The sequence below is a fragment of the Gymnoscopelus braueri genome (assembly GCF_963280865.1).
Source record: "Gymnoscopelus braueri genome assembly, chromosome: 7".
Classification (NCBI taxonomy): domain Eukaryota; kingdom Metazoa; phylum Chordata; class Actinopteri; order Myctophiformes; family Myctophidae; genus Gymnoscopelus; species Gymnoscopelus braueri.
The window spans coordinates 18715446-18776622 of NC_137608.1; the positions used below are offsets into that span (position 1 = coordinate 18715446).

The window sequence follows — 61177 nt, forward strand, 5'->3', positions numbered from 1 at the left end:
TTCACAAACAAACGTGGGCTACTAAAACCGACCTTCTTTATGAATCTGTCATTCATAAATTGATGTAGTTCACATGCTCTTAAAAGGATTTTTCACTTTCAAATATGTTTGGGGAAATGTGAACGTCTACTCAGGCTTTTGTTTCACCTCAGACAGTTTTTAAGTTGCTTGATTCAGTTTTTAGATATTTGATATTCATCTTATCAGACACGCCCCCTTCCTATTAACTAGTAACTTCAAACTCCATTTTAACCATGTTACATTCATTGAAAACACTGTCCTTGGATCTGGTGACTGATATTGTCCTTCTAGAGTCGGAGGAGACTGTGTTTTTTCAATTACTTTTTTCATGTATTATTTCTCTATTTTTTTCATTATTGTTTTTTTTGTCATTACCCCAAAACATTATAAAAAAGTGATCTCCTCATCCACTAGAAGAACAATATCAGTCACCAGAACCAAGGACGATATTTTCAATGAATCTAACATGGTTAAAATGTAGTTTGAAGTTACAATGGGTTTATATAGGAAGGGGGCGTGACTGATAAAATGAATATTCGGCCACCGAATATATCCGTCCGAATAAGGCAAAAAGAAAAAAGCATATTCGGTTTTCAGCCGAAATGATTTTAAAACTAGAAGTGACTTCTCCAAAAGGAATTGCAGGAATGGCAGGCGGCAGGCCTAATATATATATATATGTTTTAATGTAATGTGTCTGTCTATTAGTTACCTCATGGAGATTCATGGATATTGTTTTGTTTTTGTCTCATTCCTAAGACAATAATTTGTTGGCCAGTGGACCGGTAGGCAGGTCTGCCGGTCATCAAACTATTGTCTTAGGAATGAGACAAAAACAAAACAATATCCATGAATTCAAGTCTCTATGGGGTGACAAAAAAAGTCATTGTGGGGGTGAACTATCCCTTTAATGCATTTTGGATATGTGCAATAATTCAACTGCAGACTTGATGATTATATTTCCTTTTGTTAGGCTATTCAATATTTGTTTTAATTTCTTGAATTAATATTGATTTAATATGCAATAATTCAACTGTATGGCATGCTAATGTTTTGAGACATATTGTCTTTTATTACTACACTATAGTAAATAAATCATTCTACACAACAAATAAATCTATAGGTTTTAAATAACTGATCTCAATATAGACCCATAGTGATTATAAGTTTTGCCATAATCATGTAGCTCAACCCCTGCCCCTCCCTTTTGTTTTGTTTACCTTTCTTTTATAGTTATAACCTTTTTAACAAGTTCTTTCTAATAAAGTCGTTTTTATATTTGCTCTGTAAAGCGACTTGAGTATCTAGGAAAGGGCTATACAAAATGTATGTATTATTATTATTATTATTATTATTATTATTATTATTATTATCATTATTATTATTATTATTATTATTATAGCTCTACAACAGAGAATCCCTGATGAATATCAAATATGTAAATAGTGAATCAAGCTGTCTGGAGTGTCACAAAAGCCAGAGTAGACGTGAGAATTACCCCAAACATGTTTGAAAGTGAGATATCCCTTTAAACCCTCTATTCTCATTTAAATAGTCTCTTGGACTGCTCCAAGAAAGAACCCAAATCTCTTTGCTAAAAAGATCTACAAGCTCACAACGATGCGTTGTGAGCTTGTAGATCGGCTATTTTTAGTCTCTCTGTCTCTCTCTCTCTGTCTCTCTCTCTCAGGATATTGAGGAGATTCAGAGGGCCATGCAGTATTCTCCACTAAGTAAGAATATATATATATCTTAAACATTCCATTACTGTGATCATTTACAGTAGGGTGAGTGATATTGTGTGTTAAATAAGTGGTAAATAGCTCTACATGCTGTCATTAATCATTGTTATACACAGTGGTGTTTTGGTCGCTTCACGGGACACCACAGCGTTCCACTGGTAACCTTTCACCCCCCTAGGTTCACGAGACAAATACCCAAATGTCTAATTTGCATAACAGGTTTTCCGGTGGTGGTGAGCGTGTGCACGCGTGTGCATGTGACGTCATTAAAATGCCGTTCCCCTGGAAAGACAAATCACCATTAGTACACCACTGGTTATATCAGGGCTGATGCAACTTTGATAATGTAGAGGACCTCTATATATCACACTCACTCCAGAGGAACACATTACTTATACTGTCAGGCAGAAACCTCTTATCTCCGTATTTTAACTTTTTATTTTTTCTTAATTTAATGCCATATTTCGCCTTTCTAGGTCACATAAATAATAGTAGCAGAAATAGCCGATCTACAAGCTCAAAACGAGCTTGTAGATCTGCTATTTTTGCTATTTTTTAAATGGAATCCTAAAAAGTATCATTTTTATTTAATTTCAAATGCATTTAGTTTATACATGTTAACTTTATGAACTTAAATACAAATACGTTGGACATAAAAAAAGATACGCTACTAATATAGACTGATGTCATTAAAGTGGGTCATGTTTAGAATCATAACAGCTGAAATCAATAATATATCAGTATTCTGATATTAACCTGCGGGCTGCATTAAGTGAAGGTGGGGGCTGCATTAAGTGAAGGTGGGGGCCGCATTAAGTGAAGGTGGGGGCCGCATTAAGTGAAGGTGGGGGCCGCATTAAGTGAAGGTGGGGGCTGCATTAAGTGAAGGTGGGGGCTGCATTAAGTGAAGGTGGGGGCCGCATTAAGTGAAGGTGGGGGCTGCATTAAGTGAAGGTGGGGGCCGCATTAAGTGAAGGTGGGGGCCGCATTAAGTGAAGGTGGGGGCCGCATTAAGTGAAGGTGGGGGCCGCATTAAGTGAAGGTGGAGGCTGCATTAAGTGAAGGTGGGGGCTGCATTAAGTGAAGGTGGGGGCTGCATTAAGTGAAGGTGGGGGCCGCATTAAGTGAAGGTGGGGGCCGCATTAAGTGAAGGTGGAGGCTGCATTAAGTGAAGGTGGGGGCCGCATTAGGTGAAGGTGGGGGCCGCATTAAGTGAAGGTGGGGGCCGCATTAAGTGAAGGTGGAGGCTGCATTAAGTGAAGGTGGAGGCTGCATTAAGTGAAGGTGGGGGCTGCATTAAGTGAAGGTGGAGGCTGCATTAAGTGAAGGTGGAGGCTGCATTAAGTGAAGGTGGGGGCTGCATTAAGTGAAGGTGGGGGCTGCATTAAGTGAAGGTGGGGGCTGCATTAAGTGAAGGTGGGGGCTGCATTAAGTGAAGGTGGAGGCTGCATTAAGTGAAGGTGGGGGCTGCATTAAGTGAAGGTGGGGGCTGCATTAAGTGAAGGTGGAGGCTGCATTAAGTGAAGGTGGAGGCTGCATTAAGTGAAGGTGGGGGCTGCATTAAGTGAAGGTGGAGGCTGCATTAAGTGAAGGTGGAGGCTGCATTAAGTGAAGGTGGGGGCTGCATTAAGTGAAGGTGGGGGCTGCATTAAGTGAAGGTGGAGGCTGCATTAAGTGAAGGTGGAGGCTGCATTAAGTGAAGGTGGAGGCTGCATTAAGTGAAGGTGGGGGCTGCATTAAGTGAAGGTGGAGGCTGCATTAAGTGAAGGTGGAGGCTGCATTAAGTGAAGGTGGAGGCTGCATTAAGTGAAGGTGGAGGCTGCATTAAGTGAAGGTGGTGGGGGCTGCATTAAGTGAAGGTGGGGGCTGCATTAAGTGAAGGTGGGGGCTGCATTAAGTGAAGGTGGGGGCTGCATTAAGTGAAGGTGGAGGCTGCATTAAGTGAAGGTGGAGGCTGCATTAAGTGAAGGTGGAGGCTGCATTAAGTGAAGGTGGAGGCTGCATTAAGTGAAGGTGGAGGCTGCATTAAGTGAAGGTGGGGGCTGCATTAAGTGAAGGTGGGGGCTGCATTAAGTGAAGGTGGGGGCTGCATTAAGTGAAGGTGGGGGCTGCATTAAGTGAAGGTGGGGGCCGCATTAAGTGAAGGTGGGGGCTGCATTAAGTGAAGGTGGGGGCCGCATTAAGTGAAGGTGGGGGCTGCATGTGAAATAACATTTTAACAGACGTACTGTAGTGTAGTAGATACATTCGGAGACTGCAGAGCAACTTACTAAAATAAATACATCCAGATCCAGTGGTCCGAGCTGTCTAGACTGATCTGTAGGCGGCAGGCGGGTTGTGACGGTTGATGATGCCGAAGTTAAGCACGTCCATCAGTTTGAAACAAGTTATTTAGCACTCAGTGTGAAGGGACGTTTGTGATAGGCAGAGCTGGATCCATGAATGGGCACGCCAGGCCCAGGCCCACTGGGCCCAGACCCAGGGGCCCAAAGCTCATGGGGCCCATGAGCTTTCCTTTGAATTTTATTTTCCTTGTGCACAATGTGGACTTTTACCTGTGAAGTTTCTGCCTACTTTTTCTTTCCCCTTTTTTTTCTCCAATCTCATGGATATACCGTAGTTAGACTGTATAGACTGATGTCCTGCATGTACTGTAACATACACAACAAACAATAGATTTGATGTCTTAGGATCGTACTAGCAGATTATACGTTCATTAAATGAATTGTGAGGTCATGTCTAACATTTATATGTCTTTGTTTTCAGTGTCCTGATAGAAACAGAAGAAAACAACTGATTGTTACTAAACCTTCCATTGGTGAGTCATGCTTGATGTGTCACTTCTGTCTGACATCTTGGATTGAGTCATGAGATGAAAAAGTTTGAGAACCACTGATATAGCAACATATGCTGTTAGGATTTAGAAGACATGTGTAGAATCAGCCTCAGGTCTTAATGGGTTAAAGTGAAGAAAACATTTATATCAAAACCCTATTTGTAGCGTTCTTATTATTTTAATGTGGTTACTGTGCACCATCTAGTGGACTCATTGTAGAACTACACCACCTGAACTCTGATTTGTGAATAACCCATCCCAAATGATACAGGAATCAAACATGGAGACAGGTGATAGTAGCTTGATCAAGGACATTCTGGACAAGCTTGGACGCAAACACTGGGACAATTTCCGGTTTGAACTGCAGCAGCCTGCTAACCTTGGAAATCTCCCGCTGATCCCATACTGTAAACTAGAGGAAGCTAACAGGATTGAAACCACAAAGCTGATCACACAGACCTATCACAATAATGCGATTCAAGTCGTGGCTAATGTTCTGGAGAAGATAAAAAGGAATGATCTACTGATTCCTCTCAGAGGTAGGTGGAAATCAATCAATCAATCAATCAATCAATCAATGTGATCAAACGATATTGCCATCATGATATCGCGCTAACGACAATGTCTTGATTGATTGAACACTTTATTAACAGTTTGCAAAAAGTACAGAGGTACTACAGTTACAGTTCTACAATAATGCTAAAAGGATAACACAAAAAGCCCTAGGAGTTTGTTTCCATTGAGGTCCTGTGTATTCAATTCATCAAGACATATAAAGACATACAATAATATGCAAGAAATCATCAATACTAGGAGCAATAAAAGTATATTCACATAACGTGTGTGTGTGTGTGTGTGTGTGTGTGTGTGTGTGTGTGTGTGTGTGTGTGTGTGTGTGTGTGTGTGTGTGTGTGTGTGTGTGTGTGTGTGTGTGTGTGTGTGTGTGTGTGTGTGTGTGTGTGTGTGTGTGTGTGTGTGTGTGTGTGTGTGTGTGTGGGGGTCCATCCATCCAGTGAGGCTGGTGCAGGCTGCAGTGAAGCAGGTACAGGAGGCGGTGGCTGCCCAGGATGAGGCCTCTCTGCTGGACAGCCTCAGGCTGAAGGCCCTGGGTCTGCGGGGGGTCCAGGACGACAACGCACACAGGTACCTGGACCAGCTCAGAACCTGCTGCCAGCTCACTGACAAGGTACACACACACACACACACCTCACCACCTGTTGAGTCTTTCATTAGACAGCGCTCTGTTATTAAGTTCAGAGGTCAATATTGAAAAATAACACACCAATGAATTCACTGATTGACCAATCAGAATCAAGCATTCAACCAAGCCTTGTGTGTGTGTGTGTGTGTGTGTGTGTGTGTGTGTGTGTGTGTGTGTGTGTGTGTGTGTGTGTGTGTGTGTGTGTGTGTGTGTGTGTGTGTGTGTGTGTCCTATTAGACGGTGGTGTTGGACAGAGAGGAGATCCAGAGAGTGGTCAGCTCCTGTAATGATGCAGCTAGGGCCGAGACACAAAGTAAGAACCAGGGTCAATTTCTGGTGGCAAGCTAGAAGTCTAGTTGTCTAGGTCCTGTTAAAAATTGCAGACAGGTGTTCTTTTATGGCGTAAAATTAATTCACTCCCATGTCTGTGCCAAATCCGAGGGGGGGGGGGGGGGGGTGTTTCTCACTCTAGTGAAGTAGTTTGACAGGTACATGGTCACTGGTCCCTTGAGTAAATTGTAGACCAGGTCCATTGCAAGTTGCTGGACTCTGTCCTCTACCCTGAGCCATCCGACCCTAGCATCATGAGCAGGGGTTAGGTGAATCCTAGGTGTGAGGTCTAGTAGTAGTTTGATTAGTATGTTTTGAGAGGTCTGTAGTTTTGGTTTTAATGTCTTTGAGGTGCTATAGTACCATGAGGTGCATGCATAGTCAAAATGATATTGTATTTGTGCTCCAGCTAGTGTCCTCAGTGTGTTCCTACTGACCAACGAGGAGATCCTGCCCAAAACTATTATTCTTTGGTTGACTTTCTGGATTATCACCGGAAATATTTGTTTAATCTAAAATACAACCCATATAGGTAATCTCTTCTTTCCATGTGATAACATTGTCACCCACTCTGATCGTAAAGTCTGTGGCCTTACTGAGGTTAATTTTGGACTGAAACATTTGACCCAGGTGTAATGATAGATTGACAGATTTTACCGAGCCGAGTCATCTGCGAACAAGAACAAATTGCAGTCACATGCTGATGTCATGTTGTTAACGTAAATTTGGAACAGTTAAGGCCCTAGTATGCTTCCTTGAGGAACACCACAGCTCACTGGGAGGAGGAAGGACAGGGTTCCGTTCACCTCCACCACCTGTTCTCTTCCCTCCAGATAGGATTCATCCAGTTCAGAACTTCTGGAGGTCCAACATGACCATGCCACAGTATTTGCCTGAGTCCACCTCACATTTGAAGTAGTCGATCAGATATGCCGGGTTTCAACACAGCAGCCCTGCCCCACACCACACCACACCACACCACACCGCACCGCACCACACCACACCACACCACACCACACCGCACCACACCACACCGCACCGCACCACACCACACCACACCACACCACTCCGGTCCAAATGGTCTCGCATCACCTCGTTACGACCCATACCTACAGTTTTCATAGCACAGTAGTAACACAAACACAGTGGAGTCTTTCACCCATTCCACGCAGTTACACGCGGGAGACATCTCACTGAGAAGATCCAAAATACATATATAAAAAACCATACAGTCAGTTCTACAATAATGCTAAAAGGATAACACAAAAAGCCCTGGGAGTTTGTTTCCATTGTGGTCCTGTGTATTCAATTCATCAAGACATATAAAGACATACAATAACACGCAAGAAATCATCAATACTAGGAGCAATAAAAGTATATTCACATAACGTGTGTGTGTGTGTGTGTGTGTGTGTGTGTGTGTGTGTGTGTGTGTGTGTGTGTGTGTGTGTGTGTGTGTGTGTGTGTGTGTGTGTGTGTGTGTGTGTGTGTGTGTGTGTGTGTGTGTGTGTGTGTGTGTGTGTGTGTGTTGGTCCATCCATCCAGTGCTGGCTGCGGTGAAGCAGGTGCAGGAGGCGGTGACTGCCAAGGACGAGGCCTCTCTGCTGGACAGCCTCAGGCTGGAGGCCCTGGGTCCATTGAGGGTCCAGGACGACAACGCACACAGTTACCTGGACCAGCTCAGTGACAAGGTACACACACACACACACACACACACACACACACACACACACACACACACACACACACACACACACACACACACACACACACACACACACACACACACACACACACCTCACTGCCTGTTGAGTCTTTCATTTGACAGTGCTCTGTTATTGAGTTCAAAGGTAATACTATTGAAAAATAAAACACCAATGAATTCACTGATTGACCAATCAGAATCAAGCATTCAACCAAGCCGTGTAATAATGTGGTTTAATGTGTATGCTGTCATGTTTGTTTGTTGTAGACAGTGGTGTGTGTTTAATGGATACACTGCATTGTGTGTGTGTGTGTGTGTGTGTGTGTGTGTGTGTGTGTGTGTGTGTGTGTGTGTGTGTGTGTGTGTGTGTGTGTGTGTGTGTGTGTGTGTGTGTGTGTGTGTGTGTGTGTGTGTGTGTGTGTGTGTGTGTGTGTGTCCTACTAGACGGTGGTGTTGGACAGAGGGGAGATCCAGAGAGTGGTCATGTCCTGTAATGATGCAGCCAGGAGTCAAAGTAAGAACCAGGGTAAATTTCTGGTGGCAAGCTAGACGTCTAGTTGTCTAGGTCCTGTTCAAAATTGCAGACAGGTGTTCTTTTATGGCGGTTTTGAAAGAGGGTAGGGAAAGGGAGTCACACTTTTAGATGGCTGTTGGTAAGGCATTCCACTTTTAGCATAACAGTCAAATGAATTCATGCCCATGTTTGTGCCAAATCCGGAGGGGGAACGTCATCAGTGGAGCTCCCTCTGATGTTGTGCCCATGAGCGTTTCTCACTTTAGTGAAGTAGTTTGACAGATGCATGGTCACTGGTAGGGGTGGGACGATATGGGTATCTCACGATACGATATCTGTGACGATATTAGGCCCTCGATAACAATAATATCACGATATTTGATATATCGCGATATCACAATATATTGCATGAAATTTCACCAACGATATATCACGATAGTCCTTGTATTCAATTCATAAACACATAAAATAGCACCAAATAGTTCAAATTAATCATTACACAAATACAGAGTCGGAAAAACAACGTATCACAAACGGGAAAAAAAAATATATATATTTTTTTAATATATATTTTTTTCGGCAGTATATCGATTATTTATCGTAGGAGAAAGTATCGCGATATCGATATATCGTCTCACCCCTAGTCACTGGTCCCTTGAGTAAATTGTAGACCAGGTCCATTGCAAGTTGCTGGACTCTGTCCTCTACCCTGAGCCATCCCACCCTAGCATCATGAAGCAGGGGTTAGGTGAGTCCTAGGTGTGAGGTCTAGTAGTAGTTTGATTAGTATGTTTTGAGAGGTCTGTAGTTTTGGTTTTAATGCCTTTTGAGGTGCTATAGTACCATGAGGTGCATGCATAGTCAAAATGATATTGTATTTGTGCTCCAGCTAGTGTCCTCAGTGTGTTCCTACTGACCAACGAGAAGATCTTGCCCAAAACTATTATTCTTTGGTTGACTTTCTGGATTATCACTGGAAATATGTTTTTTAATCTAAAATACAACCCATATAGGTAATCTCTTCTTTCCATGTGATAACATTGTCACCCACTCTGATCGTAAAGTCTGTGGCCTTACTGAGGTTAATTTTGGATTGAAACATTTTACCCAGGTGTAATGATAGTTTGACAGATTTTACTGAGCCGAGCCATCTGCGAACAAGAACAAATTGCAGTCACATGCTGATGTCATGTTGTTAAATTAGGAACAGTTAAGGCCCTAGTATGCTTCCTTGAGGAACACCACAGCTCACTGGGAGGAGGAAGGACAGGGTTCCGTTCGCCTCCACCACCTGTTCTCTCCCCTCCAGATAGGATTCATCCAGTTCACTGATCAAAACCGATTGCCTTATCAATCAGTACAGAGTGATTTAATGCCTTCAAATGCCTTCTGGAGGTCCACCATGACCATGCCACAGTATTTGCCCGAGTCCACCTCACATTTGAAGTTATCGATCAAATATGTCGGCTTTCAACACAGCAGCCCTGCCCCACACCACACCACACCACTCCGGTCCAAATGGCCTCGCACCACCTTGTTACGACCCATACCTACAGTTTTCATAGCACAGTAGTAACACAAACACTGTGGAGTCTTTCAACCATTCTACGCAGTTACACGCAGGAGACATCTCACTGAGAAGATCCAAAATACATATATAAAAAACCATACGGTCAGTTCTACAATAATGCTAAAAGGATAACACAAAAATCCCTGGGAATTTGTTTCCATTGTGGTCCTGTGTATTCAATTCATCAAGACATATAAAGACATACAATAATATACAAGAGATCATCAATACTATGAGCATTAAAAGTATATTCACTTAACGTGTGTGTGTGTGTGTGTGTGTGTGTGTGTGTGTGTGTGTGTGTGTGTGTGTGCGTGTGTGCGTGTGTGCGTGTGTGTGTGTGTGCGTGCTGGTCCATCCATCCAGTGCTGGCTGCGGTAAAGCAGGTGCAGGAGGCGGTGGATGCCCAGGACGAGGCCTCTCTGCTGGGCAGCCTCAGGCTGGAGGCCCTGGGTCTGCTGGAGGTCCAGGACGACAACGCACACAGTTACCTGGACCAGCTCACTAACAAGGTACACACACACACACACACACACACACACACACACACACACACACACACACACACACACACACACACACACACACACACACACACACACACACACACACACACACACACACCTCACTGCCTGTTGAGTCTTTCATTTGACAGCGCTCTGTTATTGAGTTCAAAGGTAATACTATTGAAAAATAACACACCAATGAATTCACTGATTGACCAATCAGAATCAAGCATTCAACCAAGCCGTGTAATAATGTGGTTTAATGTGTATGCTGTCATGTGTGTTTGAATGTAGACAGTGGTGTGTGTTTAATGGATACATTGTGTGTGTGTGTGTGTGTGTGTGTGTGTGTGTGTGTGTGTGTGTGTGTGTGTGTGTGTGTGTGTGTGTGTGTGTGTGTGTGTGTGTGTGTGTGTGTGTGTGTGTGTGTGTGTGTGTGTGTGTGTGTGTGTGTGTGTGTGTGTGTGTGTGTCCTACTAGACGGTGGTGTTGGACAAAGAGGAGATCCAGAGAGTGGTCAACTCCTGTAATGCTGCAGCCGAGACACAGAGTAAGAACCTGGTGCTTTCTGACAACATGTCCTCTGTCCACTTCAACATGTCCTCTGTCCACTTCAACATGTCCTCTGTCCACTTCAACATGTCCTCTGTCCACTTCAACATGTCCTCTGTCCACTTCAACATGTCCTCTGTCCACTTCAACATGTCCTGTCCAGTTCAACATGTCCTCTGTCCACTTCAACATGTCCTGTCCAGTTCAACATGTCCTCTGTCCACTTCAACATGTCCTGTCCACTTCAACATGTCCTGTCCAGTTCAACCTGCAGGACATCGTAATGACCTGGTCCCTGGACACTGACCTAGACACTGTTGTTCAGAACTACAGGCGGTAGCAGACATTTTAACAGTATTAATGTTGTACAGAACTACAGGCGTGTGCGTGTGTGTGCGCGTGTGCGTTTGTGTGTGTGAGAGAGAGGGGGGGGGGTACATTTCTTGTGGCAAGTTAGAAGTCTAGTAGTCTAGGTCCTGTTGAAAATTGCAGACAGGTGTTCTTTTATGGCGGTTTTGAAAGAGGGTAGGGAAAGGGACAAGGGAGTCACTTTTTGATGGCTGTTGGTAGGGCATTCCACATTTTGGTGGCATAACAGTAAATTGAATTCATTCCCATGTTTTTGCCAAAAACTGGGGGGAACGTCATCAGTGGAGCTCCCTCTGGTGTTGTGCCCATGAGCGTTTCTCACTCTAGTGAAGTAGTTTGACAGATGCATGGTCACTGGTCCCTTGAGTATCTTGTAGACAAGGGCCAGGTTTCCCAAACGAATTTGGGCTCATGCGCAGCCTAGAAGCTGCGTAAGAGCCTCCACGCACCTGCGCAGTAGCAACCCCGCCACGCACTGTCTTCGTTAGTAGCAGCTGTGTGTGCCCAACGTGCCATCTAAACTGGCTTCAGGAAGCACCATCGTCGTAGGTTCTCATTACGTGTGTGCTAAAACTACATTCGCGAGACAGCATAGACGTAAAGACCTCCTGGACGAAGTCTACGTAAAGCCTACGTAAACTACGTAGGGCTGTCATACGCTACACTGCAGTTTAAACACCCTTTGCGAAAGTGAAATGGATCATAAAAATACCAGAGCCAACTGTCAGATGTCCTGAAGCAGTCCACTCCAAATACAACTTTTGAATAATATATTTATGAATGAAATTACAGTGGTGAGTTGACATCTGCAAGGTAAATAAAACACTAAAGTGTCCCCATTATGCAAGTAAATTAAATATACTTAAAATACCAAAAGTAAAGGTATGCAGAATGTCCCATTTCCCAAATTTAATATGTATTAAAATCTTTTGAAAATAGCAGATCTACAAGCTTGTGAAGCGTTGTGAGCTTGTAGATCTGCTAGTTTCAAAAGATTTTTTAACCATTCATAAAAATGGCGAGCGCAACAGCTGTCACTTTGTGAGAGGAACTGGGGACTTTCATCATAACGTTTAACTATAAAACTTCGAAATTTAGGAAACATGTTTAGCTCAGCATCATTTATATACCTTTAGTTAACTTGCCATATGCTTAATATTCTTATCAGACGATCGGATCATCCGTGAGAGTACAATTTGTAAACTTCGGGTTCATGCATAAAGGACGAAGCAGCGTAGCCCTGGTTCAGAGCGTTAGTGTGTTCCCTCTAACGCCCTGGAAGACCCCTCGCTCTTGCTTGTACAAGGAATTCCGCTGCCCTGCGAGTGCTCAAGAGTAGTAAAAATAAACAAAACCATTTCGCTACTCACCAAAGCAAAGGCTGTTTTGTGTTGTTGAAAGTCTATTCTTGGAGGTGGGAAGCCTCTCAGCACCCCAACTACTCTGTAAAATACACTTTTTGGGCAGCAAATAAAATATGTCAGCGAGACGGAAATTATTTTTATTTACTCCACAGTGCCCTCTACAGATCTGTAGGATTGAACTTACCATTAACCAAAATCTGTAGAGGGCACTGTGGAGTAAATAAAAATAATTTCCGTCTCGCTGACATATTTTATTTTCTGCCCAAAAAGTGTATTTTACAGAGTAGGTGGGGTGCTGAGAGGCTTCCCACCTCCGAGAATAGACTTTCAACAACACAAAACGAGAAAGGGCGTGCAAAAGACCTGGCTATCGAGCTCAGGCTTATTAGCATGACTGGTAACGTGTCGTGCTGGCGAGTGGGAGTTTCGGGTTCAATCCCAGCTCACTGCTTCCCTATATATGCATGGATCCGGTGTTTATAAATTCTAGCAAATTCCGATCATCTCATAAGAGGTGACAGAGCCAACTGTCAGATGTCCTGAAGCAGTCCACTCTAAATACAACGTTTGAATATATTTATGCATTAAATTACATCTACAAGCTTAAGAGGCGTTGTGAGCTTGCAATCTGCTATTTAAAAAAATATATTTATACATATTAAACTTGGGAAATGGGACATTCTGCGTCCTTTTTTAAAAATATATATTTAGGGGCTTTTTTGCCTTTATTTGGCGTGGCCTCCCAGGCCAAGGAGGCGTCGCCAAATCGACCAAACCCGGTGGGAAACTGTTGTTTCCTACCGGGTTTGCCTTTAATTGTGGAAAACTGTCATTTTCAGTTAAATATTTTTGTTGAGTGGTTTCTTTGGGGTTCCTAGAAAGTCAAATAAACATGGCAAATTGTTGTATAAGTAGCTAATTATTAAGCAAAAGGTGATTTAAGTCCAGAAAGGTATCTATTACCATGTTGCAGTCAAACAACCTGTCCTCATTAGCACAATTTGCATACATTATACAAAAGTGTGATATAAACAAGGAACTAGCTATATTTTTTGCTTTTCATTGTGAAAGGTGCCCATAATTTAATCTCTTCCAATAACTAAGTCATGCAACCTTTCCTTATTAGCATCATTTGCATATTATGTAAAGATGACCAATTATCAACATGTAAACAATACAATACAAACATTATAACGATACTAGTCTTGGGGCAACAAAATAGTCTATTTTGTTTGATTGATTGAATATTTTATTAGACAGACATGTAAAACAGCACACGAGTACAGTCAGTCACCTTGTCTAAAAGGATAACACCAAAAAAGTCCTTGCGGTCTTGTTTCCATTGGGGTCTTATGTATTCAATTCATCAACATATAAATTCATCAAAATAAATAATTCTATATCATCACAAATAAAAATATTACAGAGTAGAAAAGAGGAGGGGGTGGGTAAATCAAGGGGGGGGTCGCTTGTGTAAGGGAGAAATGATAACTACCTCCCCCTTTGGCCTTCTGACTTTCTAGGAAGACCAATAATCAAAATATACCACTCAACAAAATTGTATAAGTGAAAATTACAGCCACCACAATTTCATGGATAGAGCCCTTAAAAATAAGCCGTGGCCGATTTCATGACCAGATAGTGATTTTACTAAAAGCAATAGTTGGAATGGATTCGGCACCCAAAAAAAAACCTAATTAGACATCCAACAACTTCATATTGGCAAATTTTGTGCCCAGGCCCCAACTTTGATTGGCTCTCACAATGTTTCCCCGGAGAGTTGGGTTGGAACTAATTGAGAGGTGTTAGTAGTAGTACCAATTTTAGAACTTTAGAACAGGCTGTTCACATAGGTATTTAAATTTCCTCTGAAGATAAAGGACAGCAGTCACTAGTTCAGGAGGTAGTGACTGCTGTCCTATAGGTGGTTCACCGTCTGCTTTGGTATAGTGTACATGTTTTGTTTGCAGATTTTTTTAATTTTTAAGACAGGAAAAACTAGGTCTTATGCACACCTGATCAGCTCAGAGACGGTGCGTAGGCAGGGATCACATGAAAATCTAATAACCCACACACCGTCTTCACTTGAACAATAAGGAGAACTTTTATTAAGGTCATAGACCTTCTTCAGGCATTTTAATTTTAAAGACACACATGTGTATAATATGACATATTTAGGAAACGCTTCCTACTCTCGTTAATTGACTCAAAAAAGATGGAAAAGACAGAGGGTGAACTCCAAAATATTGTGACTTTATTCAAGTTAAATTTGTTATTTGTAAATAGTGAGGTGACTTTGGACTTGACTTTTACACATCTAGCCAATCACACTTGACTTTATCACACCTTTGCATGAGAGACAAATCCTAAAACATACCTGGGCCATTTTGTAATCTGTTCTTTTCTGTACTTCTGTCAGAGTCATGGATGTGCAGCATTTGCAAATTCACACACATGCACGCACACGCGCACACACACACACACACACACACACACACACACACACACACACACACACACACACACACACACACACACACACACACACAGCTCCACTAGAAGCTGACAGCCTGAGAGCTCAACATCTTACAGAACTACTATCCTCCCACTATAATTGACAAGCAAACTCATGGAGACGAAATGATTGCATGTGGAGGGTATCCAAGCAGACCCATGGCCCAACTAACTCCAAACTTTTCACAAAAATTATTCAATATTCTGCCTCCCAGCATACCTGCTTCCCATACCGTTACTGTACTTGCAGGATGTACAATTATATGAAACGCATTATGCCCCAATACTTCGCCAGCTCGCAATTTACTTCCGGATGGTTCGTTTCACCAAAATGAGCACCTTTGCCACATCAGTCAAACGGAAAGAAACAAGCGCTGCCGTGGTCTATGCAAACGAGCCCAAATGCGCGCCCAAATAAGACCAAAATCGATTATACAAAAGGCAGACCTGGCAACGCAGGCTACGCCAATCATGTGACAGAGATCCACAAGCTATGGGGCAGAGACCCATGTGCCATACACCGTATCTTAGCAACAACGAAAGCGCTCACTCTCATTGGTCGTGTCATCCTGAGGCCAGTTTCCAGAGAGCTTGCTGTCGCCATTACAGGCAGACGCAGCAACAACAGGGCTCCGTGAGAGTAGGGCGAGCTGAGCTGGCAGGGGCGGACTAACCCTTCGCGGTGCCCGGTGCTTGGACCCGGTTCGGTGCCCCCCCGGGACCGTTTTGTCAACGGGGGGGGGGAAGCCCTGCTCTGCTCTGCTTCTAAATTTCGCCGATTTTCGCGGTTTTTTTTCCCCCACGCCATTTGGTGCCCCCCCCCCCCAGGTTGGTGCCCTGTGCTTCAGAGTTGAGTAAAGATAGAACGAGATTCACGGATTCGCAACAGATTCGCTAGGGACCGTCTACAAAGTGCAACACCCAAAGTGAAAAAAATCAATAACTTTATTTATAGGCGAAGTATCATCACCAAATTTACACCACACATCGATGGCACACTTATGGTTGTACTACAACATTTATTTAATAAAATAAATAATTTAATTACTTTTGGTGAATTTTTAAGAGGAATTTTGCTCAATAGCTTACCATTTATGAAGTGTAGGATCATGAAAATCCCTATGAATACTAAGGGGCTCCCCGATGTCATACTACAGCAATTAGTTTGTTACATTTTCAATTTGTTCAATTTTGGTGAATTTTTATGTGCAATTTTGGTCAATAGCTTAACACTTATGAGATGTAGGACCATGGAATTCTATTCCACCACTAGGGGGCTCCACAGAGTCATACTACAGAAATTAGTTTGGTACTTTTTTTTTTTTTTTTTAATTTTGGTGAATACTTATGTAATTTAGTGATTTTTATGAGGAATTTTGCTCAATAGCTTAAAACTTATGGGATGTAGAACCCTGAAACTCCATATCACCACTAGGGGGCTCCCCAGAGTCATACTACAGCAATTAGTTCGGTCAAATTTCATTTCGTTTAATTTTGGTGAATTTTCAAGTGCAATTTTGCTCAATAGCTTAAAACCTATAGGATGTAGGACCATATAACTCCATATCACCTCTAGGGGGCTCCTCAGAGTCATACTACAGCAATTAGTTAGGTCAAATTTAAATTTGTTTAATTTTGGTGAATCTTTATGTAATCTATTGATGTTTATGTGGAACTTTGCTCAATAGCTAAACACTTATGAGATGTAGGACCATGAAACTCCATATCACCACTAGGGGGCTCTCCCAGGTCATACTACAGCAATTAGTTTGGTAAAATTTCAATTTGTTTAATTTTGGTGAATCTTTATGTAATCTATTGATTTTTATGTGGAACTTTGCTCAATAGCTAAACACTTATGAGATGTAGGACCATGAAACTCCTTATCACCACTAGGGGGCTCCCCAGAGTCATACTACAGCAATTAGTTCGGTCAAATTTCATTTCGTTTAATTTTGGTGAATTTTCAAGTGCAATTTTGCTCAATAGCTTAAAACCTATAGGATGTAGGACCATGAAACTCCATATCACCTCTAGGGGGCTCCCCAGAGTCATACTACAGCAATTAGTTCGGTCAAATTTCATTTCGTTTAATTTTGGTGATTTTTTATGTAATCTAGTGATTTTTATGTGGAACTTTGCTCAATAGCTTAACACTTATGAGATGTAGGACCATGAAACTCCTTATCACCACTAGGGGACTCCCCAGAGTCATACTACAGCAATTAGTTTGGTCAAATTTCATTTCGTTTAATGTTGGTGAATTTTCAAGTTCAATTTTGCTCAATAGCTTAAACCCTATAGGATGTAGGACCATGAAACTCCATATCACCTCTAGGGGGCTACCCAGAGTCATACTACAGCAATTAGTTAGGTCAAATTTCATTTCGTTTAATTTTGGTGAATATTTATGTAATCTAGTGATTTTTACGTGGAACTTTGCTCAATAGCTTAACACTTATGAGATGTAGGACCATGAAACTCCTCATCACCACTAGGGGACTCCCCAGAGTCATACTACAGCAATTAGTTCGGTCAAATTTCATTTCGTTTAATTTTGGTGAATTTTCAAGTGCAATTTTGCTCAATAGCTTAAAACCTATAGGATGTAGGACCATGAAACTCCATATCACCTCTAGGGGGCTCCCCAGAGTCATACTACAGCAATTAGTTCGGTCAAATTTCATTTCGTTTAATTTTGGTGAATTTTTATGTAATCTAGTGATTTTTATGTGGAACTTTGCTCAATAGCTTAACACTTATGAGATGTAGGACCATGAAACTCCTCATCACCACTAGGGGACTCCCCAGAGTCATACTACAGCAATTAGTTCGGTCAAATTTCATTTCGTTTAATTTTGGTGAATTTTCAAGTGCAATTTTGCTCAATAGCTTAAAACCTATAGGATGTAGGACCATGAAACTCCATATCACCTCTAGGGGGCTCCCCAGAGTCATACTACAGCAATTAGTTCGGTCAAATTTCATTTCGTTTAATTTTGGTGATTTTTTTATGTAATCTAGTGATTTTTATGTGGAACTTTGCTCAATAGCTTAACACTTATGAGATGTAGGACCATGAAACTCCTCATCACCACTAGGGGACTCCCCAGAGTCATACTACAGCAATTAGTTCGGTCAAATTTCATTTCGTTTAATTTTGGTGAATTTTCAAGTGCAATTTTGCTCAATAGCTTAAAACCTATAGGATGTAGGACCATGAAACTCCATATCACCTCTAGGGGGCTCCCCAGAGTCATACTACAGCAATTAGTTCGGTCAAATTTCATTTCGTTTAATTTTGGTGAATTTTTATGTAATCTAGTGATTTTTATGTGGAACTTTGCTCAATAGCTTAACACTTATGAGATGTAGGACCATGAAACTCCTCATCACCACTAGGGGACTCCCCAGAGTCATACTACAGCAATTAGTTCGGTCAAATTTCATTTCGTTTAATTTTGGTGAATTTTCAAGTGCAATTTTGCTCAATAGCTTAAAACCTATAGGATGTAGGACCATGAAACTCCATATCACCTCTAGGGGGCTCCCCAGAGTCATACTACAGCAATTAGTTCGGTCAAATTTCATTTCGTTTAATTTTGGTGAATTTTTATGTAATCTAGTGATTTTTATGTGGAACTTTGCTCAATAGCTTAACACTTATGAGATGTAGGACCATGAAACTCCTCATCACCACTAGGGGACTCCCCAGAGTCATACTACAGCAATTAGTTCGGTCAAATTTCATTTCGTTTAATTTTGGAGAATTTTCAAGTGCAATTTTGCTCAATAGCTTAAAACCTATAGGATGTAGGACCATGAAACTCCATATCACCTCTAGGGGGCTCCCCAGAGTCATACTACAGCAATTAGTTCGGTCAAATTTCATTTCGTTTAATTTTGGTGAATTTTTATGTAATCTAGTGATTTTTATGTGGAACTTTGCTCAATAGCTTAACACTTATGAGATGTAGGACCATGAAACTCCTCATCACCACTAGGGGACTCCCCAGAGTCATACTACAGCAATTAGTTCGGTCAAATTTCATTTCGTTTAATTTTGGTGATTTTTTATGTAATCTAGTGATTTTTATGTGGAACTTTGCTCAATAGCTTAACACTTATGAGATGTAGGACCATGAAACTCCTCATCACCACTAGGGGACTCCCCAGAGTCATACTACAGCAATTAGTTCGGTCAAATTTCATTTCGTTTAATTTTGGTGAATTTTCAAGTGCAATTTTGCTCAATAGCTTAAAACCTATAGGATGTAGGACCATGAAACTCCATATCACCTCTAGGGGGCTCCCCAGAGTCATACTACAGCAATTAGTTCGGTCAAATTTCATTTCGTTTAATTTTGGTGAATTTTTATGTAATCTAGTGATTTTTATGTGGAACTTTGCTCAATAGCTTAACACTTATGAGATGTAGGACCATGAAACTCCTCATCACCACTAGGGGACTCCCCAGAGTCATACTACAGCAATTAGTTCGGTCAAATTTCATTTCGTTTAATTTTGGTGAATTTTCAAGTGCAATTTTGCTCAATAGCTTAAAACCTATAGGATGTAGGACCATGAAACTCCATATCACCTCTAGGGGGCTCCCCAGAGTCATACTACAGCAATTAGTTCGGTCAAATTTCATTTCGTTTAATTTTGGTGAATTTTTATGTAATCTAGTGATTTTTATGTGGAACTTTGCTCAATAGCTTAACACTTATGAGATGTAGGACCATGAAACTCCTCATCACCACTAGGGGACTCCCCAGAGTCATACTACAGCAATTAGTTCGGTCAAATTTCATTTCGTTTAATTTTGGTGAATTTTCAAGTGCAATTTTGCTCAATAGCTTAAAACCTATAGGATGTAGGACCATGAAACTCCATATCACCTCTAGGGGGCTCCCCAGAGTCATACTACAGCAATTAGTTCGGTCAAATTTCATTTCGTTTAATTTTGGTGATTTTTTTATGTAATCTAGTGATTTTTATGTGGAACTTTGCTCAATAGCTTAACACTTATGAGATGTAGGACCATGAAACTCCTCATCACCACTAGGGGACTCCCCAGAGTCATACTACAGCAATTAGTTCGGTCAAATTTCATTTCGTTTAATTTTGGTGAATTTTCAAGTGCAATTTTGCTCAATAGCTTAAAACCTATAGGATGTAGGACCATGAAACTCCATATCACCTCTAGGGGGCTCCCCAGAGTCATACTACAGCAATTAGTTCGGTCAAATTTCATTTCGTTTAATTTTGGTGAATTTTTATGTAATCTAGTGATTTTTATGTGGAACTTTGCTCAATAGCTTAACACTTATGAGATGTAGGACCATGAAACTCCTCATCACCACTAGGGGACTCCCCAGAGTCATACTACAGCAATTAGTTCGGTCAAATTTCATTTCGTTTAATTTTGGTGAATTTTCAAGTGCAATTTTGCTCAATAGCTTAAAACCTATAGGATGTAGGACCATGAAACTCCATATCACCTCTAGGGGGCTCCCCAGAGTCATACTACAGCAATTAGTTCGGTCAAATTTCATTTCGTTTAATTTTGGTGAATTTTTATGTAATCTAGTGATTTTTATGTGGAACTTTGCTCAATAGCTTAACACTTATGAGATGTAGGACCATGAAACTCCTCATCACCACTAGGGGACTCCCCAGAGTCATACTACAGCAATTAGTTCGGTCAAATTTCATTTCGTTTAATTTTGGAGAATTTTCAAGTGCAATTTTGCTCAATAGCTTAAAACCTATAGGATGTAGGACCATGAAACTCCATATCACCTCTAGGGGGCTCCCCAGAGTCATACTACAGCAATTAGTTCGGTCAAATTTCATTTCGTTTAATTTTGGTGAATTTTTATGTAATCTAGTGATTTTTATGTGGAACTTTGCTCAATAGCTTAACACTTATGAGATGTAGGACCATGAAACTCCTCATCACCACTAGGGGACTCCCCAGAGTCATACTACAGCAATTAGTTCGGTCAAATTTCATTTCGTTTAATTTTGGTGATTTTTTATGTAATCTAGTGATTTTTATGTGGAACTTTGCTCAATAGCTTAACACTTATGAGATGTAGGACCATGAAACTCCTCATCACCACTAGGGGACTCCCCAGAGTCATACTACAGCAATTAGTTCGGTCAAATTTCATTTCGTTTAATTTTGGTGAATTTTCAAGTGCAATTTTGCTCAATAGCTTAAAACCTATAGGATGTAGGACCATGAAACTCCATATCACCTCTAGGGGGCTCCCCAGAGTCATACTACAGCAATTAGTTCGGTCAAATTTCATTTCGTTTAATTTTGGTGAATTTTTATGTAATCTAGTGATTTTTATGTGGAACTTTGCTCAATAGCTTAACACTTATGAGATGTAGGACCATGAAACTCCTCATCACCACTAGGGGACTCCCCAGAGTCATACTACAGCAATTAGTTCGGTCAAATTTCATTTCGTTTAATTTTGGTGAATTTTCAAGTGCAATTTTGCTCAATAGCTTAAAACCTATAGGATGTAGGACCATGAAACTCCATATCACCTCTAGGGGGCTCCCCAGAGTCATACTACAGCAATTAGTTCGGTCAAATTTCATTTCGTTTAATTTTGGTGAATTTTTATGTAATCTAGTGATTTTTATGTGGAACTTTGCTCAATAGCTTAACACTTATGAGATGTAGGACCATGAAACTCCTCATCACCACTAGGGGACTCCCCAGAGTCATACTACAGCAATTAGTTCGGTCAAATTTCATTTCGTTTAATTTTGGTGATTTTTTATGTAATCTAGTGATTTTTATGTGGAACTTTGCTCAATAGCTTAACACTTATGAGATGTAGGACCATGAAACTCCTCATCACCACTAGGGGACTCCCCAGAGTCATACTACAGCAATTAGTTCGGTCAAATTTCATTTCGTTTAATTTTGGTGAATTTTCAAGTGCAATTTTGCTCAATAGCTTAAAACCTATAGGATGTAGGACCATGAAACTCCATATCACCTCTAGGGGGCTCCCCAGAGTCATACTACAGCAATTAGTTCGGTCAAATTTCATTTCGTTTAATTTTGGTGAATTTTTATGTAATCTAGTGATTTTTATGTGGAACTTTGCTCAATAGCTTAACACTTATGAGATGTAGGACCATGAAACTCCTTATCACCACTAGGGGACTCCCCAGAGTCATACTACAGCAATTAGTTTGGTAAAATTTCATTTCGTTTAATTTTGGTGAATTTTCAAGTGCAATTTTGCTCAATAGCTTAAAACCTATAGGATGTAGGACCATGAAACTCCATATCACCTCTAGGGGGCTCCCCAGAGTCATACTACAGCAATTAGTTCGGTCAAATTTCCTTTCGTTTAATTTTGGTGAATTTTTATGTAATCTAGTGATTTTTATGTGGAACTTTGCTCAATAGCTTAACACTTATGAGATGTAGGACCATGAAACTCCTTATCACCACTAGGGGACTCCCCAGATTCATACTACAGCAATTAGTTTGGTCAAATTTCATTTCGTTTAATTTTGGTGAATTTTCAAGTTCAATTTTGCTCAATAGCTTAAAACCTATAGGATGTAGGACCATGAAACTCCATATCACCTCTAGGGGGCTCCCCAGAGTCATACTACAGCAATTAGTTCGGTCAAATTTCATTTCGTTTAATTTTGGTGAATATTTATGTAATCTAGTGATTTTTATGTGGAACTTTGCTCAATAGCTTAACACTTATGAGATGTAGGACCATGAAACTCCTTATCACCACTAGGGGACTCCCCAGAGTCATACTACAGCAATTAGTTCGGTCAAATTTCCTTTCGTTTAATTTTGGTGAATTTTTATGTAATCTAGTGATTTTTATGTGGAACTTTGCTCAATAGCTTAACACTTATGAGATGTAGGACCATGAAACTCCTCATCACCACTAGGGGACTCCCCAAAGTCATACTACAGCAATTAGTTCGGTCAAATTTCATTTCGTTTAATTTTGGTGAATTTTCAAGTGCAATTTAGCTCAATAGCTTAAAACCTATAGGATGTAGGACCATGAAACTCCATATCACCTCTAGGGGGCTCCCCAGAATCATACTACAGCAATTAGTTCGGTCGAATTTCATTTCGTTTAATTTTGGTGAATTTTTATGTGGAATTTTGCTCAATGGCTCAACTCTTATGAGGTGTAGGACCATGAAACTCCTTATCACCACTAGGGGACTCCCCAGAGTCATACTACAGCAATTAGTTTGGTAAAATGTACTTTCGTTTAATTTTGGTGAATTTCTATGTGGAACTTTGCTCAATAGCTCAACACTTATGAGATGTAGGACCATGAAGCTCCTTATCACCACTAGGGGACTCCCCAGAGTCATACTACAGCAATTAGTTTGGTAAAATTTCATGTGCGCATTTGCGGTCTGCACTAACCATTAATGTCATATAAGAGCTTATAAATATTACCATGGCAACATAAATGACTATGTTATGTTATGATTTGTTTCTAAGCATTTTTGTTATTCACTAACAGGGTCATTCTGTTCTATATCCCAAGTCCTCTATATCCCTAGTCCTCTTCTTGTCGAACATCTTTTGTGGTATCAAGACCTTGCTCTCTCTGAGTAGCTAATGTCCACAAGGCCTCAGTGATGTATGGTTATCCCCAAGTGCATTATCTACCCAATGGCATCGAATGGCATCTAAGTCTTATTTAAACTTAAATTAAAAAATTTAAAAATAAAATTTAAAAATTTAAAATTTAAATTTTACTTATTTAAACTTAAACTTAAAACTACAGCAATTATGTAATAGTACGTTTGGAGAGAACCGTAAGTTTGGAGAGAAGCGCTTGATATGTGGCACGAGGCTACTGGACAACCCAGTAGTTATTATCCATGACGGAGCGACACGATGACCTGGTATTTATTATCCATGACGGAGCGGCGCCGTCTCTGGTGATGATGGGCCACGGAAAACGCCGCTGAGCGAGGCGCTAGCCGATCGACTCGACGCGTTTTCTGTTGCGACCGTGTGAACAAATTGAAATTCAACCTAAATAATGTAGTATGACTCTAGGGAGCCCCCTAGAGGTGATATGGAGTTTCATGGTCCTACATCCCATAAGTGGTAAACTATTGAGCAAAATTCCATGTACAAATTCACCCAAATTAAACTAAATTAAATTTTATCAAACTAATTGCTGTAGTATGACTCTGGGGAGTGCCCTAGTGGTGATAAGGAGTTTCATGGTCCTACATCCTATAGGTTTTAAGCTATTGAGCAAAATTGCACTTGAATATTCACCAAAATTAAACGAAATGAAATTTGACCGAACTAATTGCTGTAGTATGACTCTGGGGAGCCCCCTAGTGGTGATAAGGAGTTTCATGGTCCTACATCTCATAAGTGTTAAGCTATTGAGCAAAGTTCCACATAAAAATCACTAGATTACATAAAAATTCACCAAAATTAAACGAAATGAAATTTGACCGAACTAACTGCTGTAGTATGACTCTGGGGAGCCCCCTAGAGGTGATATGGAGTTTCATGGTCCTACATCCTATAGGTTTTAAGCTATTGAGCAAAATTGCACTTGAAAATTCACCAAAATTAAACGAAATGAAATTTGACCGAACTAATTGCTGTAGTATGACTCTGGGGAGTCCCCTAGTGGTGATAAGGAGTTTCATGGTCCTACATCCTATAGGTTTTAAGCTATTGAGCAAAATTGCACTTGAAAATTCACCAAAATTAAACGAAATGAAATTTTACCAAACTAATTGCTGTAGTATGACTCTGGGGAGTCCCCTAGTGGTGATAAGGAGTTTCATGGTCCTACATCTCATAAGTGTTAAGCTATTGAGCAAAGTTCCACATAAAAATCACTAGATTACATAAAAATTCACCAAAATTAAACGAAATGAAATTTGACCGAACTAATTGCTGTAGTATGACTCTGGGGAGTCCCCTAGTGGTGACAAGGAGTTTCATGGTCCTACATCTCATAAGTGTTAAGCTATTGAGCAAAGTTCCACATAAAAATCACTAGATTACATAAAAATTCACCAAAATTAAACGAAATGAAATTTGACCGAACTAATTGCTGTAGTATGACTCTGGGGAGCCCCCTAGAGGTGATATGGAGTTTCATGGTCCTACATCCTATAGGTTTTAAGCTATTGAGCAAAATTGCACTTGAAAATTCACCAAAATTAAACGAAATGAAATTTGACCGAACTAATTGCTGTAGTATGACTCTGGGGAGTCCCCTAGTGGTGATGAGGAGTTTCATGGTCCTACATCTCATAAGTGTTAAGCTATTGAGCAAAGTTCCACATAAAAATCACTAGATTACATAAAAAATCACCAAAATTAAACGAAATGAAATTTGACCAAACTAACTGCTGTAGTATGACTCTGGGGAGCCCCCTAGAGGTGATATGGAGTTTCATGGTCCTACATCCTATAGGTTTTAAGCTATTGAGCAAAATTGCACATGAAAATTCACCAAAATTAAACGAAATGAAATTTGACCGAACTAATTGCTGTAGTATGACTCTGGGGAGTCCCCTAGTGGTGATAAGGAGTTTCATGGTCCTACATCCTATAGGTTTTAAGCTATTGAGCAAAATTGCACTTGAAAATTCACCAAAATTAAACGAAATGAAATTTTACCAAACTAATTGCTGTAGTATGACTCTGGGGAGTCCCCTAGTGGTGATAAGGAGTTTCATGGTCCTACATCTCATAAGTGTTAAGCTATTGAGCAAAGTTCCACATAAAAATCACTAGATTACATAAAAATTCACCAAAATTAAACGAAATGAAATTTGACCAAACTAACTGCTGTAGTATGACTCTGGGGAGCCCCCTAGAGGTGATATGGAGTTTCATGGTCCTACATCCTATAGGTTTTAAGCTATTGAGCAAAATTGCACATGAAAATTCATCAAAATTAAACGAAATGAAATTTGACCGAACTAATTGCTGTAGTATGACTCTGGGGAGTCCCCTAGTGGTGATAAGGAGTTTCATGGTCCTACATCCTATAGGTTTTAAGCTATTGAGCAAAATTGCACTTGAAAATTCACCAAAATTAAACGAAATGAAATTTTACCAAACTAATTGCTGTAGTATGACTCTGGGGAGTCCCCTAGTGGTGATAAGGAGTTTCATGGTCCTACATCTCATAAGTGTTAAGCTATTGAGCAAAGTTCCACATAAAAATCACTAGATTACATAAAAATTCACCAAAATTAAACGAAATGAAATTTGACCAAACTAATTGCTGTAGTATGACTCTGGGGAGTCCCCTAGTGGTGACAAGGAGTTTCATGGTCCTACATCTCATAAGTGTTAAGCTATTGAGCAAAGTTCCACATAAAAATCACTAGATTACATAAAAATCCACCAAAATTAAACGAAATGAAATTTGACCGAACTAATTGCTGTAGTATGACTCTGGGGAGCCCCCTAGAGGTGATATGGAGTTTCATGGTCCTACATCCTATAGGTTTTAAGCTATTGAGCAAAATTGCACTTGAAAATTCACCAAAATTAAACGAAATGAAATTTGACCGAACTAATTGCTGTAGTATGACTCTGGGGAGTCCCCTAGTGGTGATAAGGAGTTTCATGGTCCTACATCTCATTATTGTTAAGCTATTGAGCAAAGTTCCACATAAAAATCACTAGATTACATAAGAATTCACCAAAATTAAAAGAATTGAAATTTTACCAAACTAATTGCTGTAGTATGACTCTGGGGAGTCCCCTAATGGTGATAAGGAGTTTCATGGTCCTACATCCCATAAGTGGTGAGCTATTGAGCAAAATACCATGTAAAAATTAGTCAAAATTAAACTAAAGTAAATTTTACCAAACTAATTGCTGTAGTATGACTCTGGGGAGTCCTCTAGTTGTTATAAGGAGTTTCATGGTCATACATCTCATGAGTGTTGAGCTATTGAGTAAAGTTCCACATAGAAATTCACCAAAATTAAACGAAAGTACATTTTACCAAACTAATCGCTGTAGTATGACTCTGGGGAGTGCCCTAGTGGTGATAAGGAGTTTCATGGTCCTACATCCCATAAGTGGTAAACTATTGAGCAAAATTCCACGTACAAATTCACCCAAATTAAACTAAATGAAATTTTATCAAACTAATTGCTGTAGTATGACTCTGGGGAGTCCCCTAGTGGTGATAAGGAGTTTCATGGTCCTACATCCCATAAGTGTTAACCCTCAAGTTCTGTTCGGATTCAACTCTGGTTCGAACACTGGTTCTGTTCGCGGGTCATTTTGACCCGGGGGATATTTGTTTTAAAAAACAATACTAATATGAATTTTAACTTAACAAATGATCATCATACATTGACTTTATCTCAATCCCAAACAATTCATATCATATATATGGCAAATACTTGCATTTATGCGTTACTATATCACATTAAACACTGAGAGAGCTAGGCGTTTTTACTGATTTAGTTTAAATTCATAAATAAACCAGTTTATTTAATTTTGGGTAATATTTCTCATGCTTCAGTTGATTCAAATGATAATCAGACAAGGTTTTTATGATCTTTATTTCATTTTTGACGCTCTTCATATTGTTCTAGCTGGAGAGCCACTACAACACTAAATCTCTTCTGCATGTTGAAGGCTGAAATGATATAAATTCTGGTGGATTTCTTTACTTTGACTTATTCTATGCCCATGTGATGAGTAGGTGGGAGAGAGAGTGCGAGAAAGTGTACCCTAGCTATTCTGATTGGATATGGAGCTTGCGAGAAAGTGTACCAGATCTATTGTGATTGGATAGTTGGAGCATTGGGTGGGCACAGGTGATACAATGTATAATTTCTGTATGAGGGGTCATTTGGGGCCACAGTCTGTGTGTGTGTGTGTGTGTGTGTGTGTGTGTGTGTGTGTGTGTGTGTGTGTGTGTGTGTGTGTGTGTGTGTGTGTGTGTGTGTGTGTGTGTGTGTGTGTGTGTGTGTGTGTGTGCCTGCGTGCGTGCACGTGTGTGTGCGTGCCTGTGTGTATGTGGATGGGGGGGTTGAGGATGAGAGGGGGAGAAGGGTGGATAGGAGAGATAGGAGGAGGGAAGGAGGTGTCTGTGTTTGTACATGTTTCCTTATATTTCTGGGCATGGGGGGGTGGGGGGGGTAGTGGGGGGGTAAAGAGGGGAGGGGGCCTTCGGGGCTGACTGTATGTCTGTTTTTCAGCATACTACTGTGTATTTCTGTGCATCTCGGTAAACGTAATGAAATTCTACCAAACTAATTGCTGTAGTTTGACCTGGTGGACCCCCCTAGAGGTGAAAATAGAATTTCATGGTCCTACACCTCATAAGTGTTAAGCTATCGACCAAATTTGCACATAGAAATTCACCAAAATTAAACAAATTGAAAATGTAACAAACTAATTGCTGTAGTATGACATGGGGGAGCCCCTTAGTATTAATAGGGATTTTCATGGTCCTACACTTCATAAGTGGTACGCTATTGAGCAAAGTTCCTCTTTAAAATTCACCAAAATTAATTAAATTATTTATTTTAGTAAATAAATGTTGTAGTGCAATCATGTGTGCACCATTGATATGTGGTGTAAATTTGGTGATGATACTTTGCATATAAGTAAAGTTATTGAATATTTTCACTTTGGGTGTTGCACTTTGGAGACGGTCCCTAACCGCTCCGCTTGCCGTCTGCTGCCCGCAAAGCTATTATAATCTCATACACTCGGAGGTTAGCCTTCTGGGGTTCACAGCATGTTGTAGTTAGTTTTTTATCAAATCAGGATAAGAACAATACGTTTTTTGTGATTTAGGATGGTTTTGTTCAATAGCTATTGAGGCCGTAAGAGTGAATCTGTTGCGAATCCGGCGAATCCGTGAATCTCGTTCTATCTTTACTTAACTGTGCTTCAGCACCTAAAGCCCGTTGGATAAGCCACCACTGTGAGCTGGCTATGTTAAACATCTTATCAACAACCTGTATGAACGTTAGTGTGGTCAATGTCAACAATGCAATCTAATTAGCCCGTTGAACAGTGTTATTTTGGTGTATTTTGTGGGTTTTTGTCACACAATGTCACGTCCAAATGATCACCAGCCTTGGAGAGACACAGTGCGGCTGCAGAGTTCATGTGCAACCTCTAATAAGTCAACATGTTGAAAAATCTTTAGAAAACAGCTGATCTACAAGCTCACAACAACTCGCAAAGCCACGCGTTGTGAGCGTGTACACTGGCTATTTTAAAATAGCCAAAGTATATAGGGATACAGTGGTTAATGCAGGTTGTGTAATAATTTATGGATATAATTTATATACATCTACAGTTTACAAAAGGACAATATTTGCCTCTGAGATGTAGTCGAGTAGAAGTACAAGTACTGAAAATTGAAGATAACCCAGTAAAGTTAAAACCCCTCACATTTGTACAGTACTTGAGTACAAACAAATGTACATTATCTATCTATCTATCTATCCATCAGCATAAAACGAATATTCTATCTATCTATCTATCTAACTATATATCTATCTATATCTAGCCTGTCTGTCTCTCTGTGAACACATTACTTAATAAGATGTATGATGATTCATTATATTATATGATTATTAGATAATGATTATACGTGCCCCATGATTATTATAAGATCATATATCTTAATCAAATATAATAATCATATGATATAGAGCTGAAGCCGCGCGCAGTGCGGCCAAAGTTCTAGTTTTAGTAATAAGCCATATTGCAATGTGATAGTGAAAGAATTAAGCACTATTATTTCCCTGCCATATAACATTTCAAACAATAATGGATTTATTTTGTTATTTATTCTTACAGACATCCCAGCTTTGTGTTGGAGAGGACTATTCGATAGTTGTTGCTGTTACGGTGTGTTGAAGCTTTACTTGAATCCATATGAATTGCTGACTCTAAACACTCTTCTATCACCTGTGTAGACTACAGGGAAACCACATCAAGTCACTAGGCCTATGTGTCCGCTCAAAAATTTGTTTATTATGAAACCAAATATAATACAATTAATTCATTGTATTTCTTCATCAATCATTTTGTTTTATAAAAATGTGTATGCATGAAATAGTTTTAGTGAACTTTCTTTTAGATGTAGTGACGGAATTGGCCAATGGGGGCACAATCAAGTAATAATATAAAAAAGTGTGTGTGTGTGTGTGTGTGTGTGTGTGTGTGTGTGTGTGTGTGTGTGTGTGTGTGTGTGTGTGTGTGTGTGTGTGTGTGTGTGTGTGTGTGTGTGTGTGTGTGTGTGTGTGTGCGTGCGTGCATGCATCCTGTATGTGTAATGATAACAATGATATACACACTATATATAATGATAACAATGTGAAAATGTAAATTGTCTCCACTGACCAATCACTGTCTCACATCTCCACTTTTACAGAACATGTCAAACCTTCTTGATCCAATTGATTGATCAAACATGTGTTCATGTAGTAAATGTATCAATGTATAGTGTTTGTAAGAGTTAACATGATGTGTATTAACCTGTAATCTTTCTCCCCTGTAGGTGTGAAAAATAGTCGTGATGCAGGTAAGATAAATCCATGATGTACTGAGTTCCACTGCATGCAATCAACTGCTGTACTACATATGTCATTTTATTATGGTTAAACAAAATAGAGTATACATAATAATTAAATATATGTATATATGTATTTGCTTAAGCAACAATTTAATAAAATATAATATTCATGAAGTGTTACCACACATACTGTAAGCTCCAGTCAACGGGTTAATAGTTCCTCAAGTGCAGATTAACACATGATTTTACTCTAATGTGTTTCAGAGATGAATCCATTGGTGAATCCAGCAGACCAGACTTCAGGTAAGTCTTCTGTTTTATTATCACTCTGTATTCTGAGGTGATTCATTCTACTGGTGGTTCCTAAGTCTATGTAGGTTTAAATCTCACAACTACTACTACTACTACTTTTATGTTTAAATTTCTCTAAATTTATATTTTCAAGAAAGCCTAAGTACAAACATGGTTTATAAAAAGGCTGAAGTCTGAATTATTTTGTGTATTACTAATGACTGAATGACTGCAGTTGTAAGGGCTGTGTCAACAGAAAAGGTTTTTGTATCTCTTGGTAATTTGTATGTGGGTGTTATCTGGCACATGTAGCTATCTTATTAAAGAGAAATTGTATTCAGGTATCGATACACACGGAGATAGACGGGAACGCCCCATTCAATTTTAGCTTGGGGGAAAACAGAACGATCTGCCTCATAGAGTTACATCATACACGATCGTTTGGATCACTTTCAGAGCTATTTTATGGGCGATAGAAACATTGACAGCCAAGAAAAATCCATCAGAAGGACAGCTGGAACACAATCGTCCACTCACCCTCAGAAAGTTGACTTATTATTAAGATATATGAGACTAAAAAGACCAAACATTGCCAATCTATGAGCTCACAACGCGACGCGTTGTAACTGTGAGCTAGATTGGCAATTTTTGGTTTATGTTCCCCCCAGAATACGTAAACTGGGGTTCATGTGGTTTATCAGATTATCCTTATATCTTATTGCATGAGTCAAGTTTCAGCACAAGCACCACTGAGATCGGAGATCTGTTTCCCTCTCTCCATCTCCGTCTGAATACCAAAACACTCGCCCCAAAACACAGTCGCCCCGGGCAAACCCGCCGGCATTCACCTGGTATTCCTAAACGTAACCTCAGTAAAATTATGCCTAAACCCAACCTTATTCCTAAACGTAACCTCAGTAAAACGGTGCCAAAACATAACCTTATTTCTAAACTGAACATCAGTAAAACTATGCCTAACCCTGAACTTATTTCAAACCTTATCCTCTGTAAAACAAATACAAGAATACGAAAAAAATGGGGGCGAGCGTGTTTTGGGGCGAGTCTTCTGGTTACCCTCCGTCTCCCTCTGTGTTACAAAACATGTTTACATATGCACAGTGTTTAATCGCCTGGTAGAGACACTAATACAAGATATGATCAATTAAACGTACCATAATATCAAAACCCAACAGTCATTAAGTCATCAATAATGTTTATAGTGAATTTGAAGTACAGTTTAGAGACTGTTTTGTGAACGGCACGTACCGACGCCATTATCATTTGGCGAAGTGCGCCATTTAATATCATGCAGGATTTACACACTGCTTTAGCTCCGTGTTCATTACCAGATTAACAATTGGAATCACTACCCTTCCTCTTCGCCTTGCCTACTTGTTGTTAACTAGTTGTACGAACTCTTGCTTTATTGTTTATTGTTTTATTGGATCTTGTTTAGTCGATACACGTATTTGTTTTAGCTCTTGCTCATTTGATTTTGCTATTTTGTAGGTAGCTGATATATTGCACTTTTACCTTAGCACTAGGTATACTCTTGGTTGCTTGTTTTAGCTGAAAATGCACAAGAGACTTCTGGTGATTAGTAGTTTTGTTTCCCTACCTATGTTGAATGCACGTATTGTAAGTCGCTTCGGATAAAAGCGTCTGCTAAATGACTGTAATGTTGAACTGTGTTTCTAAAGTCGATGTCTCCTGTACTTGGAATTCACTAAAACGTGTTTTATAAACATCATTGATGAATGAATGGCTTTTGCTTTTTGATATTATGAGTAATAAGTTTAATTGATCATATCTATAGAAAATGTAATAGTGTCTCTTACCAGGCGATTAAATCAGATAACCTCAGGCCATTGTGTTGTGTTGGATCCTCTGTCCAGTCAGGACAACATTCCAATCGGTCTCTTGATTAATTTGCTAATGTAGCGTTCCTTGTCAAGTGGCAACAAGGTTCTGTGCCTGTGATCTGGCAAGCCATGACGCCTGCTTTTTAAATTGGTATACTTTTACAGCATATGAGTTTGAAAACCCCACATACCTCGGTCTATACCAGCTGGGGTAAATCTGTGTTTTCCCCCAAGCCGACTCCTCCCCCCTAGGTACGACCCACTGATGACACTACGCCATGTGCATCTATGACACTGCAAAATAACTCAATTTAATAAGAGCTTCTTACAGTAGAGAATGTGTTATCATTCTGGACCAAACATGGTCAAACAGGTGTGTGACTGGCACCTGAACATGGGTTCTGCAACTTTGTTGAGTTTGTGTTGATGCTCCAAGCAGCAACACTGCCCCCATGGAAAGATGCCAGGTTTGTCCCTTCAGAATAAGGCCCATGGTGCAATGATCACAGAGTGGCATTATTTGGTGTCAGCCCTGGTACCATTTACAAACAAGTTCCGTGAGACTAGTGAAGTCAAAGACAGACCGCAAAGTGGCCGTACCAGGAAGAAAGCACCCCAAGAAGACTGGTTGATTCACTGAGGGACCATAGGCTTTTTATCTTCCAGAGATCTCTGTCAAAGTTGCAAGACCCATGTTCAGGGTCACACACCTGTGACTGGCACACACCTCTCAGCAGGTGTGTGACTGGCAGGTCGCTCAAAACGACAGCGATTACCAACAGAAGCATATTGGGGCATTTTGGCAACTTTTTTTGGAGGCGCCACCCACACGTTTAGCTGTGTTGCTCATTCCACGATTGCACAATCCTTACAACTTATACCTCGTTGTGAAGGTGACTAATCAACAATAAAAAAAACGATATGAAATGCGAGAAATAATCGGCCGAAGTTAAGTTTCTTAACTTTGTGAGTTTTGTTAGCTAAATCAAATTTGTATGACATATAATAATTCTAGCCCCTCTAATTCATAGCCTTCTATAACTTAGAGAGCCTAAACTTTAAATGATGCACCAATTAAAACATTGTTGCTATAACATGATCAACACACTTCAAATGATGAATTTATAAATACATGCTGCCATTGTCTTTCTTTCTTTCTTTCTTTCTTTCTTCATTTATCAGATTATCTCATAACAAATGATGTAGAAATCCGGATTGTGCTGGTGGGGAAGACTGGAGCTGGAAAGAGTGCCACAGGAAACACCATCCTGGGTTCTGAAGCATTTATAGCCAAGGTGTCATCCATTTCTGTGACAGAGACCTGTAGTCAGGCCAGTGGTGTAGTGGCTGGTAGAAATGTTTCTGTTATTGACACTCCAGGCTTGATTGACACTAAGTTCAGTGAAGATGAAACCATTAAAGAGGTCACAAACTGTATTTCTTATGCTGCTCCTGGTCCTCAAGTGTTCCTGGCTGTGATCGCACTAGGGAGATTCACAGATGAGGAGAAGAAAGTTGTGGCAAAGATTCAGGAAAAATTTGGACAAAGTTCAGACAAATACACCATGATTCTCTTCACTCATGGTGACAAGCTTAAAGGTCAAACAATTGAAGAACGTGTGAAAGATTCTCCAGAAATACAAGAATTAATCAGCAAATATAGTGGTTTTTATCATGTCTTTAACAACGAAAGCAAGGATCCCTCTCAGGTCACTGAGCTCCTGGTGAAAATCAACCAGATGGTGAAGAAGAACGGTGGAAGCCACTACACCAACCAGATGTTCCAAGAAGCAGCAAGGAAACAAGGTGAGAGAAACAAGTCATTACTCATGAACTCTTTGACTGCCAGAGTAATAGTATAATAGTGTGCCACTGCTGCCAGCGAACCCCCTGGAACCCCCTCAAGGACCCTTGGGGGTCCCCGGACCCCCTTTGATGATTAGTAGTGTAATGTACATGTAAACTCTTCACAAAAAGTTCGGAAACTTTAACTTCGGTTGATTATTTCTCCCCTTCAGTAATACCAATTGGTATTGTATTTTATATCATTTTTATCATTGATTTAGTCACCTTTACAATGTGACTGGCACCTGAGCATGGGTTCTGCAACTTTGTTGAGTTTGTGTGTATGCTCCAAGCAGCAACATTGCTCCCATGGAAAGATGCCACGTTTGTCCCTTAAGGATAAGACCCGTGCAATGGGGCAAGTGGAAGCTGGTGTTCCGTTACGCAGAGTGGCAGCATTATTTGGTGTCAGCCCCTGGTACCATTCCGTGAGACTGGTAAAGTCAAAGACAGACCACGAAGTGGCCGTACCAGGAAGACAACACCTCAAGAAGACTGGTTGATTCACTGAGGGACCATAGGCTTTTTATCTTCCAGAGATTTGCAAGACCCATGCTCAGGTGCCAGTCACACGTACCTGTGACTGGCCCTCACCGGCCAACAGGTGTGTGCCAGTCACAGGTGTGTGCCAGTCACAGGTGTGTGCCAGTCACAGGTGTGGCAGGTCGCTCAAAACGACAGTGATTACCAACAGAAGTATATTGGGTCATTTTGGCAACTTGTTTGGAGGTGCTACCCACATGTTTAGCTGTGTTGCTCATTCCACGATTGCACAATCCTTACAACTTATACCTCGTTGTAAAGGTGACTAATTTTAGTTTAGTTTAGTTTATTTCAGTCAATTTTGTGGTAACATTACAGTAATAGGTAATACAAAAAAACAAGTTTATTAAGAAAAGATTTTTGACCAAAAATCGAATCAACGATAAAAACAATATAAAATACAATACCAATTGTTATTATTGAAACGGAGAAATAATCTGCAAAAGTTAAGTTTCTGAACTTTGTGAGGAGTTTTAGTTAGCTAAATAAAATGAGTATGAAATATAACTAGAAAAGTGCTCCTCGGAGCACAGGTCTCCGCCAGGTAATCGCAAGCTGCGTTCATGATTTGAGGCATTTTGTTCTAATTCATAGCCTTCTATAACTTAGAGAGCCTAAACTTTAAATTATGCACCAACTAGAAAAAGTGCTCCTTGGAGCACAGGTCTCCGCCACATTAGGTAGGTCATTGTGGGCCAGCAATGTTCGGAATTTGCCAATCAGGATGGAATATAAAAAATCGGACGGAACCATCTTGATCACTTGACTATAGAGATAATGTGTACTGATTTTCATGATGTTTGGACCAAATTTCCTGCCTCCTGGTGGCACTACAATAGGGCAATGTTAAAAGGGTGGCGTTAGTTTTTCAACGTAGTGCAAAAGTGCAAAGTTCAACCGCAATCGGGCCATTGGGCCATTCCAGCAAACTTTAGATGTCAATGTTAGCCAATCAGGATGGAATATGAAAAATCAAACAGATCCATCTTGATCACATGACTATAGAGATCATGTGTACCGATTTGCGTGACATTTTGATAAAATCTGAAGGCTTAATCTAAAAAAAAATGTTTTACATAAGTCGGCCTCCTGGTGGCGCTATAAAAGGCTAATGTGAAAAATGCAGGGCAGATGTTTTTCCTTGGCCTCTAGGGAGTATGCGTGCAAAGTTTCACGCAGATCGGTGCAGTTATAGTTAAAAACGCAAATCGGCCTTTTATAGCGCCACCATGAGGCTGATTTGAAGATTTTCAACTGGCATTTCTTCCTCGGCCTAGTGGCAATGTGCATGTGAAATTTCATGGAAAACGCAAGCTGTGTTCATGATTTGAGGCATTTAGTTCAAAACGAACCAATCCTGCAAACTTTGGAAGCCAACCTTAGCCAATCAGGATGGAATATGGAAAATCAAACAGATCCGTGTTGATCACATGACTATAGAGATACTGTGTACTGAATTGTGTGATGTTTGGGTAAAATCTGTAGGAGTAATATCCCAAAATGGGTTTTGCACAGATCGGCCTCCTGGTGGCGCTATAACAGGGCCATGTAAAAAAAATGGGGCAGAGGTTCTGAATTGGCATCCAGGGAGTGTGTGTGCACAGTTTCGCAGTGACCGGGCCAACAGTGCCGGAGATTAGCTGTTCAGAGACAGATGGACGGACGGACGGACGGACGGACAGACAGGGGGTAAAACATACTCTCTCGCCATGCCTTTCGGCCTGGCGGAGACAATTAAAGTCATGTTGCTGTAACATGATCAACACACTTCAAATGATGAATTCATAAATACATGCTGCCATTGTCTGTCTTTCTATCTTTCTTTCTTTCTTTCTTTCTTTCTTTCTTTCTTTCTTTCTTTCTTTCTTTCTTTCTTTCTTTCTTTCAGATCTCATAAATGATAAAGAAATCCGGATTGTGCTGGTGGGGAAGACTGGAGCTGGAAAGAGTGCCACAGGAAACACCATCCTTGGTCCTGAAGCATTTGAATCCAGAGGTGCATTCAACTCAGTGACAAAGACCTGTAGTCAGGCCAGTCGTGTAGTGGATGGTAGAAAGGTTTCTGTTATTGACACTCCAGGCTTGTTTGACACTAAGTTCAGTAATAATGAAACCATTCAAGAGGTCACAAACTGTATTCGTTTTGCTGCTCCTGGTCCTCATGTGTTCCTGGCTGTGATCAGTGTAGGGAGATACACAGAAGAGGAGAGGAACGTTGTGGCAAAGATTCAGAAAGAATTTGGAGAATGTTCAGACAAATACACCATGATTCTCTTCACTCATGGTGACGAGCTTAAAGATAAAACAATTGAAGAATTTGTGAAAGATTCTTCAGATCTACTAGAATTAATCAGAAAATATAGTGGTTTTTATCATGTCTTTAACAACGAAGACAAGGATCCCTCTCAGGTCAATGAGCTGCTGGAGAAAATCTACCAGATGGTGGAGAAGAACGGTGGAAGCCACTACACCAACCAGATGTTCCAAGAAGCAGCAAGGAAACAAGGTGAGAGAAACCAGTCATTACTCATTAATACACAGAGTCAAGTGTATTAATGAGTAATGAGTCCCAAACGGCAATTTCGTGACCATTCTCTGGATGGTGTTTTGATGATTTATTGTGATGTGTGTATAATCACTCTCCTTCAAACATTAATATCTTAACATTAAATTAAATTGTCAACCAAAATAAATTAATGGTATAGGCTTAGCCTACCAAGTGTGAACATGTCCATCTCCTCAAAAACAAAACATAAATCCTTGTGTGGTTCATATACAACTTTACAAGTGAGCTGCCTTTACAATAATGTACTCACAACAGCTCTAAGACACTAACCTCAGTTTAACCAAATGGACCCAATAAACAGCAGACCTACAAACTCGTATCAAATTGCGGTGCATTGTGAGCTTGTAGATCTGCTATTTTGTGCACTACTGTAAGGTGAGTCTGAAGAGGTGACTCTTCAGACTACTGTGGAACATTGTAGTTAATCTGCAGTTCTAACTGCAATGGGGAGTTTATTCACAGTTTGGGAGCCAGGAGGACGAGTCTCTGATGTGTGGAGTGTTGTCCAGGGTGTTTTAGGGAAGGGAGAAGAGTCTAGGACGTCTAGAGACTATGTTTTGCACCCTGTCCGTCCGTCCGTCTGTGAGCAGCTAATCTCCACTCGCAGCGAAACTGTGCACACACACTCCCTGAATGCCAGAGCAGAACCACTGCCCCGAAATCTTCACATGGGCCATGTTATAGCGGCACCAGGAGGCCGATTTATTGAAAAACACAGTTTTTGATATTCCTGCTACAGATTTTGTCCAAACATCACGCAAATCAGTACACAGTATCTCTATAGTCAGTAAATGAAACGGGTCTTGGCTAAGATTGGCTTCTAAAGTTTGCAGGAATGCTCTGTTTGAAACAAAATCCCTTAAATCATGAACACAGCGTGCAATCCGCGAATCCGTTATCTATGTAAGCATTTTGGTATGAAAGCCAGCATTCTTAATCCTGTATCATACAAACCAAACCGTGTGTAAATCGTTTGAGAACTCAGTGAGTTGTGGTGCTTTTCATGCCTCAATAAGCTTGGTTTATACTTCAACACACGACGGTATCGCACATAGAAAATCGCTGATCTACAAACGCACAACAAGTCACCTCCGCGACGCATGTGGGCTTGTACATCGACGATACCGTTGTGCGTCGAAGCGTAACTCAGTCAGCATAGACATAACAGGCATAGAAAGTGAAGCTCAGCAGTTGGAATGAGCAGCAGCAGTCAGTACAGTTCTATGTGTATAGATATGTAATATGTATGTGTATAGATATCTTTATGTATAGATGTCTATGTGCTAGAGGCGTAGCAAACCTGCGCCCAAGGAAATGCCGTTATCTTGCATTGAAGAGAGAACTATACGCATGCGCGAACTAACTTGCGAGTCAATGTTTAAAGATTTTTGAGCACACAGCATTAAGTTTAGGCACAGTAGAATGTTTTTTATCTACTTTTATGGTAGATTATACATTTCACTCACTAGTCATTCACTATATAATATTTACCTTGTTGGTTTGATCATTTAAAACATATATAGAATATATTTTAAAGTAATATTTATTCAAGGAAGATATTGACGGGCCGCCACTGTTCGATCCCATAGCCTGAGGAGACGGTCCATCCAATAACAGAACAGATAGGCAGTCAACACTTCCGGTGAGCGGACGAGAACAGGCTGTAATGAACACTGATTGTACACTCGCTGTTAGAAGCTCCAAGCGTCTTGTAGAGCTCACTCTCTCTCCGGTCTCGGCCATTTGGGACACATGGGTTAAGCTGGTTGACCGAGTGTGGAGTGAGCGAGTGAGCAGAGATTTGGGTGTTGGAATCTGGCTAAAGGAGTTTACAGGCAAGCAAACTTGTAGCTTTTCGGCGAAAATCGCCGTTTTGAATCCAAATAGGTCATGTGTGTGAATCGTGCAGATCCGTTGAGAAAATGTCTTGGGGGGTGGGGAGGTGTGTCATATCGATTGTAAAGGCACAGTGCGCGCTCGTGTGTTTGTATGTGTGTGCTTGTGTGAGATTTCCTCAGGTGGGCGGGCACATCATTGTCTGTGTTAAATGGACACATCTGTGCACCTTGTGTCAGACAGTTGGAGACCCGTCCCGTCCCGTATTGCTGTTGGCAACCCTAGAACATTTATACAATAATGCTAAAAGGATAACACAAAAAGCCCTGGGAGTTTGTTTTCCATTGTGGTCCTGTGTATTCAATTCATCAAGACATATAAAGTGTGTGTGTGTGTGTGTGTGTGTGTGTGTGTGTGTGTGTGTGTGTGTGTGTGTGTGTGTGTGTGTGTGTGTGTGTGTGTGTGTGTGTGTGTGTGTGTGTGTGTGTGTGTGTGTGTGTGTGTGTGTGTGTGTGTGTGTGTGTGTGTGTGTGTGTGTCCTACTAGACGGTGGTGTTGGACAAAGAGGAGATCCAGAGAGTGGTCATCTCCTGTAATGCCGAGAGACAAAAGAGTAAGAACCTGGTGTTTTCTGACAACATATCCACTTCAACATGTTGATTGATGTACTTTATTTAGTAAGACATGAGAACATCAGTACATGGAAGTACAAATTCACAATACAAGGTCTACTAAACTGGAAGACTCATTAAGCACTGAGCTTGTTTAAGATGAGATCCCCTTGCACATAAATCATGATGCCGATTACCCATTAATTAGTATTAGTAGTGTGGTTGCCACACAAGACATTAAGTCAAATTGACACATTGGGAATCGTGTGCTTGCATTTTGCTAAAGTGCATCTTCCTAGTTATTATTATCATTATCATTATTATTATTATTATTATTATTATTATTATTATTATTATTATTACCCTTATTATTATTATGGGCAGCCACACTTGCAATTTTCCTAAAGTGCATCCTAGTTATTATTATTATTATTATTATTATTATTATTATTATTATTATTATTATTATTATTATTATTATCATTACCCTTATTATTATTATTATTGCATGTGAAGCATTTCATTAATACTTCACACTATGTTGAACTGAGTTTGTTTCACTTTTCATTATTTTTGAGAGAGGGCTTAAATGATACATTCTTTATATTGCACTATGCGGGACAACAACAGTGTCTCACCGTGCCCCGTCCTGCACTATGCAGGACAACAACAGTGTCTCACCGTGTCAACAGTGTCTCACCGTGTCCCGTCCTGCACTATGCAGGACAGCAACAGTGTCTCTCGTGCTCCGTCCTGCACTATGCAGGACAACAACAGTGTCTCACCGTGCCCCGTCCTGCACTAAACAGGACAACAACAGTGTCTCACGTGTCCCGTCCTGCACTATGCAGGACAGCAACAGTGTCTCTCGTGCTCCGTCCTGCACTATGCAGGACAACAACCGTGTCTCACCGTGCCCCGTCCTGCACTATGCAGGACAACAACCGTGCCCCGTCCTGCACTATGCAGGACAGCAACAGTGTCTCTCGTGCTCCGTCCTGCACTATGCAGGACAACAACAGTGTCTCACTGTGTCCCGTCCTGCACTATGCAGGACAACAACAGTGTCTCACCGTGCTCCGTCCTGCACTATGCAGGACAACAACATTGTCTCACCGTGCTCCGTCCTGCACTATGCAGGACAACAACAGTGTCTCACCGTGCTCCGTCCTGCACTATGCAGGACAACAACAGTGTCTCACCGTGCTCCGTCCTGCACTATGCAGGACAACAACAGTGTCTCACTGTGTCCCGTCCTGCACTATGCAGGACAACAACAGTGTCTCACCGTGCTCCGTCCTGCACTATGCAGGACAACAACAGTGTCTCACCGTGCCCTGTCCTGTGCTGCACAGGTTACAGTGTCTTACAGTGTCTCACTGTATCCCGTCATAAGACAAATAAAGTGTCCATTAAATGTATTAATAACACATTTAATATCAAATTGGCCAAATTGTCAAATATTATGTGTAGTTTGGCTATTTCCACAATATGTATCTGTGGAACCGAGTCAAACTAAATGTAATGCTTACAATTCCAAGTGTTTGTCAGGGTGGAGGGTCCCCAGTTCAAATATGATTATTTTGGGGGGTCGCGGCCTGAAAAGTTTAGCCTACTTCTAGTCTGTAACTCTGAGAGTGTACACATGTCACCAAATGGACCCATAAGGGTCCACACTCTGAGTTAAATTAAGCCTGAGGATTTTTCAGTGTAGCCTAGACTGGGTTCCCACTGAGATGGAAATCCTATCAAATGGGGTCCATGCAAGGGCGCCGATACTGTGGGTGCCTCGGGGCTAAAGCACCCAGGAGAAATGACGAGCACCCATCACAAACTCATCACAAAAAAAGACGAAGAAAAACCCTCTGACATCTTCACTTAATTTTTTTTTACCAAATTAACTGAATTAACCACATAAAACCCCCCAAAAAGGTAACAAACCCGGAAAATAACCGCGTGTTGAGCACCCAATAGCGCGGACAGAAATCGGCGCCCCTGGGTCCATGACAGCGTAGTTTGAGTTTGCAACTTAGTCAGTTCCCATAATTTAATAAATTTTTCTCCACTGTGCTCAGGGGAAACACATCTTTTATTATACAGTATTAAACTGTGCTCCTTCTCGATCACTTTCCATATCCCATTATGCGACAATAGATGCAAAAGAGGACGTAAGGCTACTATGTTGTTTTGGTGAAACATCTCTGGCACACAAAGGACCAAACTTGAAGCCAGACTTAAACTTTGGCATTGCATTTTCATACTCTTGATCAAATCAAATCATACTTTATTTATAAAGCACATTTAAAACAACCGAGATTGACCAAAGTGCTGGGACAGTAAATGTGTATGAGCAGGGCTGGCAATTTTTCAGAAAACCTTTTGATGTGGTGGCGTGTGCAGCAATTATTATTGTAGCTGAACGAGGGAAGGGGAGCGCTTGTTTTCCTTACAAGCCCCGGCCTTGCACCGCCCGTGAAGGGGCTTGTCTCATGAACTTAATTACCTGCAAACTCACAAGTCTGTACCAAATAATAGTACGACAAACTGTTCAAGAGTTATGGAAAAACATAGGAACTATCAAATATCGCCCAATCAGAAGAGGGGGCGGAGTTATGTAACACCAATGAAGGAAAGGGACTTTAGACCGAGTCCAATGAGGTGACTCACAAGCAGTGATGGGCAAGCTACTTGGAAAATGTAGCAAGCTACACTACCAGTTACTCTCGATTAAATGTAGCTCAACTACAACGGAAGCTATCGCCAGAGAAATGTAGCAAGCTACACTACAAGCTACATGGCAAAAGTAGCTAGCTACATCGACACTACTTTTTTAAATAATTTTTTTATCAACTTCATGATCAAGAACAACTTTCCACCAAACAAATAGGCAGGCAATACATGCTCAGTTTGATTGTTTATTATAATGTATAATGTGTGATGTCAAACAAAACTGTCATTTTAAAATAATATTCCTATATATTCCTCATTTTGTAAGTAAAATCAATTGATCAATTTAGACTGTATTTAAATCCAAATAAATATATATAGAATAATGAATTATCAACACTACTCTAGATCAGTTGTTCTCAACTTGTTCAGGCCGTGACCCCCCAAAATAATCATATTTGAACTGGGGACCCCCCACCCTGACAAGCACTTGGAATGTAGGAGTTGAGGCATTATTTTGTTTGACTTGGTTCCAGAAGATACAATTTGCGAAAATAGCAGATCTGCAAGCTCACAACGCCACACAATGCGAAGCGTTGTGAGCTTGTAGATCTGCTATATTCACAATAATTGTTGCCTCTTTCTTATATTATTTGACTATTTGGCCAATATTTGAACAGTTTTTATAGTATAGTTTGTTGATTGTAATGGTCTACTTTTTTTTGTATTAAAAAGGCCTTAAAAGTCCATAAATGGTCACTTCACTGTCATCTGGGGACCCCCCCCCAAAATCATGTGGGGACCCCCCTGGGGGTACCGACCCACAGGTTGAGAACCACTGCTCTAGATTATCTTTTCCCTCTTATGTAGCCTACTGTATGTATTTATTTTAGTTTGCCTTTTCTTTTCCCCACCCCATAATGTCATTCATTTTCTGCCTACAGTGAAATAGCAGCTATCTATTAGTTATCTGTTGACAAACAAGAAAGAATAACATAGATGTCATGGTGGACGGTGCAGGCCCCCCCCCCCCCCCCCCCCCACAAAGAAAATAGCGTTTGGGGGTACAAAATCATGGGATGGAGAAAAAAAAAAGGGGAGGTCCGCGGTTCCCCCCCCCCCCCTCCCTTAGGGGTCCCTGGGGGTGACCTAAAGACACGGCGAAGGAAAACTGTAAAGCCACAGCCACGCATGCAAGATGTTGCACATGAACTCTGCAGCCGCACTGAGCAGAGATGCTCATAGGCCTGCGTCGTGCGTCGCTGACACACAATATTGTGAAAGGACGCATTCATGACACCGTCGTGGCGTCCATGGGACGCACTAGAGTTGTCACCAACAACAGAGAAAAATATAAAAATAATTTGCGATAAAATTATTAGTGCACGATAAGTATCGGCCCGATAATTATCGGTTCGATATCAGGAATTATGACGTCATACCGATGAAACCGATAACATTAATAATAGCTCCGATAATATATAATATTTGTCAACTGTGATCTGCATGGACTCTCGGTTAGACACCGTTGTACTGGAGAAGTATAACTCTCGGTTAGACACCGTTGTACTGGAGAAGTATAACTCTTGGTTAGACACCGTTGTACTGGAGAAGTATAACTCTCGGTTAGACACCATTGTACTGGAGAAGTATAACTCGGTTAGACACCATTGTACTGGAGAAGTATAACTCGGTTAGACACCGTTGTAACTAGTTACCATTACTAGTTACTTCATTTAAAAGTAACTCGGTTACATTACTAGTTACTTACACCAAAAAGTAATGCGTTACTGTGAAAAGTAACTTTTAAGTTACTTTATAAAAAAAAGGGCTCCCATTATTGCCCTTCATTTCAGTACTGTTATTGCATTGGAGAATAATACAATCTGTTGATCAACTTGACATGCATTTGCATTTACCTACACTACCATTTGCGCCTGGCAATCTCTGCTTCTCACCCATTGACTTGCATGTTAAATGATGGCGTTTCCCCTCAAAAATAATCGATCATTTCAGGAGCAAGAGCTTAAAAATCTCTTCTAAATCTAGTCAACAAGGCCTGCAGTAGGCTATGCACTGGACAAATATGCATGACATTATTTCAATAAACTAAAAACATGGGAAATGTTAGAGGGAGTAATAGCCATGGATACACGACAGTCGACTGTCACGACCGTCATGGATGAACATGGATGAACCTGGTGTTTGCACTTTCTCCATTTATGGCCCATGTACATCTACATAAACGTTCATATTTCAAATATAAAGTGCTTATCCCATGGCGACGGAGGTTACATGTATATACGGGCTCTCAAAAGTACCCGTATCATCCGTATTGTTCAATAAAAAGCATTTTAATCTGATCGGTGGCCATTTTCTCCATATGCTTTCAACTGAGTGACCCTATCGGTTGGTAGGTGTATTGCACTCCAATACATTATGAAAAAATGGCCACTGATCGGATTAAAATGCTTTTCATTGATTAATACAGAATATACGGGTACTTTTGAGAGTCCCGTGCATAATTGTAACATCCGTGGGCATGGGGTAAGCACTTTATATTTGAAATCTGAACGTTTATAGAGATGTACGGACCATAAATGGAGAAAGTGCAAACACCAGGTTGAAGGTGATCCTTGACTGTAACAGGACTTTTCATGTACCGCAGGGACTGCAGTAGCAGACGCAGTTAATAAATAGACGAACAAATGAATTAATATACTTTAATGTGCGGAATCCGAAACAGGCAGCGCTGTGATTCTGAATTTTATTACGATTACGGTGATTAGTAGCCTATTATTGACACCACCTGGGCGAGTGAGTCATGTAACTTTCCTGGTTGCAGCCTTGCAGTTTAAGTGCAGATTTCAGCTTGGGAAAAGCAGCCTTTAACGGGTTTGGGTACGTGGTTCATAATCACCATTGCGTTATCGTGGTATTCCTACTACTAGTCCCAGAAACACACACACGCTGTTAAGAGAGAGAGAGAGCGAGCGAGCGAGAGAGAGAGAGAGAGCTTGCAAAGCCATCACAGCGGGTCTCCGCAACACACAGACTGGTGTAAAGTAAATAAGTACATTTACTCAAGTACTCTACTTAAGTACAATTCTCAGTCACTGTTCGCCTCGCTGTATATATAAATACTATATAAAAAATAACGGAGTAACGCACCATGTAGTAACGGTAACTGAGTTACTGAAATAAAAAAAGAATGCGTTAGAGTACTAGTTACTGAAAAAAAATAACGGCGTTACTTGTAACGCGTTACGTCCCAACACTGACTGTTAGGCTACACTGTACAGAGAGAGAGAGTGAGACGTTATGGGGAGCTCAGTGGTGCTTAAATGAAGAAAATGTGCACAGAATATCATCTAAAACTATGCTAAATAAACCCCCAAAAAATATCAAAAATAAAGTCGGACCTTTATTACCTTTATATTTATTGGACAATTAAATGTTTTAGGTACATTCTGTAATTGATGAAAATTAATTTTAAGGTGACATTTCAATGCTCTTAAATGAACACAGGATCACAGAAAATCACCTGAAACTATGCTAAATATGTCCAAAACATATCAAAAATAAAATCGGGACTTTATTGTGGCTTAAATACAAGTCGACACTTATTAATGTTTTGGTGCATTCTATAATTTAATAAAAAATTCTGATGCCTCCATAGTCTGCCTACTTCTCCACAGTGCCTGTGACAACAATGGCGGCCGTTCAAAATGTTTCGGAGCAAAGAGGGGGCGTCTCCCTGCATGAATCCAAGTTGCAGCAACCAATCGGTGGCAAACAAGCAATGATGACGCGTTCCGGACCCTTTTTTAGCAAACCCGCCCCCTTTTTCCCACAAAGAGAGCATTCCTTACCAAACCCCGCCCCTTTTTCACCGACGCCCCGCCTCTCTCTAAATAGCTTCGGAGGTTAACTCCCCCTTTTGGTCAGATGCCTGATATCTGTTCACTAGGACGTCCGCTTGCGCTTGCCGTCCAAAAAGGGCATTGACTTGTGTGCTGTTTGGGAACAGTTGACAATGCAATGGTTATGTCAAGCTTTTCATCAGCTTATTTGGGGCTTATTTTCATAGACCTGGTTACTTGTTTCTTTCGCACAATTTGGCAACACCGCCCCTTTTTCACCGACGCCCCGCCTCTCTCTAAATAGCTTCGGAGGTTAACTCCCCCTTTTGGTCAGATGCCTGATATCTGTTCACTAGGACGTCCGCTTGCGCTTGCCGTCCAAAAAGGGCATTGACTTGTGTGCTGTTTGGGAACAGTTGACAATGCAATGGTTATGTCAAGCTTTTCATCAGCTTATTTGGGGCTTATTTTCATAGACCTGGTTACTTGTTTCTTTCGCACAATTTGGCAACACTGCTTCTAATGCTATCAAAACTAGCTGGCTCCGTCTGTGATCATAGAGTTATAATATATTGTCTGTGATCCATGCTCTGTGGCTGCTATCAACAGCCATGGCTGGGACGGTGGATAGGTCTTTCTGTTACTGTATGATCCATCTAAAAGTACCACACAACTGAAAAGTATCGCGGACACGTTATTATGGATCCCACTGCGGACTGCTCTTCATGTGGACTGTCTGTTTTGATTTACTTCCTGGTTTGGCATGACCCGCCCTATCCTGCCTCTGATTGGCCTACCCGTAATGTTCCTTACCCAATTGTGAGTCGTCATATCTAAACCAACCAATCATCATGGAATTTCTCAGTGGATTTTTTTTTTCTTCACAAAACTTTATTTAGCAGTCAACTTTTCTCCAGAGAGGAGCACGTAGCGTTGATGGACGTTACATCACTACTTGGGTCTAAAAATAGCTACACTACAGAAAACGCTACTTGGTTCAAAAGGAGCGACGCTACCATCACGCTACTGGGAAATGTAGTTAAGCTATGTAGCGTCGCTACTTGTAGCTAGCTACTGCCCAACACTGCCTACTGGCATCATGAATACAAAGTTAAGCACTGATTGGTCCAGGGTTTACGAGTTTATAGCTCTGGAGACACACATTCAAATTGCCCGTCACCATGTTGGATTTGACTTTCACCATCATGGATGTTTACTAACAGAAGTGACCATATGTGTTTGTTTTCCTGCTGGTCTTATAGACAAGGCATTAGGCACAGACTAGCGGAAATAAACCTTATATAATGTCTGGTGATAGGCCAATAATGGGGCCTTTCTTCTAATCAGTTTGCAAATCCTTTGTCAGTCCTACTCTGATGAAACTAAGTGAATGTAAAAGTTTCCTACTTGCATATGAGGCTAAGAAACAATATTATGTCAATGTGTTGTGTGGGAGTAAGCATGGCTTCACTAACTTTAATTTTAACAATGGAAATATATGCATTGTCAGTAGACTTAAACTGTACAAATATTGTATGTGATTATTGTTTGATTTCTTATGGAAAGATATATTATCATATTAATTGGCGTATTATTACTGCTCTCTAGATTTTAATATTTTGCGGTTCTGTCCTTTGTTAGAGATGGCAGCCCGGGGCAGAGAGACAATTGGCGATGAAAGTCTGGAGGACTGGACAGAGCTCGGCTCAGGGGGCTTTACATGTGTCTATAAGGCCAGCCACAAGGACTGGGGCTTTGACGTTGCCATTAAGCTGCTTCATGTTGGGTATGATGAATTATTATAGGACTTTTATCAGCAACTGGTTGATTCTTTCGCACTAATCAATCACATATTGCATAATCTTCAGTCCTATCAAAGTCAGCCTCACGTAACTGGATTCTAACTTCTGTCTTTCTCCTCTTAAACTGTCTCCTTCCATACTGCAGCTCTGACACCTTTTCCACCGCCCTGGGGCGAGAGGCTGGTTACATGGACTCTGCAGCGTTTATGCCCAAGGTCTATGGGATGTACCGGGGCATTCCCCCTGTCCCTAAGCTGGGCTGTATAGAGAGGCATGGTATAGTAATGGAGCTGATGCAGAGAGGCTCCCTGCTGTCCCTCCAGAAGGCCCTGTCTGGGCCTCCACCCCGGGCCCTGGCTTTCCGTCTGGCCAACCAGGTGGCCGTGGCCATGAACTTCCTTCACAGCAAGAAACCACCGGTTGTGCACTCGGACCTGAAACCGGACAATGTACTACTGGATGCCAAGGTATGCACGCACGCACGCACGCACGCACGCACGCACGCACGCACGCACGCACGCACGCGCGCGCGTGGGTGCGCACGCCCACGTGTGTATCCATTCAGGTCACTTTTGAATTCATTTATATCAATAAAGAAAATTGGCAAAAGCAGGTCAAAAATACCTATTCTATGTTTCCTGGAACCCCTTTCTGAATTACTTGGAAAATATGAATATTCCCCCCAGTCAACAGAATGAAAGGGTTCCTTGTTTACTGAGGGCTAAACATTTCTTTACTTCTCTCTATCTTTCCCCCCTTTGAACGATCTTTGAATAACCTTTTTGTACTATAATATCTGTCTCTGTTACTATGGGAGCTTATATTTAGGGCATATACAGGTTTCTATGGTTGCCAAGCAAGAAACACATAGGCCATGAGCATTTCATTCATTCAACCTTTATTTAAGATTCTCAGAGAGATCATTGAGGGAGACCCTCATTTACAATGATGCAGAGATTACACACATATAAATAACATAAGAACAACAAGAAAAACAATAAGGTTGACACAAACAGTTAAAACAGTTGCATGTTAACAGCAATCAGTTAAAACAGTTGCATACAGGTAATAGACGGTTATTATATAAATTCCTAAAATGGTCAATAGATGCTATAATCCAGTACCTGGCCTGTAGACCCGTTCGCAACTTGGTGTGAGGGGAGTTTCTCACTTGAACTGAGTCAATGGGTACCTAGACATGAAAAATCAAAGAGGTGCTCGTCCGCCATAGTGCCACGAATGGCGCAATGGCCAAATCAAATATGGCCGCCATCGGCTATGAATAAAATCCAACTTTTTTGTTTCTGAGTGTATATACACATGCAATACCTCCATTTTGACTAATTATGGGGTGGGGAATTCATTTCTGATATTGTTATGACCATTTTGGGTGATTTTGACCTTAATTGACCTAATGTGACCTAATAGAGTGTTGAAATGAGCAAATAAAAGTGATATAGACCTACAAAAATGATATACAAATAAAATCATAACACAAAATCAGATACATTCTCTCAAGGTGCACCATATGTGTGCATGCAGGTTATTGTGATGGATTTTTACAGGAGGGATTTTCAATTTTTCCATGGCAGAATATGATGCACGGAACTCCAGCAGCACGGCACCCACATCGGCGAGTGTCACACTTGCCTGCACACTTGCATACTGTGAGCAGACTTGGTGGTAAGGCCTTCAGACACTTTGATGGCAGGAGTGTGCCAAAGTGCTCCTCCCACCTATGTTCCATTGGTGCTAGTCTTGCCTCGGGTTCCTTGGCTGTCGAAAGCAGGTGGCAAGCCCTATGCACCAGAAAGGCACCTCTTTGTATGTGTCCTCTGATCACACTACTTGTGGGAGGGAGAGCATCAATTCCAGCACTGGCACTAGTATAATTTTCTACCCTGAGGTCATCAAATGTCTCGGCTGTTGTACCTCCCCATGCCAAGCCAGTAGTTCGACCTGCCCTGCCACCAGACATGTTGCTGCATCCTGAAAACAAGCAAGCAACATTACTCAACATGCCAACTGCCCGAAGTGTATCTGCAAAGAGAGAATTCTTGATCAGTTTGATCCGCTGTGGTGCACCAGCAGGAGACCCTCTTATATGGGCCGCTGTGCACAAACTTGTCTCATCTACTGTGGTGCCGATAATGCGTGTTGGCTTCCTCACTGTCATACCAAGACCCATCACTGAGCGTGCTACCGTCAGGCAATGCCTCACCAACTTCCAGAGTGTTCGTAGACAATTAAATCAGGTATCAATGGCGATATGGTGCGATGAAGGCGTGTTCGCCCCAGCTGTAGATATTTACCTGCACGAGACAGAACAGTTCAAGGATCTCTTCCTCTGCATGGGCCCTTTCCATTGGACTCGTGTTCTGCTCAGATGCCAGGGAAAACTGCTTCGAGGTTCTGGCCCGGATGACACACTGGTTGAGTGTGCCGTGTTTGGACCTGGTGTGATAGAGTCAGTGTTAAACGGCAGCCATTATGTCCGGGCTCTCACTGGGATGCTGATTGTGGAGGATGTGATCAGGTCACTCCAGTGGGAGATGTTCTGGCACAACAAGGACAAAGCTGCATATCCAGTGCTAGCACAGGTAGAGGCACTGCACTCTATGCTGGCTACAAATCAACATTGCCCAGAGCAGTTTGAGGCCCTAATTGGACAAGTAGAGAAGTTGAATCAGGACTTTCTGGAGTTTGAGAAGGAGTGTGAGGCCAAGTCAGAGCTCTGCCAATTTTTTGGAGTTTGGCTGGAGTTGGTGGCCGTCATCAAGAATGCTCTAGTCTCTGAAAGAGAAGGAAACTGGAATCTACATGCTGCTACTGTCGAGGACTCTATGCCGATCTTTGCAGAATGTGACGCCATAAACTACCTGCATCATGGCTCATGGTATCTTGAACAAATCAAGGTGCTAGAGTTCACACATCCTGAGCTCTACCGGCGCTTTTCTATAGGCCAGTGGGTTGTTCAGGATCACCAAGGCTGGTTCTGTGCTGTAGGAGGTGACATGAAGGTCGAGCAGACCATTCAGCGAGTGTCGAAGGGTCCTGGAGGTCACTATGTAGTAGGAGCCACACACAATGCAAATACTGTGGCAGAGTTCGAGCTCTTGTTCCACGAGATTGGGTCGATCACCAATGTCCTCAACCTTCTCACCAACAACCACACCATGAAACAGACAGAATGCCATCTCCAGCATGCACTGAGCACCACTCGCCGCCTTACATTCAACCAGAATGTGGCGAAGCTGCTGGACTTCGTGCTAGAACGGCAGAACCCATACTCAATAACGGTCAATGTGCCTGTGCCACTGCACAATCTGCTCACAAAGCAGGCTGTTGACAGAAGGGTTGCTCCACGCTTGCTCAACTGTCTCAGAAATGGGGAACGTGTCTACTGTTCATACAGGCAGGAGAGGTTAGTCGAGAAGACCAAGAAAATTAGCACAACCATATCAAAGAGGAAGCTACCTCAATTCAACGAGCAACCACAGAAGACACCAACAACCATTATGAAAGAGCAGAAGTTGGTCTCACCCAAAGACATGGCTGAGGCACATAGGAGTGTGGACATTGCTAAGGAGCGGGGCATGAACATCCGGCAGGTACTTACCCATGATGTGCTTCCAGCATCTCCCCTGTTTGATGGTGACCTTCCGGCTCATGTCAACAAGTCAAAACTTGTCAGTGAGATTGAGCCTGGACTTGACCTCACCCAATGGAGTCCGAAGTCTACTCTTGCCACTCACGTTGTGGTAGACTTCATGTCGAAGATGCGGCAGATGCCACTAGGACGATTCCCTACTTTAGGTGCTGTCATCAACGCTATCATCAGCTCAACATTATCCCTCTGCCAAGAGCCAGAGTTCATGCATCTCGTGCTTGATTCCTACATTGAGAGGTCTCTAAAGGAAGGGGAGCGCATGCGGCGTACAGACTCAACAGGCATCGACATCATTGGCATGAACAGAGACACACCCATCCCTCAGCAACTTGACAAGTTCTGGGCATCTGAGCAGAACAAACGGAATCTCCAGCTGTTAGTTCGGGATATGGTGTGCAATCAAGCCTGTGGCAATGCTACCATCATTGTCAGCTCTGTTGTCTCTGATGATGAGGTGCTCCCAGCAAAGGCGGCTGGTGGCAAAGAGATCCCTGACCTCTTGAACTGGATTGAGGAGGCTGACACCAGGCTGGTGGTGCATGTGGAGTGGGCTGTTCGTGTGAAAAAGTGCAAGAGAGTTGTCGTAGTCTCCAATGATACAGACACCTTTGCATTACTTTTATACTACACCCCATACTTCCAAGCACTGGGGATGAAGGAGATCTGGCAGCAGTATGGCACTGGTGAAAAGCAGCGCATGCTTCCATTGCATCAAGCAGTCTCTCGTCTTGGAGCACCACTAGCCAAGACAGTGATCAAGGCACATATCCTGACTGGAGATGACTGCATGAGCAAGGTGGGGACCAAACATGCAGCTATGGCTTCTGACCCAGTGCAATACCTGTCAAATTTTGGAGAGGCAGACACCTTGACCGAACAAGACGCAGCGTTGGCAGAGAAGTACTTGGTACGTGTCTGGGCAGGGGCCAGGTCAAGTACAACAGCCAAGACATTTGATGACCTCAGGGTAGAAAATTGTACTAGTGCCAGTGCTGGAATTGATGCTCTCCCTCCCACAAGTAGTGTGATCAGAGGACACATCCAAAGAGGTGCCTTTCTGGTGCATACAGTAGGGCTTGCCACCTGCTTTCGACAGCCAAGGAACCCGAGGCAAGACTAGCACCAATGGAACAACACTTTGGCACACTCCTGCCATCAAAGTGTCTGAAGGCCTTACCACCAAGTCTGCTCACAGTATGCAAGTGTGCAGGCAAGTGTGACACTCGCCGATGTGGGTGCCGTGCTGCTGGAGTTCCGTGCATCATATTCTGCCATGGAAAAATTGAAAATCCCTCCTGTAAAAATCCATCACAATAACCTGCATGCACACATATGGTGCACCTTGAGAGAATGTATCTGATTTTGTGTTATGATTTTATTTGTATATCATTTTTGTAGGTCTATATCACTTTTATTTGCTCATTTCAACACTCTATTAGGTCACATTAGGTCAATTAAGGTCAAAATCACCCAAAATGGTCATAACAATATCAGAAATGAATTCCCCACCCCATAATTAGTCAAAATGGAGGTATTGCATGTGTATATACACTCAGAAACAAAAAAGTTGGATTTTATTCATAGCCGATGGCGGCCATATTTGATTTGGCCATTGCGCCATTCGTGGCACTATGGCGGACGAGCACCTCTTTGATTTTTCATGTCTAGGTACCCATTGACTCAGTTCAAGTGAGAAACTCCCCTCACACCAAGTTGCGAACGGGTCTACAGGCCAGGTACAGGATTACTAGGGTATTCAGCTTAAAGGAGAATTTCGACCTAGGCGTTGTCCTTACCTTTATTTGAGGTCGTTATCTCATCATAAGTGTGGTCCATCTGATGTCGCTAGAATGCTATTGCTACACGGGCGCCGCCATTACTGTTTACAAATCTGTTTTACTGAAATCACGTTTGAAATCTCGTCTCATGATACTTCCCTCCGCCATAGAGCATCGCAGTTCCCGCCCCCTCCGGGTGCCGGAAGAAAAAACTCAATGCATTTTTCCCATTGACATTTCCAAACATATTTATATCTATTAATTTAAGCCTCGAATCAAGCCATCATGACATGACATGAATCATGACCATAAAACGTTTGATTCTGTGATTTTTTTTTTTTTTAAACGGCAAAACAAGGGTATTTATTAAATATAGTATATCATATAATTAAATATAAAATTAAAAAAAATCACAGAAAAAAACGTTTTATGGTCATGATTCATGTCAAGTCATGATGGCTTGATTCGAGGCTTAAATTAATAGATATAAATATTTTTGCAAATGTCAATGGGAAAAGTGCATTGAGTTTTTTCTTCCGGCACCAGGAAAAACCAGGAAGTGGGCAGGAACTGCGATGCTCTATTAGTCCGGACGGAAGGCGGAAGTATCGCGAGACGAGATTTCAAATGTGATTTCAGTAATTTAGACCACACACTACTGATATATAGGCTACAAGATAAAACTATTATGCGACAGAAATAAACGGATTTAGCCAAGAACTAAAAACTCCCGTTGTGAATATGATAATTCGGTTAATTCCCATTATTATTATTATTATTATTATTATTATTATTATTATTATTATTATTATTTAATTGTTTTCTCCCTGACATCTCTGATTATGATTATGACTATTAGTATTATTATTATTATTATTATTATTACTATGCTTTATTATATCTATCATATAAAGCCGCGACCACATTTGTGTAAAATGCTGATTCTGAAAAACAATTAAAACAATATTTAAAAAAACTAATTGAGCACCCACTTTGCTCTATCAATTAACAACGTAACCTCAAGGGTTCGATTCCAATTTCAGACCATGATGCATATTGCCATGCCATTTGCCCTCACTGCTTCTCTTCACTGGGCTTCAATCAAAGCAGGAAGGCCTAAAATGCTCTGTTATCCTCTTTCTTTTAACAGATAGAGTTTGGCCTCTCTATGGTGTCCACCGGTGTTTTGAATACCAGCAACAAAGGTGATGAAGGAGGTACTCTGTTCTACACTGCCCCAGAGGCCTGTGAACAGCACTACCGTCTTGTCCGCTCTTATGATGTTTACAGGTAAACTCTTGAAGGAATGCTGTTGATATAGTCATTACATTTATTTATTATGTGAAAACAGTTTCAAACCAACCTTTTTTTAACATATTTGTATTTAGTTATGGCATACTCCTCTGGACCATTCTTACTGGAAAGGAGCCCTATCCAGCAGGTAAATTATCCACTGTTTCATGTCAATGTATACAGCAGCACACATACAGTAAGTATGAAATGAATATATACAGTAGCACATATACAGTAAGTATGACATTAATGTATACAGCAGCACACATACAGTAGAGTTTCAACTAAGTGGTTGTAGAAAAAGGAATTTCACTTACAATCAACATGCTTGATTTGTGATATTTGGTAATGAGCCTTTCAACTATCTGTTTTTATTTGTCATAGTTGCTGTGTAAAGCAATGTGTTTTGAGAATAGTGCTAAAGAAATACATGTATTATTATTTGTATTATCATTATTATTATTTATACCACTATGTACATAACAACCACTATGTACTCATTCATAACTATGTATTCACATTTCAAACCTTACGCACGCATGTACGTGCCCACGCACAAACAAATATCTATTCTGTATTTGTTGTAGGGGTAAATCGTGATGTACAGTTATTCAGGATTATGATGCAGGGAGACAGACCTGATCTTCACACAATTGATCAGAGCAAAGCAGATGGAATAGAGGAGCTAGTTGACCTCATGGAGAGGTGCTGGGACAAGGATCCCACTAAGAGGCCCACATTCAGAGGTGAATTTACATTCTTACACAGATATATCGTTTTTAGGGAAAGTCATGAAATGGGAGCACACTACGAGCTTCCTGCTCAATGTTAATTGACTTCAAACACTTCAAAATATATAATGTGTCCCAAATATATTTTTGTCATGTTTTGTATATTTAAATATATTATTCAAATACACTCAATGATATAAACACAAACACAGTATATTGTGTACATGTTATACAAATTATAAAATGTAATTTTTTTGGTAAAAAAGAAAGCCAGATTCAATGGTCTCTGAGATCGCCATGCCGGCACTTTATGTAGCTGAAAGAGGGCAGGATTCAAGTGGGATATAGTTTTGTCGCCAACATATATCTAAAATACTTCAGAATGATTTATACAGTAGTATCCAAATTGTACTTTCTATGATTTTAACATTTTCATACATGTAATTCATGTGAAAGAATTAGACCTAGTGTATATTGTAACTTGTTATGTACGCACAACATTCACGCTGGTACAGAGGTACATCATTCTGGTCATTTACATTGTTAAATTACTAAATATCTTTTTCCTGTCATGGTGGTTTTCCTTTCAGGATGCACTGAAGTGACAGGTCGTGTTTTCTCAAAGCATCAGAAGGGAATCAAAGCTGCTGTCTATGAAACGTTGACAAAGTTGGTAGGTACACATTTTTCTAATTCTGTTTTCGAACTCAGAACAGCTTTTAGTAGTTTATTGATGGAAGCCCACTATAACATTTTATGAAAAAGGCCTTAATTGTGAGTTTAGGATTTTTTACTGTATATCTCAAACACTTTTCTTGCCAACAGCCTACCTACACAAATTGGAAGTGTGAGTTATGAAGTTAAAATTGTGATAAAGAAACTCAGGCTTTATCAGTTTATTCATTGTTGGAAATGTGGTTCTGTACTTTTGTCCTTAAATGTAATCAGTACTCTAATAAGTGTATAATGCCATTACTCCAGGACTTGGTGAACAGACAGGAGGAGTGTGTACGACCACCAGGTACGTAAATTAATGCAAGAACAATCTATTTAACTCCCATTCAAGGTTCCCGTAAACAGCACATAACACCATGGCCTCATAATAGGGATGGCAATTCCACAATCCATGACTGTGATTCTTTACTTTATTTTTGTGTATAATGACTAAATTAATTCACATTGCTTATTAACCCATTCAATCCGGGAACAATCTCTGTCATTTTAGATTTATTTGGCAATTCAAAAATAGCAGATATACAAGCTCACAAGCAAAAATGCACTGAAAAGATGCTTTCCTGGTCTAAATGGGTTAAGCTGCTTGAGCTCAGCTCAGTGTTACACCATCTGAGGCTTGATTTCTGATGAATAGGAAGGTAGAGCTTTACAGAATGCTTTTTATCTTTATCTCAATAGATCCTCATCATCACCAATATTCTCAATGTCAATATTATTTTTTTGCACAGATATGGTAATTAACAGTAGCCAGTGGTGGAAAGTAACTAAGTACATTTACTCAAGTAGTGTACTTAATCTACAAGCTCTCAACGCGTCGACACCTCGTGAGCTTGTAGATCAGCTATTTTCAAAGGATTTTATACTTTTGGAAACTTGTGAAATGGGACATTGTGCATAATGAGTACTTATTTTGATGCCAATAATTTTGTACTTTTACTCAAGTCAATTTTGAATACTGGTACTTTTACTTGTAACAGAGTATTTCTACCAGTGGTGGAAAAAATACTCAAATGTAAAGTAAAAGTAGCAATACCACAATATAAAAATACTCTGTAACAAGTTAAAGGCCTGTGTTCAAAATGTTACTTGAGTATTGGCATCAAAATATACTTAAAGTACCAAAAGTAAAAGTACTAAAATGTTTGAAAATAGCTGATCTACAAGCTCACAACGCGTCGCGATGCGTTGTGAGCTTGTAGATCTGCTATTTTCAAATAGCCTATGTATAAAACAGGGCTAAAGTGGTTAATGGTTAGTGGTATGTTTTATAATATAATCATTTATATCTGCAAAGTAACTAGTAACTAAAGTGTTCAAATAATTGTAGTGGAGTAAAAGTACAATATTTGCCACTGATATGTAATGGAGTAGAAGTAAAGTTTTGGAAATTGGAAATACTCAAGTAAAGTACAAATACCTCAGAATTGTACTTAAGTACAGTACTTAAGTAAATGTACTTAGTTACTTTACACCACTGATTTCTACATTGCAGTATTTATACTTTTACTTAAGTAAAAAAAATGTTGTATTTTTACCACCACTGACAGTAGCGTTGTTCTTTTCCTCTTAGGTGGTGAAGAGATGAAGTGATGCTGTGATGAAGCAGGAGTTCTGATGTCTGAGCTGTGGACTGCCTGTTCCTCCAGTCTCCTCCTGTACTTCCATACTTGTCCACCAGATGTCGCCTCATCTCTTCCTTTTGCTTGTAATCCCTGTATTAATCACACATGTGTTGATTACCCATTACCTTCACCTGTTAATTAGCCTGTGTCTCAGTGTCTGAACAGATCTTCTTCATGGCCTTTTACTGTCTCTGATACTATAGCCTCGTGTCTAGGACCACCAGCAGAACCTCAGAAAGGAGGACAGGCACAGCAGGGACCCCCACATTGATATGTATTATGGCCACGGACCCCCTTCTCAAGATATTTAGTGCCAGGGACCCCCCAAGATTATTCCAGATTTTTGAAAATGTTTAGAAAATACAAGCTACTGTATGAGCTTGTAGATCTGATCTGCTACTTTAGAATATAGTGTAAAATGGGTTTAAAGGGGTTTAAACTGATTGTGATGCTCTATTAACTCTGTTAGCTGGGGACCCCCTTTATTTATGAGCTGGGGACCCGCTTTATTTAGGGAACCAAATGTCACATGCAGTGAATATTATATTATATACCATGTCCTCTATGATCATGTGTTCACTGTGTGTGTGAGTTGTGGTTGAATGGCATATGAAATAAATCAGTCTGGTGATGGACCCTGTGAAGCTGTGTCAGAGCGTCCTGTGTGTTCTAATCAGTGGTGTAAAGTAACTAAGAACTGTACTTAAGTAACATTCTGAGGTACTTATACTTTACTGGAGTATTTCCAATTTCCAGAGGCAAATATTGTACTTTTACTCCACTACATTTCAGAGGCAAATATTTTACTTTTACTCCACTACAATTGTTTGAAAACTTTAGTTACTGTAGATTTGTATTATTATTACAAAACATACATTAACCACCTCAGCCCTACAGTATATACATTTAGGCCATTTGAAAATAGCAGATCTACAACTTACAAGCTCACATTGCGTCGCATCGGGACGTGTCAGAGGACCCTACAGTATCTTGCGTGGCATTTTTCACTCTTTTGAAAAACATTTTAAAATAGTGAAAATCTACGATCTACATCAACGTGTTGTGAGCTTGTAGATCAGCTCTTTTCACAATATTAAAATGTTTTTTTCACAATAGTAAAAAAAATGCCTGATAAGTTTAGACATGAGGCATAAGGCCTTATGGGCAAGATAGAGCCCAGAGAGTGAGTATGTGTACGTGTGCATGTGTGTGAGAGGGAGTGCATGTATGTGTGATGAAGCGTGTGTCATAGTGTTGTCCTGTGTGTTCTAATCTATATTATACAACAGGTAGTTCCGACCAAGCAATCTGATTGGCTGAAATAGCTTTCTAGCCGTGCTTCAAACCAGCATCATAGCACGGGCCTAATCACATTAATAAATCACTCCGCACTGCAGTCCAGTCCGCACCTGATTAGACCATATATGTCACAGCTGGGCTGTGAAGTCACGCTGTCCCACTGTAGGACAGACAGTAGCCTGACCCACCGCCGCCACCGGAGAACAAACAGCTATGCAAAATGGACTACAGTATGTTGTTAATTTTGACTTATTTGGTGGACTTACGGTTGATCAATGGTTAGAAGGTTATAAATATCCTCCTGTGTTAAAGTAAAATTACTCCCATTTCGTTAACAGTCCAGTGTATGTTATACTTTATCGTAAGAAGGTATCGCACGGCGAAAATAGGCGATCTACAAGTTCACAACACGTCGCCATCGCGACGTGTTGTCAGCTTGTAGATCAGTTATTTTGGCCACGTGACACGGTCGTACGACGGAGCATATAGCCTACTGGAATTCATTCCACTGCGCAGCATTGATAGCTCGGCTGTGTTGATGAGACGGTGCCTCAGGCTCATAGCGCTGCTACAGGGACTATTTAATGTCTCAGTGAAAAACTCTTCTCTTTACAGGGAAAAGGATAATAGCGAAACATTTTTATTATGAATTGCCCCACAATATGAATACATTTGGATGTGTTTTGTTGGTAACTGTTGTATAATCGCAATATTACACTCGAGGGTGTGCTTTACCTTACATTATTGTCACTTCTGTGATCGCGGCGGAACTCGGCTTCGCCTCGTTCCTGACCGCATCACAGGCGTGCCAATAATGACGGTAAAGCACACCCTCTCGTGTAATATTGCTTAAGTGATTACCAGCGTATGAAAACACCACATGGTGTCAGAAGTTAAAGGGAGACTTTTTCTATGGATCAGTCACCCCATGGAGACTTGATTTGTTTTGACATTCTTTGTTTTTTGTCTCATTCCTAAGACAATGATTTGATGACCGACAGCGGTTCCGGTAGGAGACACAAAGAGTCTCCTTTGTGTCTCCTACCGGAACCGCTGCCTACCGGTCTGTTGGTCATCAAATTATTGTCTTGAGACAAAAAATAAAACAAATCCATGAATTCAAGTCTCCATGGAGTTGACTAATCCATAGAAAAAAAGTATTTTTTAGGGTGAACTATCCCTTTAACATAAAAGTTGGGAAAGAGAAAGATGAGTAACTTTGACTCATCTGAACGTGTGTGCATCGCCATGGTGACGTTTTCCCCTCCGGATCAGCTGGTTTTTACGAAGCCAAGTACATTTACTCAAGTACTGTACTTAATTTCTAGGTATTTTGACTTTACTGGGGT

At 40.8% G+C, this 61177-nt stretch overlaps 2 protein-coding genes across 2 annotated transcripts; both read left to right on the forward strand.

Moving 5' to 3' along the window:
• Positions 1–16007: 16007 nt before the first annotated feature.
• Positions 16008–39216, forward strand: LOC308088926 (GTPase IMAP family member 8-like; the record flags this gene model as incomplete). The annotated part of the gene is made up of 7 exons (XM_080433509.1): positions 16008–16052; positions 30097–30147; positions 30800–30823; positions 31079–31117; positions 34150–34773; positions 37244–37861; positions 39194–39216. Exons 4-7 carry the CDS (start codon positions 31081–31083, stop codon positions 39214–39216), a joined length of 1302 nt encoding a protein of 433 aa, XP_080289635.1. The 5' UTR covers positions 16008–16052; positions 30097–30147; positions 30800–30823; positions 31079–31080.
• A 1095-nt stretch (positions 39217–40311) lies between these two features.
• On the forward strand, positions 40312–59149 carry LOC308087838 (receptor-interacting serine/threonine-protein kinase 4-like). The gene is made up of 9 exons (XM_080432033.1): positions 40312–40370; positions 48540–48684; positions 48846–49167; positions 55299–55438; positions 55537–55589; positions 56029–56187; positions 56763–56845; positions 57154–57193; positions 58478–59149. The coding sequence occupies exons 2-9, from the start codon at positions 48542–48544 to the stop codon at positions 58495–58497; spliced, it is 960 nt and encodes a 319-aa protein (XP_080288159.1). The 5' UTR covers positions 40312–40370; positions 48540–48541; the 3' UTR covers positions 58498–59149.
• The last annotated feature ends 2028 nt before the right edge of the window (positions 59150–61177 follow it).

Excerpts from the sequence above, each read along its gene's own strand:
- LOC308087838 (XM_080432033.1), top strand. The coding sequence starts at position 48,542 with ATGGCAGCCCGGGGCAGAGAGACAATTGGCGATGAAAGTCTGGAGGAC. Across the intron at positions 48,685-48,845 it reads ATTAAGCTGCTTCATGTTGG|CTCTGACACCTTTTCCACCG; the intron begins GTATGATGAATT and ends TCCATACTGCAG. Across the intron at positions 56,188-56,762 it reads TAAGAGGCCCACATTCAGAG|GATGCACTGAAGTGACAGGT; the intron begins GTGAATTTACAT and ends TTTTCCTTTCAG.